The sequence below is a fragment of the Tachyglossus aculeatus genome, chromosome 2 (assembly GCF_015852505.1).
Source record: "Tachyglossus aculeatus isolate mTacAcu1 chromosome 2, mTacAcu1.pri, whole genome shotgun sequence".
In the NCBI taxonomy this organism is placed as follows: Eukaryota; Metazoa; Chordata; class Mammalia; order Monotremata; family Tachyglossidae; genus Tachyglossus; species Tachyglossus aculeatus.
In genome coordinates, this window is record NC_052067.1 from 1,887,575 (window position 1) to 1,959,663 (window position 72,089).

General features: G+C 46.2%; 1 protein-coding gene and 1 non-coding gene across 2 annotated transcripts; both read right to left on the bottom strand.

The window, feature by feature from the left end:
* Positions 1–2,514: 2,514 nt before the first annotated feature.
* On the bottom strand, positions 2,515–45,567 carry PDK4 (pyruvate dehydrogenase kinase 4). Its single transcript, XM_038767469.1, has 12 exons — positions 45,534–45,567; positions 43,696–43,838; positions 38,548–38,689; positions 30,367–30,438; positions 27,088–27,272; positions 26,474–26,560; positions 24,101–24,178; positions 18,724–18,800; positions 14,268–14,366; positions 11,597–11,707; positions 9,278–9,391; positions 2,515–3,157 (listed from the first exon to the last, which is right to left on the bottom strand). The coding sequence occupies exons 2-12, from the start codon at positions 43,817–43,819 to the stop codon at positions 3,014–3,016; spliced, it is 1,233 nt and encodes a 410-aa protein (XP_038623397.1). The 5' UTR covers positions 43,820–43,838; positions 45,534–45,567; the 3' UTR covers positions 2,515–3,013.
* Positions 45,568–56,761: 11,194 nt separating this feature from the next.
* TRNAG-GCC lies at positions 56,762–56,832 on the bottom strand. Its single transcript has one exon. It is a non-coding gene; the product is annotated as a tRNA-Gly (tRNA).
* Positions 56,833–72,089: the final 15,257 nt, after the last annotated feature.

Below are 72,089 nucleotides of genomic sequence, written 5' to 3' on the forward strand. Positions count from 1 at the left end.
AAAAAAAAACTGACAAGCGGTTTAATAAAAATATTTATTATAAAAACATTCACCTTTCTACGTACAAAGCCTAGAGGCCGCTCCGTGATCCAGACAAGCCAGGGGCTGGGAGAAACACCCCTCCGGATCAAATTTAAGGTCACCACGGGACACCCTCAAGCTAAGCAAAGGCCTTCGGCTGGGCTCCGCGCCTCGATTGCTAACTTTAGGCCTGACCCCAAGGCTTTGAAGTTGGGGTGATGATGTTTTAGATTCTCGATGAAGCGAGGAGCCCTAGAGGCGTCGATACAAGGGGTGGAAATTCAATAGCCCGGGTCCGGCCACCTTGGAAACCCCAAGCAAACATCCTCTTGGGTCTCCCTCATTTTCCCCGAGCCCCCGAGTTTTGCGGTGATCTCTCCTGAAACCTGCCCTTACTCCTGCTGAATCCCTGGGTTTGAGATGCGTGACCAGTACAAAGTTCAAAAAGCCCCTGAGGGCACCAATATACAATGGCTGATTATTTACACGGACAGTGACATCTTTACAGAATCACAAATGTGAGGCTCATTTGACACAAATGTACTTTATAAACCCCCCCCCCCCTCCAAAAAAAAACCACTCCACCGTCTTTGAAACATTTGCTCTGTTGTTTCCAAACCTCACCGGTTAAAATCATATCACTCTTTGCTTCACCCCAGTCTTTGCAGATTTAAAGAATGCCCTGTTGATATTTTATTCACCTAAAATATTCATAAAGGAATCACACCTATCAAAGATACTTGGTAAAGGCTGGGACGGACACACGCACGCACACAGAAACACACAGACAGCTCTTAGTGCTTGGTTTTCCAACAGAAAGCTCACGTGAACATCCACATCTTTTCAGCCCCTACGGAGCGTACCGTTCTCTTCTTGTTTTCCTGCTTTTCACAGCCCTGACGGCTCACAAACACATCAATCCCTGGATCCGGTTACTTCCCGTCTCCGCTTCCAAACAACACCACCCCCGTACTGGAACCCGAGAAAGCATCTGAAATTTATCTTAGATTGGTTTAGTCGACATATTAAAGGCAGAGTATGCTTACTGCAGGAGATTCAAGTCCAACCACAGTCAATAGCCCCAGCTGGGTAGAAGGCCATCTGTCCGGTGGCTTGGGACCTGACAGCCCCATAATAATAATAATAATAATAATAATAATAAAGATGGTATTTGTTAAGCGCTTACTACATGCAAAGCACTGTTGGTATACAAGGTGATGAGGTTGCCCCATGTGGGGCTCACAGTCTTAATCACTATTTTCCAGATGAGGTAACTGAGGCACAGAGAAGTTAAGTGGCTTGCCCAACGTTACACAGCTAAGTGGAGGAGCCGGGATTTGAACCCATGACCTCTGACTCCCGAGCCCGGGCTCTGTCCGCTGAGCCACGAGAGTCCCCGATTTGCCAGCCAGGAAATTAGAAAAAAACAGATGGAAGGTCACAGTCTTCCCGCCCCTGCAGCCGGGCACAAACCTCCCAGACGAAGCCAGGCTTCGGGACATAAGGTGGATTCTCCCTAGCTCCGTGACGTGGGGAGGCCACACTGAGGAGGGGGATTTGGAGGGGAGAGGGTCGAAGGGGGTGGGTTATAAATCCTAGCATCATTGGCTGCACCTTAGAGAAGCAACGTGGCCTAGTGGATAGAGCCCGGGCCTGGGAATCCGGGGAATCTGGCTTCCAGTCCCGGCTCTGTCAATTAATAATAAAAATAGTAATAATAATAATAATAATGGCACTCATTAAACGCTTACTTTGTGCCAGGCACGGTACTAAGTGTTGGGATGGATGCAAGCAAATCAGGTTGAACGCTGTCTTTGTCCCACATGGAGCTCACGGTCTCAATCCCCATTTTACAGATGAGGTAACTGAGGCACAGAGAAGTAAAGTGACTTACCCCAGCTCGTACAAGTGGGGAGCCGGGAATAGACTCCTAGTCTCGTGCTCTATCCACTACATCCCTATCCACTACATCCCTAGAGCTCGTGCTCTATCCCCCCGGCGCTTAGAACAGTGCTTTGCACATAGTAAGCGCTTAACAAATACCATCATTATTATTATTACATCACACTGCTTCTCAATTGCCAGCTGCTTGACCCTGGGCAAGCCACTTCAGTCTTCTGGGCCTCAGTTCCCTCAACTGTTAAATGCAGATGAAATACCCGTTCTCTCTCCTACTGAGACCGTGAGTTCCACATGGGACAGGGACAGTGTCCGACCTAATTTGAACCTTCGATTAATAATAATAATGGCATTTAATAAGCGCTTACTATGTGGAAAACACTGTTCTAAGTGCTGGGGAGGTTAAAAGGTGATCAGGTTGTCCCACGGGGGGGCTCACAGTCTTCATCCCCATTTAACGGATGAGGCAACTGAGGCACAGAGAAGTGAAGTGACTTGCCCAAAGTCACACAGCTGACAATTGGCGGAGCTGGGATTTGAACCCATGCCCTGTGACTCCAAAGCCCGTGCTCTTTCCACTGAGCCACGCTGCTTCTCCTAGTGTTTGACACATGATTAGTGTTTGACACATAGGAAGTGCTCAAATACTATTTAAAAAAAAAATGGCTTTCATTCCCTCACTAGACCTCTGCTTTGCCCCTCGTCACAAGGAGTTTTGGATGGGAACGGGGGGAAAAACTGGAGGGGGAAGGGGATCCAGACCATTTGCGACTAAGTAAGAGAGCGGCTTCAAAACCGACGTCTTCTGCCTTCCGTTCCTCCCGGTGCTGGCCGGCAAACTTCCTTCTTGGCCTCCGTCCATTTCGGGCTGGGAATTGGGGGCAGTCCGTCCGGGGAGGGAAGAGAGGGGGCATCTCTCTCGATTTCCAAAGCGTCGAGTAGCTGGGAACGCTTGGAGAGGACCCGAAAACCACCTGCTTTCCGCTCCCACCCGGAGTCACGGTCCGTGGTTGGATGCGTGGGTGGAGGAAGGGGGCGGAGGACGGGGGGACTGGGGGGAAACCACTGGCCTCCTGCCCCCCGACGAGTCCTCTCACATGGCCACCTTCTCCTTCGACAGGTCCTTCGGCTCTTTGCTGGGCACACACCAGTCTCCGGCTTCCGGGCTCGTCTGGTAATGCTTGAAGGCCGATTTGTTGAAAACCGGGAGCTTCTCTATCGACTCCGTGGACAGGGCCTGGAATAGTAATTAACGATAACGATGATCACCGTGTTGTTCGTTCAGCACTTACTAAATATATATATATATATGTATATATGTTTGTACATATTTATTACTCTATTTTACTTGTACGTATCTATTCTATTCTATTTTATTTAGTTAGTATGTTTGGTTTTGTTCTCCGTCTCCCCCTTTTAGACTGTGAGCCCACTGTTGGGTAGGGACCGTCTCTATATGTTGCCAACTTGGACTTCCCAAGCGCTTAGTCCAGTGCTCTGCACACAGTAAGCGCTCAGTAAATACGATTGATTGATTGATTGGCGCTGGGGTGGATACAAGCAAATCGGGGAGCTCCACGGGGGGCTCGCAGTCTTAATCCTCCTTTTTACAGATGAGGGAACCGAGGCCCAGAGAGGCAAAGTGACTTTCCCAAGGTCACGCAGCAGACAAGTGCGGAGCAGGGATTAGAAGTCATTCCCTTCTGAATCCGACGCCTGTGCTTTATCCACTGGGCCTCGCTGCTCCCAGGATGCTATCAATTCTGCTAAATTGTACTCTCCCAAGCACTGTTCTGCACACAGTAAGTACTCGTGTTGCCAACTTGTACTTCCCAAGTGCTTAGTACAGTGCTCTGCACACAGTAAGCGCTCAATAAATACGATTGAATGAATGAATAAATGTGATCAATTGATGGATGCTTAGGAAATAATAATTATGGCATTTGTTAAGCACTATGTGCTTACTGTGCTATGTTAAGCACGTAACAACCGTGTATTGTGTCCTTCCCTTCCCCACAGCACCTGTATATATGTATATATGTTTGTACATATTTATTACTCTATTTATTTATTTTACTTGTACATATCTATTCTATTTATTTTATTTTGTTAGTATGTTTGGTTTTGTTCTCTGTCTCCCCCTTCTAGACTGTGAGCCCACTGTTGGGTGGGGACTGTCTCTATACGTTGCCAACTTGGACTTCCCAAGCGCTTAGTACAGTGCTCTGCACACAGTAAGTGCTCAATAAATACGATTGATTGATTGATTGATTGATTGATTGATTTATTGTATTAAGCACCAGGATGGATACGAGCAAATCAGGTTGGATACAGTCCCTGTCCCATGTGGGGCTCACCGTCTCAGTCCCCATTTTCCAGATGAGGGAACTGAGGCCTGAAGTGAGGTGCCTTGTCCAAGGTCACGCAGCAGGCAAGAGGCAGAGCTGGGATTAGAACCCATGACCTTCTGACTCCCAGAGTGAGACCCCCACAACCCGCCAAGAAATTACTAGCCGAGAAAGGACTCCCGAGATGGCTATTCTGCAGAGAAATTTTCCAAAGGGGCAGGATTCTCATCGGGGTCACTTCTCAGCCAATCCAGGCGATTGATGGAGCGCACGCTGCGTGCACAGCGCTATACTGAGTGCTCGGGAGAGTCCAATACAGTGGAGTTGGTAGACTTGATTTCTGCCTTCAAGCGGTTTCAGTGACATGTTCTTTGGTGGGGTCCTAAATTTGGGATACTGTCCTCAGCGTCCACAGGGATTTCCAGGATGGAGTTTGTGTCTCCAATCATTCCTGGGAAACCTCCACCCTGGAAGAGCCTAATAATAATAATAACAATAATCATGGTGATGATAATAACGATAATGGTATTTGCTAAGCACTTATTACGTGCCAAGAACTGTGCTAATCACTGGAGTAGATAGCAAGTAATCATGTCAGATATAGTCTTCTTCCCCCATGGGGCTTCCTGTCCCAAGCGCTTAGTACAGTGCTCTGCAACAGTAAGCGCTCAATAAATACAATTGAATGAATGAATGAATAAGGGGGAGGGAGAACCCATTTTACAGGTGAGGAAACAGCAGCCCAGAGACGTTGTGACAGCAGCCCAGAGACGTTAAGTGACTTGCCCGAAGTTACACAGCAGGTGAGCTGGAGCAAGATCCCAGGTCCTCTGACTTCCAGGCCTGATGATGATGATGATGATGATAGTATTTGTTAAGCGCTTACTATGTGCCAAGCACTATTCTTAGCGCTGTAGTAGATACAAGATCCACTTGCATCTCCTAGACTTGTATATCCCCCCTTCTAGACCGTGAGCCCGTTGTTGGGTAGGGACCGACTTTATATGTTGCCAACTTGCACTTCCCAAGCGCTTAGTACAGTGTTCTGCACACAGTAAGCGCTCAATAAATACGATTGAATGAATGAATGAAAGATCATCAGGTCCTACATGGGGCTTAGAGTCCAAGTAGGAGGAATAACAGGTCTTGATTCCCCATTTTGCAGATGGGAGAACTGAAAAAAGCGAAGTGGCTTTCAATCGTATTTATTGAGCGCTTACTGTGTGCAGAGCACTGTACTAAGCGCTTGCCCAAGGTCACCCGGCAGGTATGTGGCAGAGCCGGGGTCCCCATGTTTTGTTTTGTTGTCTGTCTCCCCCTTCTAGACTGTGAGCCCATTGTTGGGAAGGGACCATCTCTATATGTTGCCAACTTGGACTTCCCAAGCACTTAGTACAGTGCTCTGCACACAGTAAGCGCTTAATAAATGCGATTGAATGAATAAATGAGAAGCAGCGTGATCTAGTGGATAGAGTCCGGGCCTGGGAATCAGAAGGAACTGGGTTCTAATCCTGGCTCCACCACCTGCCTGCTGTGTGACCTTGGTCAAGTCACTTCACTTCTCAGGGCCTCAGTTACCTCGTCTGTAAAATCGCATCTGTCGAGCGTTTACTATATGCAGAGCACTGTACTAAGTCCTTGGGAGAGTATAATATAACAATAAACAGACACAGTCCCTGCCTACAACGAGTTTACACTCTGGATGTGATTTCAATTATATCAACCTGGACAGTCGAATACTCTTGGAAATACGATTTGAGTAATAATTAATGGTTCAGTCGAACCCTTGTTTTTTGAGATTAAGATTGTGAGCTGCATAATAATAATAATGATGATGATGGCATTTATTAAGCGCTTACTATGTGCAAAGCACTGTTCTAAGCGCTGGGGGAGATACAAGGTGATCAGATTATCCCACGGGGGGCTCCCAGTCTTCATCCCCATTTTCCAGATGAGGGAACTGAGGCCCAGAGAAGTGAGGTGACTTGCCCAAAGTCACCCAGCTGACAAGTGGCGGAGCTGGGATTTGAACCCATGACCTCTGACTCCAAAGCCCGGGCTCTTTCCATTGAGCAACACTGCTTCTCAGCATGGAACAGGGACTGTGTCCAAGTTGATTAGCTTGTATCCACGCTTAGAAGAGCCCGCGGCACATAGTTAGCGCTTAGCAAATTCTATTTTTAACATCCAGCAGCGTGGCTCAGTGGAAAGAGCCTGGGCTTTGGAGTCAGAGGTCACGGGTTCAAATCCAGGCTCCGCCACTTGTCAGCTGTGTGACCTTGGGCAAATCACTTCACTTCTCCGTGCCTCAGTTCCCTCACCTGTAAAATGGGGATGAAGACTGTGAGCCCCCCTGTGGGACAACCTGATTACCTTGTAACCTCCCCAGCGCTTAGAACAGTGCTTTGCACAGAGTAAGCGCTTAATAAATGCTATCATTATTATTATTATTATTATCCCCCCGCCCTCCCTGCCGAAACGGGTCATCTGACACACAGGCTGGGCTCTTTCCACCAGGCCACACTGCTGCTGTGACTGTGGCAGGGCCCCTGGGACTGCAGCATCCTGACTCTGTGTTTGGGGGTCCCCCTTTACAGCAGACCCACAGAGGGCCGGCCTTAAAAAAAAAAAATAATAATAACGATGGCATTTGTTAAGCGCTTACTATGTGCCAAGCACTGTTCTAAGCGCTGGGGGGGATACAATGTGATCAAGTTGTCCCACGGGGGGCTCACAGTCTTAATCCCCATTTTTACAGATGAGGGAACTGAGGCTCAGAGAAGTTAAGTGACTTGCCCAAGGTCACCCAGCAGACTTGTGGTGGAGCCGGGATTCGAACCCCTGACCTCTGACTCCAAAGTCCGGGCTCTTTCCACTGAGCCACGCTGCTTCTCTAATCAATTTTAAATCAATTTTGGGACCACATGCTGTTTCAGCGGAAACACATTTTCTCTTAAAATTCAAGTTCTTCTCCCCGAGTTGGAACAGGAAATACCAGGCCCGGAGCCGCCCAGGACCCTTGGAGCAAGTCCTAACCCCCCGCCGTGGGTTTCAAACGAGGGGTGCTTCTTGAGACGCAGCATGGCCTAGTGGAAAGAGCCCGGGCGTGAGAGTCGGGGGACCTGGGTTCAAATCCCGGCCCCGCCAACTGTCAGCTGTGTGACTTTGGGCACGTCACTTCACTTCTTTGGGCCTCAGTTCCCTCATCTGTAAAATGGGGATTAAGATTGTGAGCCCCACGTGGGACAACTTGATCACCTTGTATCCCCCCAGCGCTTAGAACAGTGCTTTGCACGTAGTAAGCGCTTAACAAATGCCATCATCATCATCATCGGCAGCGTGGCTCAGTGGAAAGAGCACGGGCTTTGGAGTCAGAGGTTGTGGGTTCGAATCCCAGCTCCACCACATGTCCGCTGTGTGACCTTGGGCAAGTCACTTAACTTCTCAGAGCCTCAGTTACCGCAGCTGTAAAATGGGGATGATGACTGTGAGCCCCACGCGGGACAACCCGATCACCTTGTATCCCCCCCAGCGCTTAGAACATTGCTTTGCACATAATAAGCGCTTAACAAATGCCATTATTATTATTATTATTATCTTTCCCCAGAGCTCAGCACAATGCTTGTCATGTAGTAAGTGCTTAACAAACCCCACTATTATTCTTATGAAGCAGCATGGCTTAGTGGCTAGAGCACAGACCTAAGAGTCAGAAGGTCATGGCTCCTACTCCCGGCTCTGCCACTTGCTTGCTGCGTGACCCTGGGCAAGTCCCTTCACTTCTCTATGCCTCAGTTACCTCATTTGTAAAATGGGGATTGAGATACGAGCCCCACCTGGGACGGGGACCGCGTCCAATCCGATACGCTCGTATCCACCCCGGCGCTTAGTACAGTGACTGGCGCATAGTAAGCGTTTAACAAATATCACAATTATTGTCATTATTTTTAAAATATGGCCTGGCTCCTAGATTCCCAGGGCAAATCCGAGCTTAGCATCTCTGATCCTGGGATCTTGGGATGTCTTTGCTTCATATTTGCAGGAGGAGAGACTGGGCTAATGCTAACCTGGAGGGCAGCAAGGAAGAGGTGGCCTTAGGAGGCCTTCCCAGACTGAGCCCCCTCCTTCCTCTTCCCCTCCTCCCCCTCCCCATCCCCCCCGCCTTACCTCCTTCCCCTCCCCACAGCACCTGTATAGATGTATATATGTTTGTACAGATTTATTACTCTATTTATTTTATTTGTACATATTTATTCTATTTATTTTATGTTGTTAATAAGTTTTGTTTTGTTGTCTGTCTCCCCCTGCTAGACTGTGAACCCGCTGTTGGGTAGGGACCGTCTCTATACGTTGCCAACTTGTACTTCCCAAGCGCTTAGTCCAGTGCTCTGCACACAGTAAGCGCTCAATAAATACGATTGAATGAATGAATGAAAGGTCTGCTGCTGCCTGTAACACTAATAATGATAATAATAATAATTGTGGTATTTGTTAAGCATTTACTATGTGCCAGGCACTGTACTAAGCTCTGGGGTGGATACAAGCAAATTGGATTGGACACAGCCCCTGTCCCAAAGAGGGCTCACAGTCTCAAACCCCATTTTCCAGAAGAGGGAACTGGGGCCCAGAGAAGTGAAGTGACTTGCCCAGGGTCGCACGGCATTCATTCATTCATTCAATCGTATTTATTGAGCGCTTACTGTGTGCAGAGCACTGGACTAAGCTCTTGGGAAGTACAAGTTGGCAACATATAGAGACGGTCCCTACCCAACAGTGGGCTCGCGGTCTAGAAGGGGGAGACAGACAGACAAGCAGCAGACAAGTGGTGGAGGCTGGATTAGAACCCGGGACTTTCTGACTTTCAGGCCTGGGCTCTAACCAGAGCATCAGGTGGAAGGCCAAGAAGTCCATCGGGAAACCACCCAGAGTTTCCATACCGAAATTGGGGCCGGGGGAGAGGGACCCAAGGGAGCCGCAGACTAGGAATGTTGCCCGGCCCATGCGCACCGTACCTTTAAGTAGATTATGGCATCTGTCCCGTAACCCGACAGGGAGTAAAGATTCAGGTCTCCTTGGAAGTACTTGGCATAGAGGCGTGAAATGGGCAGACCATAACCGAAGCCAGCCTGGAAGAGAAGAGTCCATCCCCGTCAACATCAATCCCGCCTGTTTGGACCCTCATGGGCCTGGTGGCCGGTAGCCACGTTGGAGGTTTCCCATCCTTCTTGGCTCCGGGGCCTGGAGATCTCCCCTCTAAGCATTCATTCATTCATTCAATCGTATTTATTGAGCGCTTACTGTGTGCACAGCACTGTACTAAACGCTTGGGAAGTACAAGTCGGCAACATATAGAGACGGTCCTTACCCAACAGCGTGCTCACAGTCTAGAAGCAGCGTGGCTCAATGGAAAAGAGCCCGGGCTTTGGAGTCAGAGGTCATGGGTTCAAACCCCGGCTCCGCCAATTGTCAGCTGGGTGACTTTGGGCAAGTCACTTCACTTCTCTGGGCCTCAGTTCCCTCATCTGTAAAATGGGGGCTAAGACTGTGAGCCCCACGTGGGACAACCTGATCACCCTGTAACCTACCCAGAGCTTAGAACAGTGCTTTGCACATAGTAAGCGCTTAATAAATGCCATCATTATTATTATTATAGGAGATGGCTCAGACCTTTGATGCAAGACTCCGGCTCTCAGGCATCTTGGAGCAGAAATCAATCATTGACATTCTTTTTTTTTAAAGTATTTGTTAAGCACTTACTATAATAATAATGCAATAATAATAATAATGATGGCACTTAAGTGCTTACTATGTGTCAAGCACCGTTCTAAGCGCTGGGGGGATACAAGGTAATCAGTTTGTCCCACATGGGGCTCACAGTCTCAATCCCCATTTTACAGATGAGGTAACTGAGGCACAGAGAAGTGAAGTGACTTGCCCAAAGTCCCACAGCTGACAAGTGGTGGAGCTGGGATTAGAACCCATGACCCAGAACCCAGAACCTAGAACCATTTCTACATGAACCCATATATATGTTTCTACGTATTTACTACTCTATTTATTTCTTTCATTTGTACATATTTATTCTGTTTATTTTATTTTGTTAATATGTTTTGTTTTGTTGTCTGTCTCCCCTTTCTAGACTGTGAGCCCGCTGTTGGGTAGGAACCGTCTCTATATGTTGCCAACTTGGACTTCCCAAGTGCTTAGTACAGTGCTCTGCACACAGTAAGTGCTCAGTAAATACGATTGATTGATTGATGAGGGGCTCACAGGCTTAATCCCCATTGTACAGATGAGGGAATTGAGGCCCAGAGAAGCGACTTTCCCAAGACCATACAGCAGACAAGTGGCGGAGTGGGGATTAGGACTCAGGTCCTTCTGACTCGAAGGCCTGTGCTCTATCCGCTAGCCACTCTACTTCTCTCTTATTGTGTGCAGAGCACTGCACTAAGCGCTTGGGGAGACAATAGCGGCCACAACGATGGCAAGAGGGATTCCCAGAAGCCCCTGGGGGGCCACCATGTGGACATATATGTATATATGTTTGTTATATGTATATATGTTTGTATGTATTTCCCTTCAAGGCCCTACTGAGAGCTCGCCTCCTCCAGGAGGCCTTCCCAGACTGAGCCCCTTCCTTCCTCTCCCTCTCGTCCCCCTCTCCATCCCCCCATCTTACCTCCTTCCCTTCCCCACGGCACCTATATATATGTATATATGTTTGTACATATTTATTACTCCATTTATTTATTTATTTATTTTACTTGTACATCTCTATTCTATTTATTTTATTTTGTTAGTACGTTTGGTTTTGTTCTCTGTCTCCCCCTTTTAGACTGTGAGCCCACTGTTGGGTAGGGACTGTCTCCATATGTTGCCAATTTGTACTTCCCAAGCGCTTAGTACAGTGCTCTGCACACAGTAAGCGCTCAATAAATACGATTGATGATGATGATGATGATGATGATGTATTTATTACTCTATTTATTTATTTATTTTACTTGTCCATATTCTATTGATTTTATTTTGTTAATATGTTTAGTTTTGTTCTCTGTCTCCCCCTTCTAGACTGTGAGCCCACTGTTGGGCCGTCTCTAGATGTTGCCAACTTGGACTTCCCAAGCGCTTAGTACGGTGCTCTGCACACAGTAAGCGCTCAATAAATACGATTGAATGAATGAATGAAAGAACACTGAGCTGAAATCCCTTCTGGCCGACGTCTCCTAGTCCCTGTGGCCACCTTCACAGCCAAGACTCTGCGTCCAGATCTCAGCTGCTGAAACACCCAAAAAGGCCAGCCTGGGGAGAGAGGAAGCCAGAGAATCTCCTACCAGGGGGGCATTGCGAGAGTTGTCCATCACTGGGGTCGGCGCCGTCGTGTACGTGTAGCTAAACAGGCGGTCAGTTATCCTCAAGGGGACGCCTCCGCCTCGGTCCGAAATCTAAGAGGAAGCACCACCGACATCACGAGTTAACACCGGTACTCAGGATGATGATGATGGTATTTGTTAAGCGCTTTTCCAAGCACTTTTCTAAGCACTGAGGAAGATGCAAGGTGATCGGGTTGTCCCAAGTGGGCTCACAGTCTTAATCCCCATTTTACAGATGAGGCAACTGAGGCACAGAGCAGTTAAGTGACTTGCCCAAAGTCACACAGCTGACAAATGGCATTCATTCAATTTATTGAGCACTTACTGTGTGCAGAGCACTCTACTAAGCACTTGAATGGCAGGGCGGAGCTGCTCACTCAGATGGCTATCACACATCTTTCGAATTCATTTACTTCTTTATTATTTTTTACCATGGCATTTCTTAATAATAATAGTAATTATAATAATTGTGGTATCATTTAAGAGCTTACTATGTGCCAGGCACTGTACTAAGCGCTGGGGTGGATCCAAGCAGATCGGGTTGGACACAGTCCCTGTCCCACAAGGGGCTCGCAGTCTCAATCCTCATTTTGCAGATGAGGTCACCGAGGCCCAAAGAAGTGAAGTGACTTGCCCAAGGTCACACAGCAGATGAGGGGTGGAGCCGGAATTAGAACCCATGACCTCCTGACTCCCAGATTTGTGCTTTATTCACTACACCAGGCTGCCCTTACTATGTGCCAGGCAACGTACTAAGAACAGGGGTACACACAAGCTAAGCAGGTTTTTCACAGTCCCTGCCCCACGTGGAGCTCACAGTTTTACTCCTCAACTCACAGATGGGGTAACTGAGGCACAGAGAAGTGAAGTGACTTGCCCAAGTCCACACAGCAAACAAGGACTACCTGTTCTCCCTCCTCCTTAGACTGTTACCAGGACAGGGCCTAAGTCCAAACTAATTAACATGTACCTACCCTGGTGCTTAGAACAATAGTAAATGCTTAACAAATACGATAATAAAAAAAATCAAGGGTGGAGCCGGGATTTGAACCCAGATCATTCTGATTCCTAGGCCTGTGCTCCCTCCAGTAGGCCACACCTATTAAAAACAATAATCTGTTATTTTCAGAATAGATAAGCTAATGAACCATCAGGGTGCGATGACAAATGAGTTCTAAACAGAGATATCACGGAGAAACTTGGTCGACAGGGCTTTTGGTGGTCTGTCAGTCAGTCGTATTTATTGAGCTCTTACTGCGTGCAGAGCAGTAAGAACATAACACACATTCCCTGCCCACAGTGAGCTTACAGTCTAGAGGGGGAAACTGACATTAATAGAAATAAATGACAGATAACGGACATGAGTGATGTGGGGCTGGGATGGGGGATGAATAAAGGGAGTGAGTCAGGGCGACGGAGAAGGGAATCAATCAATCAATCATATTTATTGAGCGCTTACTGTGTGCAGAGCACTGTACTAAGCGCTTGGGAAGTACAAGTCGGCAACACATAAAGTCCCTACCCAACAGCGGGCTCACAGTCTTGAAGGGGGAGACAGAGAACAAAACCAAACATACTGACAAAATAAAACAAATAGAATAGATATGTACAAGATAAATAAATAGAGTAATAAATATGTACAAACCTATATACATATATAGGAGAAGAGGAAAAGGAGTTTAGTCAGGGAAGACCTCTTGGAGGAGATGGGCTTTCAGTAGGGCTTTGAAGGGGAGGATAATTGTGGGATTTGATGAGGAAGGGCGTTCCAAGCCAGAGGCAGGATGCGGGTGAGAGGTCGGTGGTGAGATACACCTGCATATATGTCTATATGTTTGTACATATTTTTTACTCTATTTATTTTACTTGTACATATCTATTCTATTTATCTTATTTTGTTAATATGTTTGGTTTTGTTGTCTGTCTCCCCCTTCTAGACTGTGAGCCCACCGTTGGGTAGGGACCGTCTCCATATGTTTCCAACTTGTACTTCCCAAGCGCTTAGTACAGTGCTGTGCGTGCAGTAAGCGCTCAATAAATACGATCGATCAATTGATTGATTGAGATAGGCAAGAGCGCTCAATAAACACGATCAATTGATTGAGATAGGCGAGATGGAGGGACCGTGAGAAGGAGGACTTCCCAGACTGAGCCCCTTCCTTCCTCTCCCCCTCGTCCCCCTCTTCCATCCCCCATCTTACCTCCTTCCCTTCCCCACAGCACCTGTATATATGTATATATGGTTGCACATATTTATTACTCTAATTATGTATTTATTTATTTTACTTGTACAATTCTATCCTATTTATTTTATTTTGTTGGTATGTTTGGTTTTGTTCTCTGTCTCCCCCTTTTAGACTGTGAGCCCACTGTTGGGTAGGGACTGTCTTTATGTGTTGCCAATTTGTACTTCCCAAGTGCTTAGTACAGTGCTCTGCACATAGTAAGCACTCAATAAATACAATTGATTGATTGATTGATTGATTGATTGATTGATGGTATTAGAAGAGTGAAGCGCGCGGGCTGGGCTGCAGTAGGAGAGTAGCGAGGCGAGGTAGGAGGGGGCCAGGTGAGGCAGGAAGTCTTTCCCTGCCTGATGGAGACCCTCGACCCAGAGAAGGGGGTCTTTTACCTTGATGGTTAGGTCTTCTTTCCCCAGGACCACGGTCACCTCGATGGGAGACAAGGAAGGCCAGTTTTCTTGGTGCTCCACGGTGGCCCTCATGGCGTTCTGGGAAAGACCAAGTCAAATCAGTCCCCTGCTCAAAGACAGAGAGGTCGGAGAGGGGCTGTCGAGGCAGGTTACCCCATTCTCTTCCACCAATCAATCAACCAATCAATCAATCAATCAATCGTACCAATCTGTGCTAGGTCCTCCAGGAGCTTACGGCCTTCTGGGCAGAGCACTGTACTAAGCGCTTGGGAGGGTACACTAGATAGTAGATTTGAACCTTGCCTTCAGGAGCTTATTATCATCATCATCATCATCAATCGTATTTATTGAGCGCTTACTGTGTGCACAGCACTGTACTAAGCGCTTGGGAAGTACAAGTTGGCAACATATAGAGACAGTCCCTACCCAACAGTGGGCTCACAGTCTGAAAGGGGGAGACAGAGAACAAAACCAAACATACTAACAAAATAAAATAAATAGAATAGATATGTACAAGTAAAATAAATAGAGTAATAAATATGTACAAACATATATACAGGCAAATTATTATGTCCTGAGCACTGTCCCAATTCCTTGGGAGCACACAGTAGACTAAGCAGACCTGATCCCTGCCTTCGAGGAGCTTCCAGACTAGCGTGTGCATGGCACTGTACTAAGCACTAGTACTAGAGGAGCAGCATGGCTCAGGGGAAAGGTCACGGGCTTTGGAGTCGGAGGTCATGGGTTCAAATCCTGGCTCCGCCAATTGTCAGCTGTGTGACTTGGGAAAGTCACTTAACTTCTCTATGCCTCAGTTGCCTCATCTGTAAAATGGGGATTAAGTCTGTGAGCCCCGCGTGGGACAACCTAATCGCCTTGTATTCCCCCAGAGCTTAGAACAGTGCTTGAAGGCACATAGTAAGCGCTTAATAAATGTCATCATCATCATCACTTGTGAGAGACAATAGTTATAATAATAATAATAATAATAATAATAATAATAATAATAATAGCACTTGTTAAGCATTTACTATGTGCCAGACACTGTTTTAATCCCTGAGGTAGATAAAAGTTAATCAGGTTGGACACAGTCCCTGTCCCACATGGGGCTCATACTCTTAAGCGCTTAGTACAGTGCTCTCCACACAGTAAGCGCTCAATAAATACGATTGATTGATCGATTAATCCCCATTTTACAGATGAGGTAACTGAGGCCCAGAGCAGTGAAATGGCTCACCCAAGGTCACCTGCAGACATGTGGATTAGAACCCAGGTCCAAATTAGAACCGATCCCTGCCTTTGAGGAGCTCCCAGTCTACTGCGTGCAGAGCTCTGCACTGAGCACTCGGGAAAGAGGACAATAGAGTGAGTGGACCCGATCCCTCCGGTCAAAGACGTGAAGCTTTGTTTTATAGCCACTACTGTTTGGGCACCATTTGCTTTTGACAAAAGGGCAAAGGAGTCATAGTATATATGTATATATGTTTGCACATATGGAATGCCCTCCCTCTGCCCATCCGCCAAGCTAGCTCTCTTCCTCCCTTCAAGGCCCTGCTGAGAGCTCACCTCCTCCAGGAGGCCTTCCCAGACTGAGCCCCTTCCTTCCTCTCCCCCTCGTCCCCCTCTCCATCCCCCCCATCTTACCTCCTTCCCTTCCCCACAGCACCTGTATATATGTATGTATGTTTGTACCTATTTTTTACTCTATTTATTTATTTATTTATTTTATTTGTACATATCTATTCTATTTATTTTATTTTGTTAGTATGTTTGGTTTTGTTCTCTGTCTCCCCCTTTTAAACTGCGAGCCCACTGTTGGGTAGGGACTGTCTCTATATGTTGCCAATTTGTACTTCCCAAGCGCTTAGTACAGTGCTCTGCACATAGTAAGCGCTCAATAAATACGATTGATGATGATGATTACTCTATTTATTTATTTATTTATTTATTTATGTATTTTACTTGTACATATCTATTCTATTTATTTTATTTTGTTAGTATGTTTGGTTTTGTTCTCTGTCTCCCCCTTTTAGACTGTGAGCCCACTGTTGGGTAGGGACTGTCTCTGTGTGTTGCCAATTTGTACTTCCCAAGCGCTTGGTACAGTGCTCCGCACATAGTAAGCGCTCAATAAATACGATTGATGATAGTGATTTTCTGGACCACTTCTGGCTTGGTTAACTCGTTAGGATGACCAGTCAACCCAGGGGAAGGCTTCATTTTCAAGGCCAGAGCTGATGTTGCTTATTTTGCTGTTCGTATCACCTCCCGGGGCTAGGCTGTGGAAAATAAGCTGTGGGCTGGTATATTCTGGACCTGTTTACAAGGCTAAAGGAGAAAGAATGTTTAATACCACCCGGCCTCCCTCCCTTTCCACTCCGCTTGCCTGCGTGTGGAGCAGACGAGAAACAGACGTTGCCACGGTCACAAACTAATTGGGGGTGAACGCCGGGGTGGCTAATCCGGTTTAAACATTTGCTAGAGGAAACGGGCTCCAGGCCAAAAGTCGGGCTTTTGCTAAACGATTAAAATCATCTGAATTCCAGGAGCCTCTAAACACCCGGGAAATAAACAGGCCCCATATGTGGCACTTTTGTTTGTTTCAATTCCTCAACTTTGACCTGGATACTGAGCTTCCTGCACTCCCCTCCGCGCCCTCTCATTGTGCAAATCAGAGGTATTTATTGAGTGCTTACTGTGAGCAGAGCCCTGTACTAAGCGCTCAGGACAGTACAAGACAACAGAGTGGATAGACACGTTCCCTGAACCACCTGTTTGAAACTTGACTCAACTCCTCCAGGAGGCCTTCCCAGACTGAACCCCCTTTTTCCTCTCCCTCTCCCCATCCCCCCGCCCTACCTCCTTCCCCTCCCCGCAGCACCTGTACCTATGTTTGTACAGACTTATTACTCTATTAATTTTACTTATACATATTTACTATTCTATTTATTTTGTTAATGATGTGCATCTAGCTTTACTTCTATTTATTCCGATGACTTGCCACCTGTCCACATGTTTTATTTTGTTGTCTGTCTCCCCCTTCTAGACTGTGAGCCTGTTGTTGGGTAGGGACCGCCTCTATATGTTGCCAGCTTGTACTTCCCAAGTGCTTAGTACTTCCCAAGCGCTCAATAAATACGATTGGATAAATGAATGAATGACTGTAAGCTCCTCAAAGGCAGGGATCGGGCCTACTGACTCTCTTGGGTCGTACCCTCCCAAGCGCTTAGTACAGTGCTCTGCACACAGGAAGTGCTCAATAAAGACCATTGCTTACCACTTTCTAGTTTCACACTCACAACAGCCCCTCTTTCAGTACTTCTGTTTCTATATTAATATCTATCATCATCATCAACCGTATTTATTGAGCGCTTACTGTGTGCAGAGTACTGTACTAAGCGCTTGGGAAGTACAAGTTGGCAACATATAGAGACAGTCCCTACCCAACGGTGGGCTCACAGTCTAAAAGGGGGAGACAGAGAACAAAACCAAACATACTAACAAAATAAAATAAATAGAATAGATATGTACGAGTAAAATAAATACAGTAATAAATATGTACAAACATATATACACATATACAGGTGCAGTGGGGAAGGGAAGGAGGTAAGATGGGGGGGATGGAGAGGGGGACGAGGGGGAGAGAAAGGAAGGGGCTCAGTCTGGGAAGGCTATCTCCCCCTCTAGACTGTAAGCTCGATGTGGGCAGGGGAAGCGTCCACTGATTCTTTTCTACTGTAGTCTCCCAAGTGCTTAGTACAGTGCTCGGTACATAATAAGTGCTCAACAAATACCATTGATTGATTTGGTTGGGCAGCTCCGGGCTATTCTAAAGAGTGACCGCTTCCTTTTCTGTGAGGAAATACTGGATATTCATTCGTTCATTCATTCAGTCATATTTATTGAGTGCTTACGGTGTGTAGAGCACTGTACTAGGCACTTGGGAGAGGACAAAGACTCATTCCCTGCCCACAACGAGCTGACAGTCTAGAGAGGTGAGGCAGACATCAGTACAAGCAAATAAATTAGGGTTACAGACACACGCACAGGACGGACACACAATCTTTAGAAGCACTGGAGTTGGAAGGTGGGCATTTGGGGCTTCAGTTCTGGGGGTGGGAGGAGGTAAGGGAGAGAAGGCCCGATTCATTCATTCAATCGTATTTATTGAGCGCTTACTGTGTGCAGAGCACTGTAGTAAGCGCTTGGGAAGTACAAGTTGGCAACATAGAGAGACGGTCCCTACCCAACAGCGGGCTCAAGGAGTGGGACGTACTGAGCGCCCCTTGGTGCGCTGCTCCGTACCAGGGGTTGGGCAGCTAAGGGATAACAAATCGTGCCCCATTTCCTGCCCACAAGGACTTTCCACTCTCCCAAGGCTGGAGGAGGGGAGCCGACGGATAAACATTGCGTCAGACGCTTGTGATAATGGTACCTTAAATAGCTCGAACAGCATATGGTGCAAGTGAGAAGGAACGTACACTATGTGGATGGGCTGTCCGGGGACTTTCCCTAAAAGCAGAGAAAAAAAAATTTCAGGCTGGGAAATAAACCAATAATAACAATAACAATAATAATGCTATCTGTTCAGTGCCTGGCACATAGTAAGCGCTTAACTAGGTTAAAATCTTCCGCCCCTGAAGGCGAGGGGCTTCTTCTCCCCTGCTTCGGGTCTTGGAACCAGCTTAATAATAATGATAATTGTGGCATTTGTTAGGTGCCAGGTGCTGTACTAAGTGGTGGGGTGGATACAAGCAAATCGTGTTGAACACAGTCCCTGTTCCGCATGGGGCTCGGTCTTAACCCCCATTTTACAGATGAGGGAAATGAGGCCCAGAGAAGTGACGTGACCTGCCCAAGGCCATGCAATGGACAAGTGGCAGAGCCGGGATTAGAACCCATGACCTTCTGACTCTCAGGTTTGTGCTCTAGCCCCTACGCCGTGCTGCTTGGACTCCGCTTGCCAAGAGGCTCCCCCGGGGCCGGTCATCGGCACTTCCCGCTAAGTTGACCCGCGGGAGTTGGACTCTAAAAAGACGAATAAGGTGGCTGAAGATTTTACTGGGTAAAGACTAAGTCTTGGTTGTTATTCATTCATTCAATCGTATTTATTCAATCAATCGTATTTATTGAGCGCTTACTGTGTGTAGAGCACTGTACTAAGCGCTTGGGAAGTCCAAGTTGGCAACATATAGAGACAGTCCCTACCCAACATTGGGCTCACAGTCTAAAAGGGGGAGACAGAGAACAAAACCAAACATACTAACAAAATAAAATAAATAGAATAGATATGAATAAATAGAATAGATATGATAAATAGAATAGATATGATAAATAGAATAGATATGTTCTTTATTATATATTTATGTATTTATTCAATCAATCAATCAATCGTATTTATTGAGCGCTTACTGTGTGCAGAGCACTGTACTAAGCACTTGGGAAGTCCAAGTTGGCAACATATAGAGACAGTCCCTACCCAACATTGGGCTCACAGTCTAAAAGGGGGAGACAGAGAACAAAACCAAACATACTAACAAAATGAAATAAATAGAATAGATATGAATAAATAGAATAGATATGATAAATAGAATAGATATGATAAATAGAATAGATATGATAAATAGAATAGATATGTTCTTTATTATGTATTTATGTATTTATTCAATCAATCAATCAATCAATCGTATTTATTGAGCGCTTACTGTGTGCAGAGCACTGTACTAAGCGCTTGGGAAGTCCAAGTTGGCAACATACAGAGACAGTCCCTACCCAACAGTGGGCTCACAGTCTAAAAGGGGGAGACAGAGAACAAAACCAAACATACTAACAAAATAAAATAAATAGAATAGATATGAATAAATAGAATAGATATGATAAATAGAATAGATATGATAAATAGAATAGATATGTTCTTTATCATGTATTTATGTATTTATTCAATCAATCAATCAATCGTATTTATTGAGCGCTTACTGTGTGCAGAGCACTGTACCAAGCGCGTGGGAAGTACAATTTGGCAACATATAGAGACGGTCCCTACCCAACAGTGGGCTCACAGTCTAAGAGGGGGAGACAGAGAACAAAACCAAACATACTAACAAAATAAAATAAATAGAATAGATATGAATAAATAGAATAGATATGATAAATAGAATAGATATGATAAATAGAATAGATATGATAAATAGAATAGATATGTTCTTTATCATGTATTTATGTATTTATTCAATCAATCAATCAATCAATCGTATTAATTGAGCGCTTACTGTGTGCAGAGCACCGTACCAAGCGCGTGGGAAGTACAATTTGGCAACATATAGAGACGGTCCCTACCCAACAGCGGGCTCGCAGTCTAGAAGGTCCGAACCATAGCCAATGCCCCACTCTTCATCTGCAATCGTTTGGTAGTATTTCCACAGGAGTTTTCTTGGTAAAAATATGGAAGTGGTTGCCCATTGCCTCCTTCCGCGCAGTAAAGTCGAGTCGCTGCCCTCGACTCTCTCCCATGTCGCTGCTGCCCAGCGCGTGGGAGTTTTGATTTATGCCCAATTGCCTTCCACACGCTAGCCACTGCCCAAGCTAAGAATGGAATGAGCAGGCCTCTGTTTGACTCTCCCTCCTGTAGTCGTGACTGGTAGAGGACCGGTAATGCTCCGGGTGCGACCCTGAGAGGGGTAAGACTTGGTAAAGACTTGAGAAGCAGCGTGGCTCGGTGGAAAGAGCCCTGGCTTTGGAGTCAGAGGTCATGGGTTCAAATCCCGGCTCCACCAATTGTCAGCTGTGTGACTTTGGGCAAGTCACATAAGTCACATAATGATAGCATTTATTAAGCGCTTATTATGTGCAAAGCACTGTTTTAAGCGCTGGGGAGGTTACAAGATCACCTTGTAACCTCCCCAGCGCTTAGAACAGTGCTTTGCACATAGTAAGCGCTTAATAAATGCCATTTAAAAAAAAAGTCACTTCACTTCTCTGTATATATGTTTGTACATATTTATTACTAACCTGATCACCTTGTAACCTCCCCAGCGCTTAGAACAGTGCTTTGCACATAGGAAGTGCTTAATAAATGCCATTTAAAAAAAAGTCACTTCACTTCTCTGTATATATGTTTGTACATATTTATTACTCTATTTATTTTACTCGTACTTGTACTTTGTACTTGTACTTTACTTGTACTTTTATTTTACTTGTACATGTCTATTCTATTTATTTTATTTTGTTAATATGTTTGGTTTTGTTCTCTGTCTCCCCCTTCTAGACTGTGAGCCCACTGGTGGGTAGGGACCGTCTCTGTATGTTGCCAACTTGGACTTCCCAAGCGCTTAGTCCAGTGCTCTGCACACAGTAAGCGCTCAATAAACACGATCGACTGATTGATTCTCTGTGCCTCAGTGACCTCATCTGGAAAACGGGGATGAAGACTGTGAGCCCCCCGGGGGACAACCTGATCACCTTGTAACCTCCCCAGCTCTTAGAACAGTGCTTTTGCACATAGTAAGTGCTTAATAAATGCCATTATTATTATTAAAGACAATCAATTCGCCATTCTAGGCGCCCAAGCGGTGACTTTAGAAGGTGAATTCCCCGTAGGTTTTTCAGGAAGATAAATGACAAAATGTCTGGTGGTGTTGGAAAGAGAAGCTCCACCTTGATAGAACTGGCATGGAAAAGGAAGATTTGGCCAGGCTCTCGGCGTTCCGCATTAGGAGCTGCAGAGATGCAATAATTATGCAACCGGCCCCTCGGCAACAACACATTTCCAATCCTGAGTTTAGCTTGATCGGTCTCTCTTTCTCCCCTTCTCCATCACCCACCCTCTCCCTCTCTTCACCTCAACCCCGCCGCTAGACCTTCCGTCTTGCCAATCCTAGACATGCCCCTTCTGCTCTCGCCACCTCTTCGCCTCCGAAGTGTGTTCCCTAGCTGGGAAGCAAAGATATGTTTGTCCATATTTGTTACTCTATTTATTCATTTATTTATTTATTTATTTATTTTACTTGTACATATCCCTTTTATACTGTGAGCCCACTGTTGGGTAGGGACTGTCTCTATGTGTTGCCAATTTGCATTTCCCAAGCGCTTAGTACAGTGCTCTGCACATAGTAAGCGCTCAATAAATGCGGTTGATGATGATGATGATTGCTCAAAAGTATAACTCTCGCCCCATTCTGCGACGGCTCACCCTGGTTTGCAGGGTGCCCGTCCTCGGACCGGGGGGACGGGGAGAGGATGTAGGCATGTCCTTCCTTCCTGGGATGGAAGAATAATTGTGGTATTTGTGAAGCGATTGCTATGCGCCAGGCACTGTACTAAGCGCAGGGGGAGATACAAGCTTATCGGGTTGGACACAGTCCCTGTCCCGCTTAATAATAATAATAATAATAATAATAATAATGATAGCATTTGTGAAGCACTTGCTATGCGCCAGGCACTGTACTAAGCTCAGGGGTAGATACAAGCTTATCGGGTTGGACACAGTCCCTGTCCCGCTTAATAATAATAATAATAATAGCATTTGTGAAGCGCTTGCTATGCGCCAGGCAGTGTACTAAACGCAGGGGTCGATACAAGCTTATCGGGTTGGACACAGTCCCTGTCCCGCTTAATAATAATAATAATAATAATAATAATAATAATAATAATAATAGTAGCATTTGTGAAGCGCTTGCTATGCGCCAGGCAGTGTACTAAGCGCAGGGGTCGATACAAGCTTATCGGGTTGGACACAGTCCCTGTCCCGCTTAATAATAATAATAATAATAATAATAATAATAATAATAATAGCATTTGTGAAGCGCTTGCTATGCGCCAGGCAGTGTACTAAGCGCAGGGGTCGATACAAGCTTATCGGGTTGGACACAGTCCCTGTCCCGCTTAATAATAATAATAATAATAATAATAGCATCTGTTAAGTGCTTGCTATTTGCCAGGCACTGTACTGAACTCTCGCAGTCTCAATCCCCATTCTGCAGATGAGGGAACTGAGGCCCAGGGAAGTAAAGTGACCTGTCCAAGGTCACCCAGCAGACAAGTGGCGGAGCCGGGATTTGAACCCATGACCGTCTCGTTTAACTTCCAGGCCTATGCTCTCTCCACTACGCCACACTGCTTCTCATAATGATCATAACTATAATTATTATTATGGCATTCATTCAATCGTATTTATTGAGCGCTTACTGTGTGCAGAGCACTGTACTATGTGCTTGAGAAGTACAAGTTGGCAACATATAGAGACAGTCCCTACCCAACAGTGGGCTCACATTTGTTAAGCGCTTCCCATGTGCCAGGCACTGTACTAAGCACTGGGGTAGATATGGGTAAGGACCGTATCTATATGTTGCCAACTTGTACTTCCCAAGTGCTTAGTCCAGTGCTCTGCACACAGTAAGCGCTCAATAAATACGATTGAATGAATGAATGAGTACAATCAAATAGGGTTGGACACAGTCTCTGCCCCACACGGGGCTCCCCATTTTACAGATAAGACATGTCCAAAAATATGTTTGGTTTTGTTCTCTGTCTCTCCCTTCTAGACTGTGAGCCCACTGTTGGGTAGGGACCGTCTCTATATGTTGCCAACTTGGACTTCCCAAGCACTTAGTACAGTGCTGTGCACACAGTAAGCGCTCAATAAATACCATTGATTGATAGATTGATTCCTTATGAATGCTCTCATTCATTCATTCATTCAATCCTATTTGTTGAGCGCTTACTGTGTGCAGAGCGTAGGAGCAAGCGCTCGGGAGAGGACGATTCAACAATAAACAGACAAAATCCCTGCATACAAAGAGCTTATTCATTCTTACCGTTCACTTGGGTGAGCTTCATTTCCGGAGAAGTTAAATAATACTGGTCGCAGAGCAGGCGGGAACTCTCAAAGGCATCTGCAAGAGATGACATTTATTCCTCCGAGTCCTCAGAGAGGATCGTCTGAGAAATATTGTTCTTGCCAGCTTTGAAAATGAGCTCGCCCCACAAATTTCCAGCGCCTAGAGCAGTGCTTATGAGAATAATAATAATAATAATAATAATAATGGCATTTATTAAGCGCTTACTATGTGCAAAGCGCCGTTCTAAGCGCTGGTGAAGCAGAGTGGCTCAGTGGAAACAGCCCGGGCTTGGAAGTCAGAGGTCATGGGTTCTAATCCCGGCTCCGCCACTTAGCTGTGTGACTTCGGGCAAGTCACTTGTCTTCTCCGTGCCTCCGTCCCCTCATCTGTAAAACGGGGATGAAGACTGTGATCCCCATGTGGGACAACCTAATCACCTTGTAATAATAATAATAATAATAATGTTGGTATTTGTTAAGCGCTTACTATGTGCCAAGCACTGTTCTAAGCGCTGGGGTAGATACAAGGGAATCAGGTTGTCCCACGTGGGGCTCACACTCTTAATCCCCATTTTACAGATGAGGGAACTGAGGCCCAGAGAAGTGAAGTGACTGGCTCAAAGTCACACAGCTGACAAGTGGCGGAGCCGGGATTTGAACCCCTGACCTCTGACTCCAAAGCCCGGGCTCTTTCCACTGAGCCCTCCCAGTGCTTAGAACAGTGCTTTGCACATAGTAAGCACTTAACAAATGCCATCATTATTATTATTATTATTATTATTAAGACTGTGAGCCCCACGTGGACAACCTGATCACCCTGTATCCCCCCAGCACTTAGAACAGTGCTTTGCACATAGTAAGCGCTAAACAAATACCATCAAAAAATATATATATTAACAAATATTATAGTAAGCACTGAACAAATACCATCAAAAAAAAAAGTTTGGAGACAGCGTGGCCTCGTGCAAAGAGCACAGGCCCGAGTGTCAGAATAATAATAATAATAATAATAATAATAATAATAATAATAATAATAATGGCATTTATTAAGTGCTTACTATGTGCAAAGCACTGTTCTAAGCACTGGGCACTGTACTAAGCGCTGAAGACCTAGGTTCTCATCCCGGCTCTGCTATTTGTCTGCTGGGCGGCCTTGGGCAAGTCACTTCACTTTCCCAGGCCTTGGTTTCCTCTTCTGTAAAATGGGAATGAAACGCTTGTTCTTCCTCCCTCTTAGACTGAAAGCTCCATGCGGGGCAGGGATATGTCTAATGCGATTAGCTTGTATCTACCCCAGTGTTTAGTACAGTGCTTGGCACATACTCAGCAGATATCACAATTAGTATCCTTACTGTTAATCTGAGAAGCAGCGTGGCACTGAGAAGCAGCCTGGCTCAGTGGAAAGAGCCCAGGCTTGGAAGTCATAGGTCACGGGTTCTAATCCCGGCTCTGCCACTTGTCAGCTGTGTGACTTTAGGTAAGTCACTTCACTTCTCTGGGCCTCACTTACCTCATCTATAAAATGGGGATGGAGACTGTGAGCCCCACGTGGGGCAACCTGATTACCTTGTATCCCCCCCACCCCGCAGCGCTTAGAACAGTGCTTGGCACATAGTAAGTGCTTAACAGATACCATTATTATCACTATTATTATTATCTGAAGGGTGCGATAAGCACTCCATCTTACACTTGAGCCAAGGCCACGTGAGGAAGGAAGCCTTCTCTGTTTCTCAAGCGGGACACGGGCAGAGAAGCCGAGGGAGTTGAATTCACACAACTCACGAGAAGCAGCGTGGCCTTTTGGAAAGTGCATTGGCCTGGGAATCAGAGGACCCGGGTTCTAATAATGATAATAATAATAATAATAATAATGGCATTTATTAAGCACTTACTATGTGCAAGGCACTGTTCTAAGCGCCGGGGGTATACAAGGTGATCAGGTTGTCCCACAGGGGGCTCACAGTCTTCATCCTCATTTTACAGATAACTGAGGCCCAGAAAAGTGAAGTGACTTGCCCAAAGTCACACAGCTGACAAGTGGCAGAGCCAGGATTCGAACTCATGACCTCCGACTCCAAAGTCCGTGCTGTTTCCAATGAGCCACGTAATCTCATCTCCACCATTTATCCGCTGTGTGACCTGGGGCAAATCACTTCTCTGGGCCTCAGTTCCCTCATCTGCAAAACGGAGGTTGAATCCTCCTCCCTCTTATTTAGATTGTAAGCCCCACGTGGGGCAGGGACTGTGTCCAACCTGATAAGCTTGTGTCCACCCCAGCACTTAAAATAGCAGTCGACACAAAGCAAGTGCTTAACAAATACCATAAAACGAACCGACAACGAACTCATACCTTCTATCACTGCCACCACGTCACAGTTTGGGTCGATGCTCCCGATGTGGCTAGGGTTTCCAGTTTTCCTGTCACTAAATATAAGGACTGTGGAAAGAAAAGAGAGCTCATTTGGGGCACAAATATATCTGTCTGTTGTTATACTGTTCCCTCCCAAGCGCTTAGTATAGTGCTTTGCACACAATAAATGCCCAATTCATTCATTCATTCATTCATTCACTCAATCGTATTTATTGAGTGCTTACTGTGTGCACAGCACTGTACTAAGCGCTTGGGAAGTACAAGTTGGCAACCCATAGAGACGGTCCGTACCCAACAGCGGGCTTACAGTCTTGAAGGGGGAGACAGACAACAAAACAAAACATGTAGACAGGTGTCAAGTCATCAGAATAAATAGAATTAAAGCTAAATGTACATCGTTGATAAAATAAATAGAATAGTAGATATGTACAAGCATAATAGGATAAATAAATAAATTGAATAAATAAATTCAATTAATAGGATCGGATGAATGAACAAAAAGGAGAAGGAAAAAACAGGTCACAGTCTGCTGTCTCCCCCCCGGGCCCAACAGATGATTCTAACGTTTCCGCGGAGTATCCGGGAGGACTCACTGTGTTGGTTCATGAGCATCCGCGTGGAAATGCGGTTCATGTAGAACCGGTCCAAGAAATACTGGAGGTTCTGATTGGTCACCAGATCCACCGGGCAGGCGTCTTTGTATTCGATTATCCCTTGGGCCATCGTGGGGACCACATTGTGATTTCGATTTCGGACGGTGATGAGGGCATCTATAAAGCTAAGATACAGGCGAGGCGTCAGTAAGCTCCACAAGAGGCAGCTACGCGGATACTCTATTTATTTATTTATTTATTTTACCTGTACATATCAATTCTATTTATTTTATTTTGTTAGTATGTTTGGTTTTGTCTCCCCCTTTTAGACCGTGAGCTCACTGTTGGGTAGGGACTTTCTCTGTATGTTGCCAATTTGTGCTTCCCAAGCGCTTAGAACAGTGCTCTGCACACAGTAAGCGCTCAATAAATACGATTGATTGATTGATTGATTGAAGCAGCATGGTAGAGTGGCTAGAGCAGGGGGCTGGGAGTCAGAAGGTCATGAGTTCTAATCCTGACGCCTCCGCTTGTCTGCTGTGTGACCTAGGCCGAGTCACTTTATTCTCTAGGCCTCAGTCTGGAAAATGGGGGTTGAGACTGTGAGCCCCACGTGGGACAGGGAGTGTGTCCAACCTGATTTGCTTGTATCCACCCCAGCCCTTAGTAGAGTGCCTGGCACATAGTAAGCGCTTAACAAATACCACAATTATTATTATTATTATTATTAAGACTGTAGCTAGACTGTAAGATTGTTGTGGTCAGGGAATGTGTCTGCTTATTGTTATTTTGCACTCTCCCAGGTGCTTAGTATAGTGCTCTGCACACGCCAAGTGTTCAGCAAATATAATAATAATAATAATGATGGCATTTATTTATTTTATTTTATTAATGGCATTTATTAAGCACTTACTATGTGCAAAGCACTCTTCTAAGCACTGGAGAGGTTACAAGGTGATCAGGTTGTCCCACGGGGGGCTCACAGTCTTAATCCCCATTTTACAGATGAGGTAACTGAGGCTAAGAGAAGTGAAGTGACTTGCCCAAAGTCACCCAGCTGACAATTGGTGGAGCCGCAATTTGAACCCTTGACCTCTGACTCAAAAGCCCTTGCTCTTATCCATTGAGCCACGCTGCTTCTTATTAAGCGCTTAATATGTGCAAAGCACTGTTCTAAGCGCTGAGCACTGACTACTGAATACAAGAATCCCTGTTTTCATCCATAAACACAAACACAATCTGGAGCTGGATGAAAAACGGAACAGCTCTTCCCGCGAAGGCGCTGTCTCGCCGGAATCGAAGTCAACGTCGAATCCGATTTATTTCGATATGGAAAAACTGTTCCCAGTTGTTGTTGTTTTCAAGTTGCCTCTAGGAAGGAGCGAGCCATTTATCACCCAGGACATAGCGTTCCCAGCCCTCTGGATTTGGATCGGGCTCGGTGACGATAAGACGGTAAATGATTGCCAGGGATCAGAGTTTACAGGTGGGCCATAATCAACCAGAATCCCGGGAAGGTGTTTTCGCAGAGAGGTGCCACGGGGAAAGCTCGGGGGATTTTGGGTGCCGGTGCCGAGAGGCCCAATCCTCCCTTCCTGAAAAAGTCCGGTCACCCCCTTGGACTCCTCCTGATCAAACCGCGATAGCCCACCCAGCCCAAGTCAGTCAGCCCCCTCTCCCAACTTCCATCATCATCATCATCATCATCAATCGTATTTATTGAGCGCCTACTATGTGCAGAGCACTGTACTAAGCGCTTGGGAAGTACAAATTGGCAACACATAGAGACAGTCCCTACCCAACAGTGGGCTCACAGTCTAAAAGGGGGAGACAGAGAACAAAACCAAACATACCAACAAAATAAAATAAATAGGATAGATATGTACAAGTAAAATAAATAAATAAATAAATAGAGTAATAAATATGTACAACCATATATACATACATACAACTTCCAGAAAACAGAGCTGGCTCCTCGGAGCAACCGGATGAACTTGGAGGGTCGATCCCAACCCGGTTTGTCCCTGAAAATGTCCACGTCGGCGTGGTCCAGTGGGAAGAGCACAGGCCCGGGAGTCCGTCGTTAATAATAACGATGGTATTTGTTAAGCCCTTACTATGTATCACGCACTTTTCTAAGCGCCGGGGTGGACACGACCTCATCAGTCTGGACACAGTCCCTGTCCCGCATGGGGTTCACAATCTTGATCCCCATTTTACAGATGAGGCAACTGAGGCCCAGAGAAGTGAGATAACTGGCCCAAGATCACACAGCAGGTAAGTGGCGGTGCTGGAATTAGAACCCATGAGCATTCATTCATTCAATCATATTTATTGAGGGCTTACTGTGTGCAGAGCACTGTATTGGGCGCTTGGGAGAGAAGCAGCGTGGCTCAGTGGAAAGAGCCCGGGCTTTGGAGTCAGAGGTCATGGGTTCAAATCCCAGCTTCGCCACGTGTCAGCTGTGTGACTTTGAGCGTCACTTAACTTTTCTGGGCCTCAGTTACCTCATCTGGAAAATGGGGATGAAGACTGTGAGCCCCGTGTGGGACAACCTGATCACCTTGTAACCTCCCCAGAGCTTAGAACACTGCTTTGCACATAGTAAGCGCTTAATAAATGCCATTATTATTATTATTATTATTATTCTTGGGAGAGTACAGTGCAACTGTAAACAGACACATTTCCTGCCCATGATGAGTTTACAGTCTAAGGGGGAGTCGGGGAACTTGGCTTCTAATCTTGGCTCCGCCACCTGCCACTTATGTGATCCTGGGTAAGACACATGACGTCCCCAGGCCTCGTTTCCTCATCTGTAAAATGGGCATTCAGTACCTGTTTTCCCTCCTCCTGAAGAATAACATTGATAATTATGATGCTTTTAAGTGCTTACCATGTGCCAAGCACTGTTCTAAGTAGATACAAGTCAATCAAGTTGGACATAGTCCCTGCCCCACATGGGGCTCGCAATCTTAATCCCCATTTTTACAGATGAGGGAACTGAGGCCCAAAGAAGTTAATGACTCGCTCAAGGTCACACAGCAGACATGTGGCAGAGTGGTTTTAGAACCCAGGTCCTTCTGATTGCCAGGCCCGTGCTCTATCCACTAAGCCACCCGGCTTCTCAGACCCACGCGAGTCCCATGTGGGAAAGCGACTGTGTCCAATCTGATTAACTTGTATCTGCCCTGGCAATTTGGACAGAAAAAGCGCTTAACAAATACCACAATTACACTAACAAGGCGCAACTGCAAGAAAGGTGGGTCAGCGGTGACTTACTCAGAAAGAGCCTTTTGGTCTTCTGGGTTTTTGTCGTGGAACTCCACTAAGTCCATCAGGCTTTGAATGTACCTGTTAAGAAGAGCTCTGCGTTAGGAATGTTGAATTTAATTGGGGGAACAAAACACAGATTCCTTAGTTAGAAGGGTGATCTTCCCGTTACAGTGTCATGGCGGGGACGAGATCTTGCCAGAGACGCCACCCGGGGAGTGCCAACCGAGACCCCACATCTCCAGTGGTCAAAAAGTACACACGCGTGAATGGTCAGATTTTTTTCTCCCCTACAGAACGGCTTCTGCAAGAAATCAATCAATCAATCGTATTTATTGAGCGCTTACTATGTGCAGAGCACTGTACTAAGCGCTTGGGAAGTACAAATTGGCAACATATAGAGACAGTCCCTACCCAACAGTGGGCTCACAGTCTAAAAGGGGGAGACAGAGAACAAAACCAAACATACTAACAAAATAAAATAAATAGAATAGATATGTACAAGTAAAATAAATAAATAGAGTAATAAATATGTACAAACATATATACAGGTGCTGTGGGGAAGGGAAGGAGGTAAGATGGGGGGAGGGAGAGGGGGACGAGGGGGAGAGGAAGGAAGGGGCTCAATCTGGGAAGGCCTCCTGGAGGAGGTGAGCGCTCAGCAGGGCCTTGAAGGGAGGAAGAGAGCTAGCTTGGCGGATGGCCAGATGCCCGCTCTACAACCAGAACCAACACACTGAGGCAAGAGCCGCGGGATGGGTGAGTGTCTCGTGGGTGGGACCCAGGTATCCCGCTGCTGATGGGAATTTTGAGTGGATTCCTCCCATGTAGGGAGAGCACATTGTGAGAGCTAGCCGCCCACCACGTGCGCGGGTAATGGAATGAATTCTTCCCATGTGGGAAAGTAAGTGGATTCTTCCTGAGTGGGAAGTGCACATGGGTGAGAGTTAGCCAACTCGATTGTGTTCCTCCCGTGTAGGGAAGCTCTAATATTGCTAATTGATTATATTCCTCCCAAAAGGGAAGCTCAATCCATATCGCCTAAACAAATACATAAATTCAAATTCACACGAAACTGCCCACCGGAGACCGGATTTAATAATAATAATAATAATCATGGCATTTATTAAGCGCTTGCTATGTGCAAAGCACTGTTCTAAGCGCTGGGGAGGTTACAGGGTGATCAGGTTGTCCCACAGGGGGCTCACAGTCTTCATCCCCATTTTACAGATGAGGTAACTGAGGCCCAGAGAAGTTAAGTGATTTGCCCAAAGTCACACAGCCGACAAGTGGCGGAGCCGGGATTTGAACCCATGACCTCTGACTCCAAAGCCCGGGCTCTTTCCACTGAGCCACACTGTTTCTCAAGTGAATTAAGTCGGGGCAGAATCCACACAGCGTGACTTGTGCCCAGCAATCCCCAGAAAAGCCCTGGTTATTGGCATTTGTTATATGTTGCCAACTTGCACTTCCCAAGCGCTTGGTACAGTGCTCTGCACGCAGTAAGCGCTCAATAAATACGATTGAATGAATCTGTGGGATAACTGGGTCTGTGCTGGTCACCGGTCATCATCATCATCATCATCAATCGTATTTATTGAGCGCTTACTGTGTGCAGAGCACTGTACTAACTGCTTGGGAAGTACAAGTTGGCAACATATAGGGACAGTCCCTACCCAACAGTGGGCTCACAGTCTAAAAGGGGGAGACAGAGAACAAAACCAAACATACTTTATCAGAAATAATAATAATATAAGGTATAATATACAATATAAATAATAATGCTTGTTAAACACAATAACAATAATAATGGTATTTGTTAAATGCTTACAATAATAATAATAATAATAAATGGTATTTGTTAAATACCTACTATGTGCCAAGCACTGTTCTAAGCGCTGGGGTAGATCCAAGGTTATCAGATTGTCCCCCGCGGGGCTCACAGTCTTCATCCCCATTTTACAGATGAGGTAACTGAGGCCCAGAGAAGTGAAGTGACTTGCCCAAAGTCACACAGCTGACAAGTCTGACTCTCAAGCCCGGGCTCTTTCCCCTATTCTATTTATTTTACTTTATTTTATTTTGTTAGTATGTTTGGTTTTGTTCTCTGTCTCCCCCTTTTAGACTGTGAGCCCACTGTTGGGTAGGGACTGTCTCTGTATGTTGCCAACTTGGACTTCCCAAGCGCTTAGTACAGTGCTCTGCACACAGTAAGCGCTCAATAAATACGATTGATTGATTGATTCAAGCGCTTAGTATAGTGCTCTGCACACAGTAAGCGCTCAATAAATATGATTGATTGATTGCTTCTCAAGCACTGTTCTAAGCACTGGGAAAGAGCCAAGCTAATCAGGTTGGATGCAGTCCCTGCCCACCATGGGGCTCCCAGTCTTCACCCCCATTTTACAGATGAGGTCACTGAGGCCCAGACTGTGAGCCCACTGTTGGGTAGGGACTGTCTCTATGTGTTCCCAATTTGTACTTCCCAAGCGCTTAGTACAGTGCTCTGCACACAGTGAGCGCTCAATAAATACGATTGATGATGATGATGATGGACAAGGAAGAGTTCCACCTTCCCCGAATTGGTCCGCCTCATCATCATCATCATCAATCGCATTTATTGAGCGCTTACTATGTGCAGAGCACTGTACTAAGCGCTTGGGAAGTACAAATTGGCAACATATAGAGACAGTCCCTACCCAACAGTGGGCTCAAAGTCGAAAAGGGGGAGACAGAGAACAAAGCCTCAGAACAGTGCTCAGTGCTTAGAGCAGCATAGTAAGCGCTTAACAAATGCCATTATTAACCAATTAACCTCCCTTCTCCAGCAGTGGGAAGGTCAGGAGAAGGTCTGGGAGAGGGAGCAGGGATTGGGAGAGAGTTGGAGAAGCGGAGGGTGGCCTTGGTCCCGGGGGTAAAGTGGCAGGGGCGGCACCCGGGGCGAAGTTGCTGAGTGGACAAAACCTGGGGGCAGCGACTGGCATGGCTAAAGATCCGGCCTTTACCCCAGCGTTTAGCCCGGAGTAACCCCATTTACTTGTATCCACCCCATTCATTCATTCAATCGTATTTATTGAGCGCTTACTGTGTGCAGAGCACTGTACTAAGCGCTTGGGAAGTACAAGTCAGCAACATATAGAGACGGTCCTTACCTAAAAACGGGCTCACAGTCTAGCAGGGGGAGACAGACAACAAAACACGTAGACAGGTGTCAAAACCGTCAGAATAAACAGAATTAGAGCCATATGCACATCATTAATAAAATAGAGTAGTAAATATGTACAAGTAAAATAAATAAACACCCCTGCGCTTAGTACAATGCCCAGCACCTAACAAATACCACAATCAACAATATCATCATTCTTATCAAGTCACTTTCGTACGTATCTGTAATTTTATTTATCACTTTGCTCTTCCCCCCCCTCCCAGCCCCAAAGCACTTACATCCATATCAATCAATCGATCAATCAATCGTATTTATTGAGCGCTTACTGTGTGCAGAGCACTGTACTAAGCGCTTGGGAAGTCCAAGTTGGCAACGTCTAGAGACAGTCCCTACCCAACAGCGGGCTCACAGTCTAGAAGTGGTCATTTTATTGATTTGTATTGGTGTCTGTCTCCCTGCCTCCAAGCTGTGAGTTCGTTGTGGACAGGGAATGTCATTGGTTATTGTTGCATTGTATTTTCCCAAGCGCTTAGTACAGTGCTCTGCACAAAGTAAGCGCTCAATAAATACGATTGAATGGATGGGTCAGGGGCTCTCACAGCTGGCGTGGCCTTAAGCTCGTTCATTCATTCATTCATTCAATCGTATTTATTGAGCACTTACTGTGTGCAGAGCACTGTACTAAACGCTTGGGAAGTACTCAATCGTATTTATTGAGCGCTTACTGTGTGCAGAGCACTGTACTAAGCGCTTGGGAAGTACAAGTTGGCAACATATAGAGACGGTCCCTACCCAACAGTGGGCTCACAGTCTAGAACGGGGAGACAGAGAACAAAACAAAACATCTTGTGGGCACGGAGTGTGTTTTTTGTTGTACTCTACCGAGCGCTTAATACAGTACTCTGCAAACAGAAAGCGCTCAATAAATATGGTTGAATGACTGAATGATTGGAAGTGGCCAAAGCCCCCAACTGAGCCAGGATGTTGCCCTTTCTGATACCGCCCTTTCAATAATAATAATAATAATAATAATGGCATTTATTAAGCGCTTACTATGTACAAAGCACTGTTCTAAGCACTGGGGAGGTTACAAGGTAATCAGGTTGTCCCACGGGGGGCTCACAATCTTTAATCCCCATTTTCCAGATGAGGTAACTGAGGCCCAGAGAAGTTAAGTGACTTGCCCAAAGTCACCCAGCTGACAATTGGCGGAGCCGGGATTTGAACCCATGACCTCTGACTCCAGAGCCCCTGCTCTTTCCACTGAGCCACGCTGCTTCAACGGGAGGAAGAGAGCATCATCCAGGGCCGTGACTGACGGCTGGTTCAGAGACCAACTCAGAACTATCAGAGAAGCAGCGTAGCTCAGTGGAAAGGGGCCGGGCTTTGGAGTCAGAGGTCATGGGTTCAAATCCCGGCTCCGCCAATTGTCAGCTTTGTGACTTTGGGCAAGTCACTTCATTTCTCTGGGCCTCAGTTACCTCATCTGGAAAATGGGGATTAAGACTGTGAGCCCCCCGTGGGGCAACCTGATCACCTTGTAACCTCCCCAGCGCTTAGAACAGTGCTTTGCACATAGTAAGCGCTTAATAGAGAAGCAGCATGGCTCAGTGGAAAGAGCTCGGGCTTTGGAGTCAGAGGTCGGGGGTTCAAATCCCGGCTCCGCCACTTGTCAGCTGTGTGACTTTGGGCAAGTCACTTCACTTCTCTGGGCCTCAGTTCCCTCAGCTGGAAAATGGGGATTTAGTCTGTGAACCCCAGGTGGGACAACTTGATTACCTTGTATCTACCCCAGCGCTTAGAACAGTGCTTTGCACATAGTAAGCGCTTAATAAATGCCATCATTATTATTATTAATAAATGCCATTAAAAAAACTATCAGGGTCCCCTCACCACCCCCCTGGCCACCCACCACCTCCACCACCATTCTGCAATTTGCTCTGGTCAGGGATCGTGTCTGCCAACTCTGTTGCATGGCACTCGCCCAAGTGCTCAGTACCATGCTCTGCACATCATAAGCGCTCAATAAATACCACCGATGATGATGCTACCACCTTAGAGAAGCAGCGTGTCTCAGTGGAAAGAGCCGGGGCTTGGGAGTCAGAGGTCATGGGTTCTAATCCCGGCTCCACCACTTAATAATAATAATAATAATAATAATGGCATTTATTAAGTGCTTACTATGTGCCAAGCACTGTTCTAAGCACTAGGGTATATACAAGGTAAGCAGATTGTCCCATGTGGGGCTCACAGTCTTAATCCCCATTTTGCAGATGAGGTAACTGAGGCACAGAGAACTTAAGTGACTTGCCCAAAGTCACACAGCTGATAAGCAGGTGAGAAGCAGCATGGCTCAGTGGAAAGAGCCCGGGCTTTGGAGTTAGAGGTCGTGGGTTCAAATCCCGGCTCCCCCAATTGTCAGGTCTGTGACTTTGGGCAAGTCACTTAACTTCTCTGCGCCTCAGTTCCCTCATCTGTAAAATGGGGATTAAGACTGGGAGCCCCCTGTGGGACAACTTTATCACTTGTAACCTCCCCAGCGCTTAGAACAGTGCTTTGCACATAGTAAGCGCTTAATAAATGCCATTATTATTATTATAATTGGTGGAGCCTGATGACCTCTGACCCCAAAGCCTGTGCTCTTTCCACTGAGCCAAGCTGCTTCTCAGCCACACTTGTCAGCTGTGTGACTTTGGGCAAGTCACTTCACTTCTCAGAGCCTCAGTTACCTCATCTGTAAAATGGGGATGAAGACTGTGAGCCCGCCGTGGGACAACCTGATCACCTTGTATCCCCCCCAGTGCCTAGAACAGTGCTTCACACATAGTAAGCGCTTAACAAATGCCATCATTATTATTACCACCTAGGCTTGGCCAGTGACAAGGTGGTGAAGGGAAACTTTTAGACTGTGAGCCCACTGTTGGGTAGGGACTGTCTCTATATGTTGCCAATTTGTACTTCCCAAGCGCTTAGTACAGTGCTCTGCACATAGTAAGTGCTCAATAAATACGATTGATGATGATGTTGTTGAAGGGAAAGCCATCCCTTGGTATCGAACCACGCTCCGACACCCCCCAGCCAACACGTCAGTCAGTCATTCGTATTTATTGAGTGCTTACTGTGCGCAGAGCACTGTACTAAGCGCTGGAGACAGTATAACAATAAACAGACACATCCGCTGCCCACATGAGTTTACATTCTAGAGGGGGAGACAGACAGCGATAGAAATAAGTAAATTATAGTTGGGGTGCGGAGACGACAGAGCCAGCTCTTGAAACGGGGATCCGGAAAGGCGCTGTTGGACTCCGATATCATCATCATCAATCGTATTTATTGAGCCCTCACTGTGTGCAGAGCACTGTACTAAGCGCTTGGGAAGTACAATTTGGCGACATATAGAGACAGTCCCTACCCAACAGTGGGCTCACAGTCTCAAAGATATGGAACTCGTCCACTTTCCCCCTTCCCCTGACCCTCCTTTCTTGCAGGTGCACTTCGTTAGTGTAATTATGGTATTTAGTAAGTGCTTTTTTGTGTCAAGTGATGTCCAGATTGCCAGGGTAGACGCAAGTTAATCATTTTTAATTACGCGCTTCCTTCCGACGGGTTAAGATCTGAATTTAGAGCCGGATATGAATAACCTTTCATATGCTCATGAAGTAAGCTTGCAGTGGGCAGGGATCACATCTATCACCTCTGTCGTACTGTACTTCCCCAAGCGCTTAGCACAGTGCTCTGCACAGAGTAAGTGCTCAATAAATACGATTGACTGACGGACTTGCATTGGCTGGGGGGGTGCCAGAGCATGGTTAGATACCAAGGGATGGCTTTCGTCCATTCATTCATTCAATCAATTGTATTTATTGAGCACTTACTCTGTGCAGAACACTGTACTAAGCGCTTGGATAGTACAGTTCGGCAACATATAGAGACAGTCCCTACCCACCAGCGGGCTCATAGTCTAGAAGATGGTTTTTGTTAAGCGCTTACTGTGTGCCAAGCACTGTTCTAAGCGCTGGGGTAGATACAAGGTGATCAGGTGGTCCCACGTGGGGCTCACAGTCTTCATCCCCATTTTACAGATGAGGCAACTGAGGCCCAGAGAAGTGAAGTGACTTGCCCAAAGTCACACAGCTAACTTATTCTGTGCAGAGCACTGTGCTAAGCTCTTGGACGACAGAGGTGATAGATGTGATCCCTGCCCACTGCAAGCTTACTTCACGAGCATTTGAAAGGTTATTCATATCCGGCTCCAAATTCAGATCTTAACCCGTCGGAAGGAAGCGCGTAATTAAAAATGATTAACACAGAGAAGCAGTGTGGCTCCGTGGAAAGAGCCCGGGCTTTGGAGTCAGAGGTCATGGGTTTAAATCCCGGCTCCGCCACTTGTCAGCTGTGTGACTTTGGGCAAGTTACTTCACTTCTCTGGGCCTCAGTGACCTCATCCGTAAAATGGGGATTAAGACTGTGAGCCCCCCCCGTGGGACAACCTGATCAACTTGTAACCTCCCCAGCGCTTAGAACAGTGCTTTATGTTGCCAATTTGTACTTCCCAAGCGCTTAGTACAGTGCTCTGCACATAGTAAGCGCTCAATAAATACGATTGATTGATTGATTGATTGCTTTGCACATATGAAGCGCTTAATAAATGCCATTAAAATAAGTGGCAGAGGTGGGATTAGAACCCAAGGCCTCTGACTCCCAAGCCCAGGCCCTTTCCACTAAGCCACGCTGCTTCTCCATCAGCCACTGATAGAAGGATTTATAATCAATCAATCAATCATTTATTGAGCGCTTACTGTGTGCAGAGCACTGTACTGAGCGCTTGGGAAGTACAAGTTGGCAACACATAGAGACAGTTTGACGGCAAGAGCGCTCTCCATCCACTCGCTTTAGGTGCCTCGACCTTACCTTCTTCCAAATTTCTCAAATCTAACTCAAACCACCTCCCGATCCATTCTGGGACCGCCCGCAGTTGTAGGCCAAGACATCAAATCGTCCGGCTCGACTCACTCAAGACTCACCAGCTCTTCACCAACTGCACCGAAGAGGTGTTGACCAGCCGATCGGGAAGGATATCAATTTCTTTCAGGATATTTGCCAGCCTCACTGGCAGTTCTTGCCGCAGAAAGGCGAACGAGGTCCTCTCGCAGGCATTTTCGGTACCTGGAACGACAGGATGTTCGGAAACTGGCGGGAGGGAATTTCCTGGGGATGAACAGATTTTCCGCCGGTTCCCTGCCGTGGCTCGCTCTGCTATTTGTGGTCTAGCAGCTGAGAAAAGTGAAAGGCAGACGCCTATGTCGAGGCTGAGGACAGAATGGCATAAATAGTCTCATAAACTGGTCTCTTAAAAAGGAAGAGGTGCGAGCTAACCCAGGGCTGGGTGGCTCTGAACGAGAACCTCTTATTCCTTTCTTCTGTCAAATGGCTCAATCAGGCTTTGGGATTATTCCGAATCCATCTGGAAAAGGGCTGGGATCCATCGTCCCTACTCCATCCCTCTGCTCTACCTCCTTCCCCGCCCCACAGCACTTGTGTCTATTTGTACATATTTATACTCTATTTTATTAATCAATCAATCAATCAATCGTATTTTTTGAGCGCTTACTGTGTGCAGAGCACTGGACTAAGCGCTTGGGAAGTACAAGTTGGCAACATATAGAGACAGTCCCTACCCAACAGTGGGCTCACAGTCTAAAATGAGGTGTCTATAAATGAGGTGTCTATAATCAGGTGTCTATAGCTACAATTCTCTCCCCCTCGTCCCCCTCTCCATCCCCCCCATCTTACCTCCTTCCCTTCCCCACAGCACCTGTATATATGTATATATGTTTGTATGTATTTATTTATTACTCTGTCTATTTATTTATTTTACTTGTACATATCTATTCTATTTATTTTATTTTGTTAGCATGTTTGGTTTTGTTCTCTGTCTCCCCCTTTTAGACCGTGAGCCCACTGTTGGGCAGGGACTGTCTCTATATGTTGCCAATTTGTACTTCCCAAGCGCTTAGTACAGTGCTCTGAACATAGTAAGCGCTCAATAAATACGATTGATGATGATGATGATGAATTCTATTTATTCTGGTGGCATTGACACCTGTCTACTTGTTTTGTTGTCTGTCTCCCCCTTCTAGACTGTGAGCCCGTTGCTGGGTAGGGACCGTCTCTGTGTGTTGCCGATTTGTACTTCCCAAGTGCTTAGTACAGTGCCCTGCACTCTGTAAACATTCAATTAATACTATTGAGTGAATGAATGAATCTATAATTCTATTTATCTACTTTGATACTATTGACGCCTGTCTACTTGTTTTGTTTTGTTGTCTGTCTCCCCCTTCTAGTCTGCGAGCCCGTTGTTGGGTAGGGATTGTCTCTATTGCCAAATTGTCTTTTCCAAGCACTTAGTACAGTGCTCCGCACACAGTAAGCACTCAATGAATACGATTGAATGAATGAATGAAGGATGGAGCACCAGAAACTATTTTTCCAGCAAAACTAAAATCTCCGCTTACTCTGTTGGAAGACTGCCAAGGAATTAGACTTATTAGAAGGATACCCACTCTGTTAATATCGAACTCCTCTTCAATTAAGGGTGCAGAACCCCTAATAAATGTCAATTATTAGGGCAAAATGCAAAACCGACGAGCGGCGTCGATTTGTGGGTCAAGCCCGGGGGCCTAGAAGTCAGAAGGACCGGGGTTCTAATCCCAGCTCCACACCTTGTCTGTTGCATGACCTTGGGCAAGTCACCTCACTTCCCTGTGCCTCAGTTTCCTCATCTGGAAAATTATTATTATTATGGTATTTGTTAAGCACCTACTATGTGCCAAGCACTGTTCTAAGCGCTGGGGTTGATACAAGGTAATTCATTCAATCGTATTTATTGAGCGCTTACTGTGTGCAGAGCACTGGACTAAGCGCTTGGGAAGTACAAATCGGCAACATGTAGAGACGGACCCAACAATGGGCTCACAGTCTAGAAGGGGGAGACGGACAACAAAACAAGGTAAGCAGGTTGTCTCACGTGGGGCTCGCAGCCTTAATCCCCATTTGACAGATGAGGTAACTGAGGCACAGAGAAGTGAAGTGACTTGTCCAAGGTCACAAAGCAGACAAGTGGCGGAGCCGGGATTAGAATCCATGACCTCTGACTCCGAAGCCCGGGCTCTTTCCAAGAAGCCAAACTGCTTCTCTATGGGGAAAATGGGGATTAAGACTGGGAGCCCCATATGGGTGAGGACGGGGTCCAATTTATTAGCTTATATCCATCCCAGGGCTAATTACAGTCCTGGCACACAGTAAGCGCTTAACAAATAGCATAATATTATTATTGTAGCCACTCCAGCACTCAGTACAGTGCCTGGCACATAGTAGGCGCTTAACAAAATGCCACAAAATACCATAAAACCCCCCAAAGAACTGCAGGATGGCAACAGCTCACAGGCAGTAAAGCCCTTAGAGACCAAGTCCTTTGCTGTCAGGACCATCTCTCTTCTACCTCATTGCTGTGTTCGTTGAATTTCAGGCCCAAGCCACCCCTTTACATCCTTGAGGTCACTCATCATCAATCGTATTTATTGAGTGCTTACTATGTGCAGAGCACTGTACTAAGCGCTTGTACTAAGCACTCTCTTAGCTCACATTTTGGGAATGTTTTGTAAAAAAAAACCCAAAATAACAAACACCCAGCAGTCCCAAGCAACTTTGTAAAAACACGAAAATCATTGTAAGAATCTCTCGGTCGCTGGCCGATGGATAATAATAATAATAATGATGGCATTTGTTAAGCACTTACTATGTGCAAAGCACTGTCTAAGCGCCGGGGGATACAAGGGGATCAGGTTGTCCCACATGGGGCTCACGGTCTTAATCCCCATTTTACAGATGAGGTAACTGAGGCACAGAGAAGTGAAGTGACTTGCCCAAAGTCACACAGCCGACAAGTGGCGGGGCTTGGGAGTCAGAGGATCTGGGTTCCGATCCCAGCTCCACCACCTGCTTGCTGTGTGACCTTGGGGAAGTCGCTTCACTTCTCTGGGCCACAGTTCCCTCATCTGTAAAATGGGAATTAAGACTGAGCCCCGTATGGGACAGGAACTGCGTCCAACCCGATTTGCTTGTTGTATCAACCCCAGCACTTAGTAATAATAATAATAACGACATTTATTAATTATTAATAATAATAATTGCATTTATTAAGTGCTTACTATGTGCAAAGCACTGTTCTAAGCACTGGGCACTGTTCTAAGCCCACTGTCGGGTAGGGACCGTCTCTATATATTGCCAACTTGTACTTCTCAAGCACTTAGTACAGTGCTCTGCACACAATAAGCACTCAATAAATACGGTTGAAAGAATGAATGAATGAAGTGCCCTTACTATGCACTTATTAAGCACTTACTACGTGCAAAGCACTGTTCTAAGTGCCTGGCAATAGTAAGAGCTAAACAAATACCATAATTATTACCTCATCTGTAAAACAGGAATTAAGACTGTGAGTCCCACGTGGGACAAGGACTGCATCCAACTCGATTTGTTTGTATCTATCCCAGGCTTAGTACAGTGCCTGGCATGTAGTAAACACTTAACAAAGACCACAGTTATTATTATTATGCTTGGAAGAGGAGGAGAAATTCTTCCTCCTCCACGCCTTGGAATGCGCGAAAGGGAATACTGTCTGACGGGAAAGGACAACTGATACGGAGTTCCTAAAATAAACAAACACACACACACACACACCCAGATGCCCAGCTTTGTCTTCAGGCTGGCCCAGTTTGGGAGAAATAAAAATATCTGGACGGTTCCCCCCGGACCGAGTGGGTTCTCCCCAGACTCCAGTCGTCTTGTGCCTTTATAATAATAGTGATGAGGGTTATTATTACTATTATTAATCACTGCATTTATCGAGCACTTACTGTGTGCAAAGCAGGGTGCGATATAACATCAGACACATTCCCTGCCCACAACGAGCTCAAAGTCTAGAGGGGTAGAGGATGGTACTTATTAAGCGCTTACTAAATGCCGAGCGCGGTGGGTAGATATAAGAGGATCGGACTGGGACTAAGGCCCTGTCAATCAATCAATCATTCAATCAATCAATCGTATTTATTGAGCGCTTACTGTGCGCAGAGCACTGTACTAAGCGCTTGGGAAGTACAAGTTGGGAACATATAGAGACGGTCCCTACCCAACAGTGGGCTCACAGTCTAGAAGGGGGAGACAGAGAACAAAACAAAACATATTAACAAAATAAAATAAATAGAATAGATATGTACAAGTAAAATGAATAAATAAATAGAGTAATAATAAATAAATAAATAGAGTAATAATAAATAAATAAATAGAGTAATAGAGTCCCAAACACACCCCAGGAATTTCTGTCCCAAAGGGGACTCATACTCTAACTGGGATGGATAAAAGGAATCGGAGAAGCAGCGTGGCTCAGTGGAAAGAGCCCGGGCTTGGGAGTCGGAGGTTGTGGGTTCTAATCCCGGCTCTGCCACCTGTCTGCTGTGTGACTTTGGGCAAGTCACTTCACTTCTCTGGGCCTCAGTGACCTTATCTGTAAAAGGTCACTGTGAGCCCGCTGTTGGGTAGGGACCGTCTCTGTATGTTGCCAACTTGTACTTCCCAAGGGCTTAGTGGGTAGGGACCGTCTCTATATGTTGCCAACTTGTATTTCCCAAGCGCTTAGTACAGTGCTCTGCACACAGTAAGCGCTCAATAAATACGATTGAGTACTTCCCAAGCGCTTAGTACAGTGCTCTGCACACAGTAAGTGCTCAATAAATACGATTGAATGAATGAATAAAATGGGGATTAAGGCTGTGAGCCCCACGTGGGACAACCTGATGACCTTGAATCTATCCCAGCGTTTCGAACAGTGCTTGGCACATAGTAAGTGCTTGACAAACGCCATTTTTATTATTATTGCACCACCACAACAATAATAATAATAATAATAATAATAATAATAATAATAACAATAATAATAATAATAATGGCATTTATTAAGCGCTTACTATGTGCAAAGCACTGTTCTAAGCACAATAAACAGACAGTTTCCCCGGATCTCTGCCCCCTCTCCGTCACCCCCGACCCGAGCCCCTTCTCTGAGCCCCAGCTCTGCCAGAAGACCCTCCCCACGAAGACAAGACCCCCCTCCTCACCGAAGTCCAGCAGCTGCTTGATGGAGAGGGGCGAGGGGCTGTAGCGGGAGAAGTGTTCCACCTCCCGGGGGACCGCGCTGCTCAGGGATCCGGCGCCCCGCAGCATCAGCCGGGCGGCCTTCATGGCTGGGGGCTCTGAGGACCTGGGGGTCAGGGGGTCAGGGGGTCAGTGGAGGATCTGGGAGTCTGGGGCTCTGAGGATCTGGGGGTCGGGGGGCCGGGGGGTCTGGGGCTCTGAGGATCTGGGGGTCCGGGGGGTCTGGGGCTCTGAGGATCTGGGGCTCTGGGGCTCTGAGGATCTGGGGGTCAGGGGGCTGGGGGGTCTGGGGCTCTAAGGATCTGGGGGTCTGGGGGCCGGGGGACCGGGGGGTCTGGGGCTCTGAGGATCTGGGGGTCTGGGGCCCGGGGAGGTCTGGGGCTCTGAGGATCTGGGGGTCAGGGATCTGGGGGTCTGGGGGCCCGGGGGTCTGGGGCTCTGAGGATCTGGGGGTCTGGGGGTCGGGGGGTCTGGGGCTCTGAGGATCTGGGGGTCAGCGATCTGGGGGGTCTGGGGCTCTAAGGATCTGGGGGTCTGGGGGCCGGGGGACCGGGGGATCTGGGGCTCTGAGGATCTGGGGGTCTGGGGGCCGGGGAGGTCTGGGGCTCTGAGGATCTGGGGGTCAGGGATCTGGGGGTCTGGGGGCCCGGGGGTCTGGGGTTCTGAGGATCTGGGGGTCTGGGGGTCGGGGGGTCTGGGGCTCTGAGGATCTGGGGGTCAGGGGTCTGGGGGGTCTGGGGCTCTAAGGATCTGGGGGTCTGGGGGCCGGGGGACCGGGGGTCTGGGGCTCTGAGGATCTGGGGGTCAGGAGGCTGGGGGGTCTGGGGCTCTAAGGATCTGGGGGTCTGGGGGCCAGGGGGTCTGGGGCTCTGAGGATCTGGGGGTCAGGGGCTCTGAGGATCTGGGGGTCAGGGGTCTGGGGGGTCTGGGGCTCTAAGGATCTGTGGGTCAGGGGGTCAGGGGGTCTGAGAATCTGGGGGTCAGGGGGTCAGGGGGTCTGAGAATCTGGGGGTCAGGGGGCTGGGGGGCTGGGGCTCTAAGGATTTGGGGGTCAGGGGGTCTGGGGGTCAGGGGTCTGGGGGGTCTGGGGGGTCTGGGGCTCTTAGGATCTGGGGGTCAGGGGGTCAGGGGGTCTGAGAATCTGGGGGTCAGGTGGTCTGGGGCTCTGAGGATCTGGGGGTCTGGGGGCCGGGGGGTCTGGGGCTCTGAGGATCTGGGGGTCAGGGGGTCTGAGAATCTGGGGGTCTGGGGGTCGGGGGGTCTGGGTCTCTAAGGATCCGGAGGTCAGGGGGTCTGAGGATCTGGTGGTCGGGGGGGGTCTGAGGGTCTGTGGATGTGAGGATCTGGGGGGATTTGGAGGGGTCTGGGGGTCGACTGGGGGGATCTGGGGGGATCTGAAGGGGTCGGGGGGTGTGGGGGTCGTCTGGGGGGTTCTGGGGGGTCTGAAGGGGTCTGGGGTCGTCTGGGGGGATCTGAAGGGGCCTGGGGGGTGTGGGGGTCGTCTGGGGGGTTGGGGGATCTGAAGGGGTCTGAGGGTCGTCTGGGGGATCTGGGGGGATCTGAAGGGGTCTGGGGGGTGTGGGGGTCGTCTGGGGGAATCAGAGGGCGTCTGGGGGCTTGGCGGGGGTCTGGGGGTCTGCTGGGAAGGTCTGGGGCGGATCTGGAGGGGTCTGCGGTGACCTAGGGATCTGGGGGTCTTCTGGGGGGGGGGTCTGGAAAGGTCTCGGGATCTGGGAGTCGTCCGGGGGTTCTGGGGGGGTCGTCTGGGGATCTGGAGCTCCCGGCCGGTGGCAGGACGTACCGGGATCGGGATGAGGATGAGGAGGAGCTGGGGGAGACGCCTAGGATCCTTCCAACGTCCGGCCCTGGACCCGTCCGCCTTTATGGGGCTCCGGGGTGGGGGGGGCGGGGCCCAGGGGGGCCGGGGGTGGGGCCTGCGGACCCCAGGACTCCCCCTCCTTTTCGGGGGCTTCCTAACCGCTCACTACGCAGTCAGTCAGTCCTATTTATGGAGCGCTTACTGTGTGCACAGCACTGTACTAAGCGCTTGGAAAAATACAACACAGCAATAGAGACAATCCCTGCCCACACTGGGCTCACAGGCTAGAAAGGGGACGGGGGAGACGGACATTAGGACAAATAAACACACAGCAATAGTCATTCGTTCATTCAATCGTATTTATGGAGCGCTTACTGTGTGCAGAGCACTGTACTAAGCGCTTGGGAAAGTACAATGCAGCAATAGAGACAATCCCTGACCACAGCGGGCTCACAGGATAGAAGGGGGGCGGGGGAGACGGACATTGGGACAAATAAGCACACAGCAATATTCATTCAGTCAGTCGTATTTATTGAGCGCCTACTGTGTGCGGAACACTGTACTAAACGCTTGGGAAACTACAACACACCAATAGAGACGATCGCTGCCCACACCGGGCTCGCAGGCCAGAGTGGGGCGGGGGAGACGGACATTGGGACAAATAAGCAGATGTCAATATTCATTCAATCGTATTTACTGAGCGCTTACTGTGTGCAGAACACTGTACTAAGCGCTCGGGAAACTACAATGCACAATAAAGAGAGACAATCCCTGCCCACAATGAGCTCACAGGCTGGGGGAAGGGGGTTGGGGAGGGACATTGCTACAAATAAACATCAATAGTCATTCATTCAGTCGTATTTATTGAGCGCTTACTGTGTGCAGAACACTGTACTAAGCGCTTGGGAAAGTACAATGCACAATAAAGAGAGACAATCCCTGCCCACAATGAGCTCACAGGCTGGGGGAGGGGGGTTGGGGAGGGACATTGCTACAAATAAACAAGCATCAATAGTCATTCATTCAGTCTTATTTATTGAGCGCTTAATGTGTGCAGAGCACTGTACTAAGCGCTTGGGAAAGTACAATGCACAATAAAGAGAGACAATCCCTGCCCACAATGAGCTCACAGGCTGGGGGAAGGGGGTTGGGGAGGGACATTGCTACAAATAAACATCAATAGTCATTCATTCAGTCGTATTTATTGAGCGCTTAATGTGTGCAGAGCACTGTACTAAGCGCTTGGGAAGTAGTACAACACAGCAATAGAGACAATCCCTGCCCACAACGAGCTCAGAGGCTAGAGGGGGGCGGGGGAGACGGACATTGGGACAAATAAACAGACAGCAATATTCATTCATTCATTCAACTATCTATGGAGCGCTTACTGTGTGCAGAGCACTGTACTAAGCGCCTGGGAAAGTACAATACAGCAATTAAGAGAGACACCGGAACGTGCCAAGCACTGTTCTAAGCGCTGAGGGGAGATCCAAGGCCATCATGTTGTCCCATGCGGGGCTCACAGTCTCCATCCCCATTTTACGGATGAGGGAACTGAGGCACAGAGAATAATAATAATGTTGGCATTTGTTGAGTGCTTACTATGTGCCAAGCACTGTTTTAAGCGCTAGGGGAGATACAAGATAAACAGGTTGTCCCACGTGGGGGGCTCACAGTCTTCATCCCCATTTTCCAGATGAGGGAACTGAGGCCCAGAGAGGTTAACTGACTTGCCCAAGGTCACACAGCAGACAAGTGGCGGAGCCGGGATTAGTGGTTAGGATTCGGCCTTTCCACCCCCGGGCCCTGGGTTCAAATCCCGACCAGGGAATTTCACTTTCCCCCCATCCCAGCCCCTCATCACTTATGTCCATATACAGAATTTATTTATTTTTAGTCACATCTGTCTCCCCGTTTAATGATATTAATTAATAAGGGACTGTGTCCTACTCAATTTGCTTGTATCCACCCCAGCGCTTAGTACGGTGCCTGGCACGTATTAAGTGCTTAACAAGTACCATCATTACTATCATTATTACTAATAGTAGTAGTAGTAGTAATAATAACAATAATAATGGTATTTGTTAAGCGCTTAAAGTGTGCCAAGCACTGTTCTAAAGGAGTTTACAGGTATTAAGTGCTTAACAAGGACGATCATTACTATCATTATTAGTAATAGTAGTAGTAGTAATAATAACAATAATAATGGTATTTGTTACACGCTTAAAGTGTGCCAAGCACTGTTCTAAACGAGTTTACAGGTATTAAGTGCTTAACAAGGACCATCATTACTATCATTATTAGTAATAGTAGTAGTAGTAATAATAATGGTATTTGTTATGCGCTTAAAGTGTGCCAAGCACTGTTCTAAACGAGTTTACAGGTATTCAGTGCTAAACAAGGACCATCATTACTATCATTATTAGTAATAGTAGTAGTAGTAATAATAACAATAATAATGGTATTTGTTATGCGCTTAAAGTGTGCCAAGCACTGTTCTAAACGAGTTGACAGGTATTAAGTGCTTAACAAGTACCATCATTACTATCATTATTAGTAATAGTAGTAGTAATAATAACAATAATAATGGTATTTGTTACGCGCTTAAAGTGTGCCAAGCACTGTTCTAAACGAGTTTACAGGTATTCAGTGCTTAACAAGAACCATCATTACTATCATTATTAGTAATAGTAGTAGTAGTAATAATAATGGTATTTGTTACGCGCTTAAAGTGTGCCAAGCACTGTTCTAAAGGAGTTTACAGGTATTAAGCGCTTAACAAGGACCATCATTACTATCATTATTAGTAATAGCAGTAGTAGTAATAATGACAATAATAATGGTATTTGTTACGCGCTTAAAGTGTGCCAAGCACTGTTCTAAACGAGTTGACAGGCATTCAGTGCTTAACAAGAACCATCATTACTATCATTATTAGTAATAGTAGTAGTAGTAATAATAATAATAATAATAATGGTATTTGTTACGCGCTTAAAGTGTGCCAAGCACTGTTCTAAACGAGTTTACAGGTATTAAGTGCTTGACAAGGACCATCATTACTATCATTATTAGTAATAGTAGTAGTAGTAATAATAACAACAATAATGGTATTTGTTACGCGCTTAAAGTGTGCCAAGCACTGTTCTAAACGAGTTTACAGGCATTCAGTGCTTAACAAGGACCATCATTACTATCATTATTAGTAATAGTAGTAATAATAACAATAATAATGGTATTTGTTAAGCACTTAAAGTGTGCCAAGCACTGTTCTAAATGACTTTACAGGTTTAGACTGTGAGCTCGTTGTGGACGCGGAGTGTCTCTCTTATTGCTGTATTGTCCTCTCCCAAGCGTTTAGTACTGTGTCCTGCACTCAGTGGGCGCTCAATAAATAGCAGGAGCAGCATGGCCTAGTGGCAAGAGCCCGGGCTTGGGAGTCAGAGGTCGTGAGTTCTAATCCTGGCTCCGCCACTTGTTAGCCGTGTGACTTTGGGCAAATCACTTCACTTCTCTGTGCCTCAGTTCCCTCATCTGGAAAATGGGGATTAGGACTGTGAGCCCCACGTGGGACAACTTGATCACCTTGTATCCGCCCTAGCGCTTAGAACAGTGCTTGGCATATAGTAAGCACTGAAAAAATACCATTATTATTATTATTAATATTGTATCTACTCAAGCACTTAGAACAGTGCTTGTTACAGAGTAGGCGCTTAACACATACCATTATTAATAGTAGTATTATTATTGTATCTACTCCAGCTCTTAGAACAGTGTTTGACATATAGTAAGTGCTTAGCAAATACCATTATTAATAATAATGATCATAATGTTGGTATTTGTTAAGCGCTTACTATGTGCCAATGCCCTAGCACTTAGAACAGTGCTTGGCATATAGTAAGCACTTAAAAAATACCATTATTATTATTATTAATATTGTATCTACTCCAGCGCTTAGAACAGTGCTTGTTACAGAGTAAGCACTCAACACATACCATTATTAGTAGTAGTATTATTATTGTATCTACTCCAGCTCTTAGAACAGTGTTTGACATATAGTAAGCGCTTAGCAAATACCATTATTAATAATAATGATTATAATGTTGGTATTTGTTAAGTGCTTACTATGTGCCAATTCCCTAGCGCTTAGAACAGTGCTTGGCATATAGTAAGCACTTAAAAAATACCATTATTATTATTATTAATATTGTATCTACTCCAGCGCTTAGAACAGTGCTTGTTACAGAGTAAGCGCTCAACACATACCATTATTAGTAGTAGTATTATTATTGTATCTACTCCAGCTCTTAGAACAGTGTTTGACATATAGAAAGCGCTTAGCAAATACCATTATTAATAATAATGATCATAATGTTGGTATTTGTTAAGCGCTTACTATGTGCCAATGCCCTAGTGCTTAGAACAGTGCTTGGCATATAGTAAGCACTTAAAAAATACCATTATTATTATTAATATTGTATCTACTCCAGCACTTAGAGCAGTGCATGTTACAGAGTAGGCGCTTAACACATACCATTATTATTAGTAGTATTATTATTGTATCTATTCCAGCTCTTAGAACAGTGTTTGACATATAGTAAGTGCTTAGCAAATACCATTATTAATAATAATGATCATAATGTTGGTATTTGTTAAGCGCTTACTATATGCCAATGCCCTAGCGCTTAGAACAGTGCTTGGCATATAGTAAGCACTTAAAAAATACCATTATTATTATTATTATTAATATTGTATCTACTCCAGCGCTTAGAAACAAATACCATTATTATTAGTAGTAGTAGTATTGTATCTACTCCACTCTTAGAACAGTGTTTGACATATAGTAAGCACTTAGCAAATACCATTATTTATAATAATGATAATAATGTTGGTATTTGTTAAGCGCTTACTATGTGCCAAGCACTGTTCTAAGCGCTGGGATTAATGATGTGCATATAGCTACAATTCTATATTATTATATTATATTATTCTGACGGTTTTGACACCTGTCTACATGTTTTGTTTCCCCCTTCTAGACTGTTGTTGGGTAGGGGCCGTCTCTGCATGTTGCTGACTTGTACGTCCCAAGCGCTTAGTACAGTGCTCTGCACACAGTAAGCGCTCAATAAATACGATTGAATGAATGAATGAATGAATGAATGAATGAATGAATACAGGGTTATTAGGTTGTCCCACTTGGGGCTCCCAGTGTTCAGCCCCATTATACAGATGAGGGAACTGAGGCACAGAGAAGTGAAGTGACTTGCCCAAAGTCAGACAGCTGACAAGTGGCAGAGCAGGGATTAGAACCCACGACCTCTGACTCCCAAGCCTGTGCTCTTTCCATTAAATCATGCATTATTATTATTAGTAGTAGTATTGTATCCACCCCAGCGCTTAGAACAGTGCTTGACACAGAGTAAGCGCTTAACAAACACCATTATTATCATATCTATCACAGTGCTTGTCACATAGTAAGCGCTTAACAAATACCATCATTATCATGATGATGATGATGATGACGATTGTGCATCAGTTCCCTCATCTGTGAAATGGGGATGAAGACTGTGAGTCCCACGTGGGACAACCTGATGACCTTGTAACCCCCCTAACGCTTAGAACAGTGCTTGTTACATAGTAAGCGCTTAACAATTACCATTATCATTATTATTATTATATCTCTCCCAGCGCTTAGAGCAGTGCTGGTCACATAGTAAGTGCTTAACAAATACCATCATTATCATTATTATTATGATGATGATGACGATTGTGCCTCAGTTCCCTCATCTGTGAAATGGGGATGAAGACTGTGAGTCCCACGTGGGACAACCTGATGACCTTGTATCGCCCCTAGTGCTTAGAACAGTGCTTGTCACATAGTAAGCGCTTAACAATTACCATTATTATTATTATTATTATTATTATATCCCAGCGCTTAGAACAGTGCTTGTCACATAGTAAGCGCTTAACAAATGCCATCATTATCATTATGATGATGATGATGATGATGATGACGATTGTGCCTCAGTTCCCTCATCTGTGAAATGGGGATGAAGACTGTGAGCCCAACGTGGGACAACCTGATCACCTTGTATCGCCCCAGCGCTTAGAACAGTGCTTGTCACATAGTAAACGCTTAAAAATTACCATTATCATCATTATTATATCTACCCCAGCGCTTAGAACAGTGCTTGTCACATAGTAAGTGCTTAACAAATACCATCATTATCATTATTATGATGATGATGATGACGGTTGTGCCTCAGTTCCCTCATCTATGAAATGGGGATGAAGACTGTGAGTCCTACGTGGGATAACCTGATGAATTTGTATCCCCCCAGGGCTTAGAACAGTGCTTGTCACATAGTAAGCACTTAACAAATACCATTATTATTATTATTATTATTATCTATCCCAGCACTTAGAACAGTGCTTGTCACATAGTAAATGCTTAACAAATACCATCATCATTATGATGATGATGATGACGATTGTGCCTCATTTCCCTCATCTGTGAAATGGGGATTACGACTGTAAGCCCAACGTGGGGCAACCTGATCACCTTGTATCCCCCCCCCGCAGTACTTAGAACAGTGCTTCGCACATAATAATTGTTGTCTTTCTCCCCCTTCTAGACTGTGAGCCCACTGTTGGGTAGGGACCGTCTCTAGATGTTGCCAACTTGTACTTCCCAAGCGCTTAGTACAGTGCTCTGCACACAGTAAGCACTCAATAAGTACGATTGAATGAATGAATGACCGTCTCTAGATGTTGCCAACTTGTACTTCCCAAGCGCTTAGTCCAGTGCTCTGCGCACAGTAAGCGCTCAATAAATACAATTGAATGAATGAATGACCGTCTCTAGATGCTGCCAACTTGTACTTCCCAAGCGCTTAGTCCGGTGCTCTGCACACAGTAAGCGTTCAATAAATACGATTATTATTATTACTATCATAAATAAAATTATTTATTTATTTGTTTTACTTGTACATATCTATTCTATTTATTTTATTTTGTTAATATGTTTTGTTTTGTCCTCTGTCTCCCCCTTCTAGACTGTGAGACCACTGTTGGGCAGGGACCGCCTCTATGTGTTGCCGACTTGTACTTCCCAAGTGCTTAGTCCAGTGCTCTGCACACAGTAAGCGCTCAATAAATACCATTGATTGATTGATTGACTGATTGAATGAATGAATGACCATCCCTAGATGTTGGAACTTGTACTTCCCAAGCGCTTAGTCCAGTGCTCTGCACACAGTAAGCGCTCAATAAATACCATTGATTGATTGATTGACTGATTGAATGAATGAATGACCGTCCCTAGATGTTGCCAACTTGTACTTCCCAAGCGCTTAGTCCAGTGCTCTGCACACAGTAAGTGCTCAATAAATACCATTGATTGATTGATTGACTGTTTGAATGAATGAATGACCGTCCCTAGATGTTGCCAACTTGTACTTCCCAAGCGCTTAGTCCAGTGCTCTGCACACAGTAAGGGCTCAATAAATACGATTGAATGAATGAATGAATGAATAATAAGCGCTTTAAAAATGCCATCATTAGTATTATTATTACTATAATTGAATGAAGGTGGGTGGTGAATGAATGAATGAATGAATAATAAGCGCTTTAAAAATGCCATCATTAGTATTATTATTACTATAATTGAATGAAGGCGGGTGGTGAATGAATGAATGAATGAATAATAAGCGCTTTAAAATTCCATCATTAGTATTATTATGTGTATATGTGTATATATTATGTGCATATGTGTACAAACATATGTATATATTTATTTATTTTACTTGTACATATCTATTCTATTTTGTTAGTATGTTTGGTTTTGTTCTGTCTCCCCCTCCTAGACTGTGAGCCCACTGTTGGGTAGGGACTGTCTCTCTATGTTGCCAACTTGGACTTCCCAAGCGCTTAGTACAGTGCTCTGCACACAGTAAGCACTCAATAAATACGATTGATTGATTATTATTATTATAATTGATGAAGGCTGGTGGACCGGTCCTGCGTTACGTGGTGACGTCATCGCCGTCCCGCCCAATTTCTAAGAATTAGAGCGAGCCCCACCCCAGGCGGGAGGGGGCGGGGCTTCCCCGCAGCGCGCTCGCTGATTGGCCCTCCCGAGCAGGCCTTTTACAGTAGCCAATAGGAGGGCTGGGATACGGTAAGCTCAGCTGCCATTGGTCAGAAAGGGCGGGAAACAACCCTGCCCTTCTCGGGCCCAGGACCCGGCTTTGCTGACCAACTCTTGCAGGCCACGGGAAAAGACTCTAGCGTGTACAGACGTAGATTATATAACTAGATAGATATCTCTATATATAGTTATATATATATAGTATAATATATATATAGTATATATATATAGTATAATAGGTATATATATAACTATATATATATAGTTAGTATATAGTATATACTATAGTATACTATATACTATAGTATATAGTATACTATATACTAACTATATATATAGTTATATATATACCTATTATTAGATATATAACTAGATAGATATCTCTATCTAGATATCATCATCATCAATCGTATTTATTGAGCGCTTACTATGTGCAGAGCACTGTACTAAGCGCTTGGGAAGTACAAATTGGCAACACATGGAGACAGTCCCTACCCAACAGTGGGCTCACAGTCTAAAAGGGGGAGACAGAGAACAAAACCAAACATGCTAGCAAAATAAAATAAATAGAATAGATATGTACAAATAAAATAAATAAATACAGTAAAAAATATGTACAAACATCTATCCATATATACAGGTGCTGTGGGGAAGGGAAGGAGGTAAGATGGGGGGATGGAGAGGGGGACGAGGGGGAGAGGAAGGAAGGGGCTCAGTCTGGGGTATATAGCTATATACCTAATAATAATAATGATGGCATTTATTAAGCGCTTACTATGTGCAAAGCCCTGTGCTAAGCGCTGGGGAGGTTACAAGGTGATCAGGTTGTCCCACAAGGGGCTCACAGCAGCGTGGCTCAGTGGAAAGAGCCCGGGCTTTGGAGTCAGAGATCATAGGTTCGAATCCCGGCTCCGCCACAGGTCTGCTGTGTGACCTTGGGTAAGTCACTTAACCTCTCTGAGCCTCAGTTACCTCCTCTGTAAAATGGGGATTAAGACTGTAAACCCCACATGGGACAACCTCATTAGCTTGTTTCCCCTCCCCAGCGCTTAGAACAGTGCTTTGCACAGAGTAAGCGCTTAACAAATGCCATCATTATTATTATTATCCCTATTTTACAGATGAGGGAACTGAGGAGGGGGGGTTCACAGTCTTCATCCCCATTTTACAGATGAAGGAACTGAGGCCCAGAGAAGTTAAGTGACTTGCCCACAGTCACCCAGCTGACAAGTGGCAGAATCGGGATTTGAACCCATGACCTCTGACTCTAAAGCCCGTGTTCTTTCAGATATACCTATATATGTATGTATATATATCTACATCCATGTATGTATATAATAATAATGTAATAATAGCATTTATTAAGCGCTTGCTATGTGCCAAACACTGTTCTAAGCGCTGGGGAGGTTACAAGGTGATCAGGTTGTCCCACGGGGGGCTCACAGTCTTAATCCCCCAGTTTACAGATGAGGTAACTGATTCCCAGAGAAGTGAAGTGACTTGCCCAAAGTCACACAGCTGACAATTGGCAGAGAAGGGATTTGAACCCATGACCTCTGACTCCAAAGTCTGGGCTCTTTCCACTGGGCCACACTGCTTCTCCTATGTATGTACATGTGCAGCGTGGCTCAGAGAAAAGAGCCTGGGAGTCAGAGGTCATGGGTTCTAATTCCGCTCCGCCACTTATCAGCTGTGTGACTTTGGGCAATCACTTACTTTCTCTGGGCCTCAGTTCCCTCATCTGCAAAATGGGGATTAAGACGGTGAGCCCCACATGGGACAACCTAATTACCTTGTATCTCCCCCAGCACTTAGAACAGGGCTTGGCACATAGTAAGTGCTTAACATATGCCATTATTATTATTTATTAAGCGCTCAGTATGTGCCAAGCCCTATTCTAAGCGCTGGGGGGATACAAGGTCATTAGGCTGTCACACTTAGGGCTCACAATCTTCATCCCCATTTTCCAGATGAGGGAACTGAGGCACAGAGTAGTGAAGTGACTTGCCCTAAGTCACACAGCTGACAAGTGGTGGAGCCGGGATTAGAACCCATGACCTCTGACTCCCAAGCTCGGGCTCTTTCCACTGAGCACGCTGCTTCTCAATGGTATTTGTTAAGCGCTTACTATGTGCGAAGCACTGTTTCAAGTGCTGGGGGGGATACAAGGTGATCAGGTTGTCCCACGTGGGGCTCACAGTCCTCATTCCCATTTTACAGATGAGGGGATTGTGGCACAGAGAAGTGAAGTGACTTGCCCGAAGTCACACAGCTGACAAGTGGCGGAGCCGGGATTAGGACCCATGAATACCATTATTATTATCATTATTACATACACGCACACACACAGACACACACACACCCATATATACACACATGTTATATACAGAGAAGCAGCATGGCTTAGTGGAAAGAGCACGGGTTTGGGAGTCAGAGGTCATGGGTTCTAATCCTGGCTCCACCACTTGTCAGCTGTGTGACCTTGGGCAAGTCACTTCACTTCTCTGTGCCTCAGTTACCTCATCTGTAAAATGGGGATGAAGATCGTGAGCTCACGTGGGACAACCTGATTACCCTGAATCCACTCCAGTGTTTAGAATGGTGCTTGGCACATAGTAAGCGCTTAACAAATACCAACTTTATTATCATCATCACTCATCATCATCATCAATCGTATTTATTGAGCGCTTACTGTGTGCAGAGCACTGTACTAAGAGCTTGGGAAGTACAAATTGGCAACATATAGAGACAGTCCCTACCCAACAGTGGGCTCACAGTCTAAAAGGGGGAGACGGAGAACAAAACCAAACATACTAACAAAATAAAATAAATAGAATAGATATGTACAAGCAAAATAAATAAATAAATAAATAAAGTAATAAATATGTACAAACATATATACATATTTACAGGTGCTGTGGGAAAGGGAAGGAGGTCAGATGAGGGGGATGCAGAGGGGGACGAGGGGGAGAGGAAGGAAGGGGCTCAGTCTGGGAAGGCCTCCTGGAGGAGGTGAGCTCTCAGTAGGGCCTTGAGCTCTCAGTAGGGCCTTGGAAATATATATTGCATTGGCCGGGAATCGAACCCGGGCCTCCCGCGTGGCAGGCGAGAATTCTACCACTGAACCACCAATGCTCATGCATTAATAATGCATAATGCATAAATATTGCATAATGCATAATAATAATAATAATAATAATAATTATTATTATTATTATTACAAGAAGAAACGAAAAGGCTGATTGCTTTCACAAGCTCCTTTCTCTCACCCAGACAAACACAGGCACACACACCCGCCTCTGTCCCAGGGATACGGACGCCCACTCCCGAGTTTATTTTTCATTTCTCTTTTGTTTTGTTCTCTGCCTCCCCCTTCTAGACTGCGACCTCGTCTGTGAAATGGGAATCGGGACTGTGAGCCCCACGTGGGGCAGTTCCAATTTTCTTGAATCCACCCCAGCGATTAGTACAGTGCCCGACACATAGTAAGCGCTTAACAAATACCCCAATTATTATTAGTAGTAGTATTATCAGTCACCTGACAGGGCACCCCTCTCCCCCACACCCTCATGTTCCAAAGTGTAGAATGTTGGGAAGGCTGAAACTATCAGACCGTGAACCAACTACAAATTGAGGAGCCCCCATCCCCTCTTTAATTCCTAATTAATAATAATAATGATATTCATCCGCCAAGCTCGCTCTCTTCCTCCCTTCAAGGCCCTACTGAGAGCTCACCTCCTCCAGGAGGCCTTCCCACACTGAGCCCCTTCCTTCCTCTCCCCCTCGTCCCCCTCTCCATCCCCCCCATCTTACCTCCTTCCTTTCCCCACAGCACCTGTATATATGTATATATGTTTGTACATATTTATTACTCTTTATTTATTTATTTTACTTGTACATATCTATTCTATGTATTTTATTTTGTTAGTATGTTTGGTTTTGTTCTCTATCTCCCCCTTTTAGACTGTGAGCCCACTGTTGGGTAGGGACCGTCTCTATATGTTGCCAATTTGTACTTCCCAAGCGCTTAGTACAGTGCTCTGCACATAGTAAGCGCTCAATAAATACGATTGATGATGATGATATTTGTTAAGTGTTTACTTTGTGCCAAACACTATTCTAAGTCCTTTGGTCTCACTGTTCCATTGTTCTTGCCCTCTCATGCTGTTGTTTTGCTGTTTTGATCGTTTAAATTTTTCCTTTTCTATCTCTTGCCAATTCCCTCTCCCTTCGACTTAGATTACGAAACCTCTGAGGTCCACGGACTGTGTCTGTTTCTCATTCTTGTATCTTTTCCCAGTGTCAGTCACTCAGTCACTGAGCGCTTACTTTTCACAGAGTACTAAGCATTAGGGAGAGTGCAGTATAAAAATATAACAGACACATTCCCTGCCTTCAGAGAGTTTACAGTTCAGAGGGGGAGACAGGTATTAATGTAAATAAATAAATGACAGATAATAAATCAATGACAGCTATGGACATAAGTGGTGTGGGGCTCGGAGGGAGGATGGTTGAAGGGAGCAAGTCGGGTGACGCAGAAGGAGCATGGCTCCTTCGAGAAGCAGCGTGGCTCCATGGAAAGAGCCCGGGCTTTGGAGTCAGAGGTCATGGGTTCAAATCCCGGCTCCGCCAACTGCCTGCTGTGTGACTTTGGGCCAGTCACTTCACTTCTCTGTGCCTCAGTTACCTCATCTGTAAAATGGGGATTAAAACGGTGAGCCCCCTGTGGGACAACCTGATCACCTTGTTACCTCCCCAGTGCTTAGAACAGTGCTTTGCACATAGTAAGTGCTTAATAAATGCCATTATAATATTATTATTAAGGGAGAGGGAGAAAAGGAGGGTTTAGTCAGGGAAGGCCTCTTGCTTAGTACAGCATTCCAATGCCCATAGTTGTTCAATAAATATCATAGAAAAAACAAAAATAAGGCTTTTCTTAGGGAGGCAGTGAAGTCTAGTGGAAAGAGCACAAGACTAAGAAGAAGAACGGCCATGGGACTCAGAGGACCTGGGTTCTAATCCCAGCCCTGCCACTTGTCTGCTGTGTGACCTCGGGCAAATCACTTCTCGGTGCCTTAGTTACCCCAACTGTAAAATGGGAATTCATAATAATACTAATTAATTATGGTATTTGTTAAGCACTTACCATGTGCCAAGCACTGTTCTAAGCGCTGGGGTAGATGCCAGGTAATCAGGTGGTCCCACGTGGGGCTCACAGTCTTAATCCCCATTTGACAGATGAGGGAACTGCGGTACAGAGAAGTTGAGTGACTTGCCCAAGGTCACACAGCAGACAAGTGGCAGAGGTGGGATTAGAACCTACGGCATCTGACTCGCAAACTCGGGTTATTTCCAGTAAGCCATGCTGAATTAAGACGGTGAGCCCCACGTGGGACACTGACTGTGACCAGCGTGGCTCAGTGGAAAGAGCCTGGGCTTTGGAGTCAGAGGTCATGGGTTCAAATCCCGGCTCCACCAATTGTCAGCTGTGTGACTTTGGGCAAGTTACTTAACTTCTCTGTGCCTCTGTTACCTCATCTGTAAAATGGGGATTAAGACTGTGAGCCCCTGTGGGACAACCTGATCACCTCGTAACTTCCCCAGCACTTAGAACAGTGCTTTGCACATAGTAAGTGCTTAATAAATGCCATCATTATTATTATTATCATTATTAGCTCATATACACCCCAGCATTTAGTACAGTGCCCGGCACATAATAATAATAATAATAATCATCAACATCATCATCATCATCATCATCATCATCATCATCATCATGGCATTTGTTAAGCACTTACTATGTGCCAAGCACTGTACTAAGCGCTGGGGGGATACAAGGTAATCAGGTTGTTCCACGGGGGGCTCACAGTCTTAATCTCCATTTGACAGATGAGGTAACTGAGGTCCAGAGAAGTGAAGTGACTTGCCCAAAGTCACACAGCTGACAAGTGTTAAATGGTATATAAGTGCTTATTACATACCTGTATATATGTATATATGTTTGTACATATTTATTACTCTATTTATTTATTTATTTATTTTACCTGTACATATCTATTCTATTTATTTTATTTTGTTGTATGTTTGGTTTTGTTCTCTGTCTCCCCCTTTTAGACTGTGACCCCACTGTTGGGTAGGGACCGTCTCTATATGTTGCCAACTTGGACTTCCCAAGCGCTTAGTACAGTGCTCTGCACACAGTAAGCACTCAATAAATACGATTGATTGGTTGATTGATTGATTGATGCCAGGCAGTGTACTAAGTGCAGGGTAGATATAGGCTAATTGGGTTGGACAAAGTCCACATCCCACACTGGGGCTCACAATGTTAATCCCCATTTTACAGATGGGATGACTGAGCAAGTCACAAGTTCTCTGGGACTTATGAGACAAGTGTCAGAAGTCACCTGAGCAGTTCAACTCCAGAAATAGGAAGGGGATGAAGAGAAATTTGCCCATGATGGAAGGATTTAGAGGTCACATATCAATTTTGTTTTGTTGTCTGTCTCCTCCTTCTAGACTGTGAGCCCATTGTTGGGTAGGGACTGTCTCTATACGTTGCCGACTTGTACTTCCCAAGCGCTTAGTACAGTGTTCTGCACACAGTAAGCGCTCAATAAATACAATTGAATGAATGAATGAAGTGGCGGAGCCGGAATTAGAACCCACGACCTCTGACCCCCAAGCCCAGGCTCTTTCCACTGAGCCACGCTTCTTCTAAGTGCTTAAAATAGTAAGCCCTTAACATTGTACTTCCCAAGAGCTTAGTACAGTGCTCTGCACACAGTAAGCGCTCAATAAATGCGATTGAATGAATGAATGAATGAATGAATGAATGAATGAATGAATACCAGAAAAAAGCAGAGATCTGGGTTCTAGTTCCAGTTAGGCTACTGGACTGCCACGTGACCTTGGGTAAGTCTCTTAACCTTTCCAAGCAAGATGAGCTAAATCAATCAATCAATCAATCAATTGTATACTTCCCAAGTGCTCAGTACAGTGCTCTGCACACAGTAAGCGCTCAATAAATATGATTGATTGATTGATTGATTTATTGAGCGCTAAATGAGCCGCTCGAGATGACTAAATGAGGCAGTTAAACTGATCAGGCTAGCAAGATGAGCTAGATAAGGCAGATATAACTGCTCAGGCTACTAGATGAGCAGCAGGGCAGAGTGGGTAGAGCCCGGGCCTGGGGGTCAACGGTCGTGGGTTCTAATCCTGGCGCCGCCCTTTGTCTGCTGTGCGACCTTGGACAAGTCATGTCACTTCTCCGGGCCTCAGTGACCTCATCTGTAAAATGGGGATTGAGACTGTGAGCTCCGTGTGGGACAGGGACCGTGTCCAACCCGATTTGCTTGTTCATTCATTCATTTAGTCGGATTTATTGAGCGCTTACTGTGTGCAGAGCACTGTACTAAGCGCTTGGGAAGTACAAGTTATGTTGTATGTTGTATATGTTGCCAGCTTGTACTTCCCAAGCACTTAGTCCAGTGCTCTGCACACAGTAAGTGCTCAATAAATTCGATTGATTGAAGTTGGCCACATACAGAGACGGTTCCTACCCAACAGCGGGTTCACAGTCTAGAAGGGGGAGAGAGACAACAAAATAAAACGTATTAACAAAATAAAATAGAATAAATATGTACAAGTAAAATAAATAAATAGGGTAATAAATATGTACAATCGTATATACATATATATAGGTGCTGTGGGGAGGGGAAGGAGGTAAGGTGGGGGGGATGGGGAGCGTGCACCGCATTACACGCTTGAGAGAGTACAATACAATAAACAGACATATTCCCTGTCATCATCAATCGTATTTATTGAGCGCTTACTGTGTGCAGAGCACTGTACTAAGCGCTGGGAAGTCCAAGTTGGCAACATGTAGAGACAGTCCCCACGCAACAGTGGGCTCACAGTCTAAAAGGGGGAGACAGAGAACAAAACCGAACATGCCAACAAAAGAAAATAAATAGAATAGATATGTACAAGTAAAATAAATAAATAAATAGAGTAATAAATATGTACAGACATATATGTCCGCAATAAGCTTATAGTCCGGGGGGCAGGGGGAGACACACATGAATACAAACAAATAAAATGACAGGTATGTACATAAATGGTGTGGGACTGGGAGGGAGGAAGAGCAAAGAGAACAGGTCAGGACAGTGCAGAAGGGAGGGGAGATGAGGAAATGTGGAGCTTAGTCAGGGAAGGCCTCCTGGAGGAGATGGGCCTTCAATAAGGCTTTGAAAATGGGGGAGAGTCATTGTCTGTGGAATTTGAGGAGGGAGGGTATTCCAGGCCAGAGGCAAGGTGTGGGAGAGGGGTCAGAGGCGAGATGGACGAGATGGAGGACCAGCGAGAAGGGTAGCACTACAGAGAAGTGAAGTGTGTGGGCTGGGTTTTAGTAGGAGAGAAGCCTGGTGAGGTAGGAGGGGGCAAGGAGAACGCCAATGGTGACAAGATTTTGTTTGAGGTGGAGGTGGATGGGTAACAGCTTGAGTTTTTTGAGGAGCGGGTTGACGTGTCCTGAACATTTTTAAAGAAAAATGATCCGGGCAGCAGCGTGAAGTATCAAACAGAGTGGGGAGAGGCAGGAGGCTGGGAGGTCAGCGAGGAGCCTGGTGCAGTCATCCAGGCGGGATAGGATGGGTGATTGGATTAACGTGGTAGCCCTTTGGATGGACAGGAAAGGGCGGATTTTCGCGATATTGCGAAGGTGGGACCGACAGGGTTTAGGGATGGATTTTCTTCTCTGTGCCCTAGGGCAAGTCACTTCCCTTCTCTGGCCTTCAGTTCCCTCATCTTCTAGACTGCGAGCCCGCTGTTGGGTAGGGACTGTCTCTATGTGTTGCCGACTTGTGCTTCCCAAGCGCTTAGTACAGTGCTCTGCGCACAGTAAGCGCTCAATAAATACGACTGATTGTAAAATGGGGATTGAGACTATAAACTCCACGTGGGACAGGGACTGTGTCCAACCTAACTTGTATCCACTCCAGCCCTTAGTACATTGCTCGGCACATAGCAAGCGCAGAACAAATAGTACAGTGAGGATGATTATCGTCAAAGTGCTTCATACAAGGCCGTCATACATCAGGAAGAGTGAGGACAAAACAGGTGTGGCCTCCTGGCAGGGCTTTTCCACAACATACCCAGTCATGTGAGGGGCCGGGAGAGGCCGACAGCTGACGGGGGGTTCTCGGAGAGGGTTGGGGTCAGCCCGGGCCCCATTTGGCCCCTGATCTGTGTCAGCTGGCTCCGGTGGCGCTTAGAATAGTCCCGGTGGCATCGGATGCTGGAAGCCATCCCACCCGGGCAAAGTTGAGAGAACTAGGCTGCTGGGGGAGCCAGCCAGGTGTGGACTGCTGCTCCTTCTAGCTTTCCGCTCTCTGCTCCTCCTCCTGCTCCTCCTCTTGTCCTATTTTTTAAGCGCTTACTATGTGGCAGGCACTGTTTAAGCACTGGGGTGGATACAAGCTAACTGGGCTGGACACGGTCCCTGTCCCGCATGGGGCTCCCAGTCCTCATCCCCATTTGGCAGAGGAGGGAACTGAGGCACAGAGAAGAAGAATAATGGTGTTTGTTAAGCCTTTACTGTGCCAGGCAGGTGAAGTGACATGCCCAAGGTCATGCAACAGACAGTTGTTATTATAGTATTGGTTAAGCGCTTACTATGTGCGAGGCACTACTGTATTAAGCGGTGGGGTGGATGCACGTAAGTGAGGTTGGACCCAGTCCATGTCTCACGTGCGGCTCACGGTCTTAATCCCCATTTTCCAGAAAAGGTAACTAACTGAAGCCCAGAGAAGTTAAGTGACTTGTCCAAGGCCGCATAGCAGACAAGTGTTGTTGGGTAGGGATTGTCACTGTTTGTTGCCGAATTGTACTCTCCAAGTGCTTAATGCAGTGATCCGCACACAGTAAGCGCTTAATAAATACGATTGAATGAAAGTGGCAGGTTCGGGATTAGAACCCATGTCCTCTGAATCCCAGGCCTGTGCTCTTTCCATTAAGCAACCTCCTTACCTCCTGTCTTACTTCCTTCCCTTCCCCACAGCACCTGTATATATGTATATATGTTTGTACATATTTATTACTCTATTTATTTTACTTGTACATATCTATTCTATTTTATTTTGTTAATATATTTGGTTTTGTTCTCTGTCTCCCCCTTCTAGACTGTAAGCCCACTGTTGGGTAGGGACTGTCTCTATATGTTGCCGACTTGTACTTCCCAAGCACTTAGTACAGTGCTCTGCACACAGTAAGCGCTCAATAAATACGACTGATTGATTGATTGATTGATAGGCAACGCTACTTCTCTTGTTCCTCCTCCTCCTCTCCTCCCTCCTCCTCCTCCAGTTTCTGCTTAGTGCAGTGCTCTGCACAGAGTAAGCGCTCAATAAATATGATTGAATTCTGCTTCTACTCCCTATTAGCCCTGGCTTAGAGACTCCAGAGGGCAAAGCCCCATTCTGGGCAGACGGGAACATTCATCAGAATGAAAAGACCCAGCCTTGCCATCTAATAGAGGCCACAACCCACCCAAATTGCCATCTGGATAATTGTAAAAGAATGGGCGCGAAGATGCAACAATAATAATAACAATAGTATTTTTGGAGTGGTTCCTGTGTGCAGAGTACTGTGCTAAGTGCTGGAAAAGAATACACAGATGAGTTAGACACAATTTCTGGTCCACCCGAAGGTCACGGTTTAAAAAGGCCGTGGCAAAGGAATGGAAACAATCAGATAGAGGAAGGAATGGCAGAGCGGAAAAAATAACTCGCCTGAGGTCACACAGCAAGTAAGCGGTGCAGCCGGGTTTAGAACTCAGGACCTGGGCTCTTTCCACTAGGCCACACCATTTCTCAGATGTGTTCATAATAATAATAATAATAATAATAATGGTATTTGTTAAGCACTTACTATGTGCCAAGCACTGTTCTAAGCTCTGAGAACACATTTCTCAGATGTGTTCATGATAATAATAATAATAATAATAATAATAATAATAATGATAATGGCATTTGTTAAGCACCTACTATGTGCCAAGCACTGTTCTAAGCTCTGGGGTAGAAACAAGTTAATCAGGTTGTCCCACGTGGGGCTCACAGTCTTCATCCCCATTTTACAGATGAGGGCACTGGGGCCCAGAGAAGTGAAGCGACTTGCCCAAAGTCACACAGCTGGCCAAAATTATTTGTTAAGTGCTATGTGCCAAGTACTGTTTTAAGCGCTGGGGTCGATACAAGGTAATCAGGTTGTTCCACATGGGGCTCACAGTCTTAATCCCCGTTTTACAGATGAGGGAACCGAGGCCCAGAGAAGTTAAGTGGCCTGCTCAAGGTCACCCAGCAGGCAAGGGGCAGACTTGGGATTAGAACCCACATCCTCCGATTCCCAAGCCCGTGCTCTGTCCACGCTGTTTCTCTCTAAGCCACGCTTCTTCTCCACCCAATTTTCTAGGCCAATCCTCTACCCATTGTGCCATGCTGCTTCCCCTCCTATTCCCAGGCCTGTACTCTGTTCACTAGCCCACGCTGCTCCTCCCTGGCTACCCTACGGTTCTCTTAATAATAATAATAATAATAATAATAATAGCATTTATTAAGTGCTTACTATGTGCAGAGCACTGTTCTAAGCGCTGGGGAATTTACAAGGTGATCAGGTTGTCCCACGTGGGGCTCACAGTCTTCATCCCCATTTTACAGATGAGGGAACTGAGGCCCAGAGAAGTGAAGTGACTTGCCCAAAGTCACACAGCTGACGAGTGGTGGAGCTGGGATTTGAACCCATGACCTCTGACTCCAAAGCCCGTGCTTTTTCCACTGAGCCATGCTGCTTCTCTTATTTTCTCTTCTCTATTTTCATAAGCCACAAAGCCAAAACTCTGTTGGGTAACTCACAATCTAGTTTTTTTTTTTCCTCACGGATCAAGGCACCCCTCTTTTCCACTCAGACCCTCGGCTCCTCGTTTCCCAGAAAATCAGGCGGGACCAGATCCAGGCCCTCTCTGGAGTCAGGGCCCACACGATGGGGTGTGAACAAGCGCTTAGTACAGTGCTCTGCACACAGTAAGCGCTCAGTAAATACGATTGATGATGAACAAGAAGCAGCGTGGCTTAGTGGAAAGAGCCCAAGCTTGGGTGTCAGAGGATGTGAGATCTAATCCCAGCTCCTCCACTTCTTCTTTCATTCAATCGTATTTATTGAGCGCTACCTTGGGCAAGCCACTTAACTTCTCTGTGCCACAGTTACCTCGTCTGTAAAATGGGGATGAAGGCCCTGAGCCCCATGTGGGACAACCGGATTACCTCGTATCAATCCCAGTTGTTAGGACAGTGCTCGGCACATAGTAAGCACTTAACAAATACCATGATTATTATTGTTATTATTATCAGGCCCTCCGGGCTAGCTCTGATCAGACGCTGGGCTTTCACCCGTGCCCCCGACCTGCCCACCCGACTGGGATTCTTGGGTTCGGCCTGCCACGGGCAGTGGGGGAAAGTTCAAGTCCAAACGCAGCATCACGCCTTGCACCCGTCTGGGAACAAAACACCCTTCGCCATTCATGGAAATCGAGCTCACTGGGGGAGAGGTCGCCTAGAACCCGCGCAGCGATAAAAATATCTCTCTGAGGCGGGGTTTGCCGGAGGCCGGAGAACAAACAGTCCGTCCGTCCAGCCGGCGGCTTGGCGGATTCCTCCGCTTGGGTGGAAAATGACCGGAGTTTCTAAAATGGGGCCTTCACACATCCGGGAGCTTTCTTTTATCGTCATCCTTCTCCCCTCTCGCCCCTTCTGCCTCCCCCTCAGCCCATTCCCGCTGTTAGTGAATTTCCTCAGAGAACCAGCAAAGCACTGGGGGAAGCGTGTCAACTCCCACCCGCTTTTAGCATCTCCCCTCCATTTTCTCGTGTCCCAGGGGCCTCATCATCAATCGTATTTATTGAGCACTTACTATGTGCAGGGCACTGTACTAAGCGCTTAAAAAGCACTGGTCTAAGAGCTGGGAAGGTTACAAGGTGATCAGGTTGTCCCACAGGGGGCTCACAGTCTTCATCCCCATTTTACAGGTGAGGTAACTGAGGCACAGAGAAGTTAAGTGACTTGCCCGAAGCCACACAGCTGACAATTGGTGGAGCCGGGATTTGAAGCCATGACCTCAGGCTCCAAAGCCCGGGCTCTTTTCCACTGAGCCATGCTGCTTTTCTACCCTTCTCTATCCTTCTCCTACCCCCACAGAGACCCTTTCCTCTACCTTCTCAGTGCCCCCTCCCCACCCCCATCCCCTGGGCTCGGCTTCGGCTCCAGTTTTTGTCCTCTTCTTCCGGCCCATCACCCTCCCGTCACTTATATAATAACAAGGTACGTATTTATGGTTAAATAAAGACATCCACACCCCACTGCTGTATCCCTGTTGGACGCGTGATCACAAGACTCAGATCTCCCTCAAAACAGCCAAGCACACAAGACAAACACATTTTCCCTGCTGGCTCATGGCTCTGCTTCCTGAGAGACACAGGCTGTGAAAGCAGCACTTGTTTTTCTTTTCTATGGTATTTGTTATTATTAGTAGCAATAATAATAATAGTATTTGTTAAATGTTTTGTTTCAAGCACTGTTCTAAGCACGTTTACTGTGTGCCAGGCACTGTTCTAAGTTCTGGGTTAGGTACAAGCTAATCAGATCAGTCCATGTCCCGCATGGGGCTCTCAATTTTATTCCCCTTTTTACGGATGAAGAGACAGGCCCAGAGAAGTGAAGTGACTTGCCCCAGCTCACACAGCAGACAAGTGGCAGAGCCGGGATGAGAATTCAGGTCCTTCTGATTCTCAGGCCCCTGCTCTACCCATTAGGCCATGCTGCTTCTCCATCATTCATTCATTCATTCAATCGTATTTACTGAGTGCTTACTGTGTGCAGAGCACTGTACTAAGCACTTGGGAAGTACAAGTTGGCAAAGTCCTAACCGGCTTTGATTACTGCATCAGCCTCCTCTCTGACCTCCCAGCCTCCTGTCTCTCCCCACTCCAATCCAGACTTCACTCTGCTGCCTGGGTCATTTTCCTAAAACAAACAAACAAAAATTTAGTCCGTGTCTCTCCCCTCCTCAAGAACTTCCAGGGGTTTCCCATCCATCTCTGCATCAAACAGAAACTCCTTACCATCAGCTTTAAGCAGTGTGCAGCGTGGCTCGTCCCCCTCTCCATCCCCCACATCTTACCTCCTTCCCTTCCCCACAGCACCTGCATATATGTATATATGTTTATACATATTTATTACTCTATTTATTTATTTTACTTGTACTTATCTATTCTATTTATTTTATTTTGTTAGTATGTTTGGTTTTGTTCTCTGTCTCCCCCTTTTAGACTGTGAGCCCACTGTTGGGTAGGGACTGTCTCTATATGTTGCCAACTTGTACTTCCCAAGCGCTTAGTACAGTGCTCTGCACACAGTTAGCACGCAATAAATATGATTGATGATGATGATGATGATGGAAAGAGCCCGGGCTTTGGAGTCAGAGGTCATGGGTTAAAATCCCAGCTCCGCCAATTAGCTGTGTGACTTTGGGCAAGTCACTTAATTTCTCTGCGCCTCAGTTCCCTCATCTGGAAAATGGGGATTAAGACTGTGGGCCCCACGTGGGACAACCTGATCACTTTGTAACCTCCCCAGCGCTTAGAACAATGCTTTGCACATAGTAAGTGCTTAATAAATGCCATTATTTATTATTGATTATAATTATTTATTATTATTATTGAGGCACTCAATCACCTCATCCTTTCCTACCTTTACCGCTCTGATTTCCAACTACAACCCAGCCCAAACGCTTCTCTCCTCTAACCTCCTCACTTTACCTCAATCTCGTCTATCTCACTGCCGAACCCTTGCCCACGTCCTGCCTCTGGTCTGGAATTTCCTTCCCCTTCATATCTGACTCTCCCCATTTTCAAAGCCTTACTAAAATCATATCTCCTACAAGAATTTACCCCTCTAGGCTCTAATCCCACTGTGGGTAGGGAATGTGTATGTTTATTGTTGAATTATACTCTCTCAAGAGTTTAGTACAATGCTCTGCACACAGTAAGTGCTCATTGAATACAACTAATTGACTGAGTGACTGACTAACCCCTCATCTCCCCATCCTATTCACCCTCCCACTTAGAAGCAGCATTTCCTAGTGGTTAGAGCATGGTTCTGGAAGGCTGAGGAACTGAGGCCTAATTTCGCCTCTGCCACTTGCCTGCCATGTGACCTTGGGCAAGTCCCTTAGTTTCGTTGAGCCTCAGTTACTTCAACTGTAAAATGGGGATCAACTCCTCCCTTTAATTTAGACTGTGAGCCCCGTGTGGGACAGGGACCGTGTCCGACTGGATTATCTTGTATCGGGAAGCGACCAGCTGAAAAATCCCGTCTGCACGGTCCCACCCAATATGGGCCAGCCCCCCTGGCCAAGATGGGACCCCCAATTCTTCCACAGAGCTGCCCCCTCTCCTCTTCTCCCACTCCCTTCTGTGTCACCCTGTCATTCCCTTTGTCCTTCCCCCCTCCCAGCCCCACAGTACTCCTGTCCAGATCAATCAATCAATCAATCAATCAAATTGTATTTATTGAGCGCTTACTGTGTGCAGAGCACTGTACTAAGCGCTTGAGAAGTACAAGTTGGCAACATATAAAGACAGTCCCTACCCAACAGTGGGCTCACAGTCTAGAAGGGGGACATCTGTCATTTATTTATCTGTACTGATGTCTGCCTTACCATCCTCTAGACTGTACGCTCATTGTGGGCTGGAAATGTCTGTTTATTGCTTTATTGTACTCTCCCAAGTGCTTGTGCTCTGCGCACAGTAAGTGCTCAATAAATAATCCGATTGATTGAATGAATGAATGAATGAATGAGACAAGGCCACCCCTTTCCAATCCATCTTTGAGTCTTCCCGGGAACTCAGTAGTTTTAGACCCCCACTCCACTTCCTCTCTTCACTGGCACAGTCCCAGCCCTCCGGGGAGAGCAGTATCAGTGTTAATAATAATAATAATAATAGTGGGTTAAGCTCTTACAGTGTGCCAGGCACTGTACTAAGCATTGTGAATCGGGTTGGACAAAGCCCCTGTACCCATTTAATCCCCATTTTATAGATGAGGAAATTGAGGCATGGAGAACTGAAGTGATTTGCCCAAGGTAACACAGCAGACAAGCGGTGGATTGGAACCCACGACCTTCCAATCCCCAGGCCCGTGCTCCATCCACTAGGCTATGTCAGGGACCCAGCGTCCTGAGACCCTTGAGGGGAAACCCCTGGGGGTGGTCGGCCATGGTTCTTGCGTCCAAGATCCCAATCCCGGCCCAGTCTTGGGCCTTGGCCATCATCAGCCGAGACGCAACCGACAGGAGATGTGTCGTCTCCCTGGAGACATGTCAAAGACACCTCACATCCCAGGAGATGGCTCAGGGACACATCACCTCCCTGGAGACATGTCAGAGACACATTATCTTCTCAGAGATGTCTCAGAGACGTCTCCAAGCCATTAATTTCCTCCTGGGGCAGGAGGAGAACCGACAGTGAGGGATCTGTGTCCTTTCCCGTGACATTTCGGGGGGGCCGGGCTGGGGCAGCCTGTCTGATCCGGGGCCCCCTCCTCGCCCGGGCCTCCTCCTCCATCTCTGGCCAGACTCCGGTTTGGGCCTGCGGTCCGTCTCCCAACTCCCCCCACCAAAAGCAAACGGATGGCCAAGCGGGACCGGTCAGCTGGGAATCTGGCATCCTGGAAGAGATGGGATGGGAGCAGGGAAGCAAGGAGAAGCGCGTGACCTTATGGAAAGAAACAGGGGCCTGGGAGCTAGAGGACCTGGATTCTAATCCTGCTTCTACCTCATGGCTGCCGTGTGACCTTGGATGCCTTGCTTCACTTCTCTAGCCCCCAGTTTCCTCTATTTATTTTACTTGTACATATTTACTATTCATTTTGTTGGTGATGTGCCTATAGCTTTAATTCTATTTGTTCTGACGATATTGACACCTGTTTTGTTTTGTTGTCTGTCTCCCCCTTCCAGACTGTGAGCCCGTTGTCGGGTAGGGACTGTCTCTAGATGTTGCCAACTTGTACTTCCCAAGCGCTTAGTACAGTGCTCTACACACAGTAAGTGCTCAATCAGTACGATTGAATGAATGAATGAATCTGTAAAATGAGGATTAAAGTTGTGAACCCCAAGTGGGACATGGACTGTGTCCAATCTGATGATCTTGTAGCTACCCCGGCACTTAGTACTGTGGCCGGTACATAGTAAGTGTTTAACAAATGCTATAAAAATAAAAAATGAGGGGTCTGGCACAGGTGCCCCCTCCCCACCTGACAGGGCAGTGGGAAGCCCGGCACTGGGGTGATGCAGGAATAGGGCAGAGCAGGGGACAGGGGAAGGGAGTTGGGTTGGGTTGGGGCAGGGGGTGGCAAGAGATGGGACAGAGCAAGGCGTGGCTACAGAAGCAGCGTGGCTCAGTGGAAAGAGCCCGGGCTTAGGAGTCAGAGGTCAGGGGTTCAAATTCCGGCCCCACCAACTGTCAGCTGTGTGACTTTGGGCAAGTCACTTCACTTCTCTGGGCCTCAGTGACCTCATCTGTAAAATGGGGATTAAAACTGTGAGTGTCCATCCCCCCTGCGACAACCTGATCACCCTGTAACCACCCCAGTGCTTAGAACAGTGCTTTGCACATAGTAAGCCCTTAACAAATACCATTATTATTGTCTCTAATTCTATTTATTTATGTTGATGCTATTAAGGCCTTCCCAGACTGACCCCCCTTTTCCCTCTCCTCCTCCTCATCCCCTCCACCCTACCTCTTTCCCCTCCCCACAGCACCTGTATATATGTTTGAACAGATTTATTACTCTATTTATTTTACTTGTACATATTTACTGTTCTATTTATTTTGTTAAGGATGTGCATTTAGCTTTAATTCTATTTGTTCTGATGACTTGACACCTGTCCACATGTTTTGTTTTGTTTTGTTGTCTGTCTCTCCCTTCTAGATTGTGAGCCCGTTGTTGGGTAGGGACCGTCCCTATTTGTCGCCAACTTGTACTTCCCAAGTGCTTAGTACAGTGCTCTGCACACACAAAGCGCTCAATAAATACAATCGAATGAATGAATGAATGAATGATGCCTGTTTTCTTGTTTTGATGTCTGTCTCCTCCCTTCTAAACTGTGAGCCCGCTGTGGGCAGGGATTGTCTCTCTTTGTTGCTGTACTGCACTTTCCATGGGCTTAGTACAGTGCTCTGCACATAGTAAGCGTCCAGTAAATATGATTGAATGAATGAATAATATTTATTATTATAATTATGGTATTTGCTAAGCGCTTACTATGTGCCAAGCGCAGTT

What these genes read in the sequence shown, in the direction of transcription:
- PDK4 (XM_038767469.1), bottom strand. Translation starts at nt 43,819, where the DNA reads ATGAAGGCCGCCCGGCTGATGCTGCGGGGCGCCGGATCCCTGAGCAGC. An exon ending in GACCAAAAGGCTCTTTCTGA is followed by an intron (nt 27,273 to 30,366) that starts GTAAGTCACCGC and finishes CCTGTATCTTAG; the next exon opens with CTTTATAGATGCCCTCATCA. An exon ending in CGTGGTGGCAGTGATAGAAG is followed by an intron (nt 24,179 to 26,473) that starts GTATGAGTTCGT and finishes CATCTCTTGCAG; the next exon opens with ATGCCTTTGAGAGTTCCCGC.